The sequence below is a fragment of the Carettochelys insculpta genome, chromosome 6 (assembly GCF_033958435.1).
Source record: "Carettochelys insculpta isolate YL-2023 chromosome 6, ASM3395843v1, whole genome shotgun sequence".
NCBI classification, from domain to species: Eukaryota; Metazoa; Chordata; order Testudines; family Carettochelyidae; genus Carettochelys; species Carettochelys insculpta.
In genome coordinates, this window is record NC_134142.1 from 124,056,901 (window position 1) to 124,117,848 (window position 60,948).

General features: G+C 44.6%; 7 protein-coding genes across 7 annotated transcripts in view; all 7 read right to left on the bottom strand.

The window, feature by feature from the left end:
• LOC142014971 (olfactory receptor 5AR1-like) overlaps nucleotides 1–184 on the bottom strand; it is a 6,082-nt gene extending 5,898 nt beyond the window's left edge. Inside the window, exon 1 of the mRNA XM_074998301.1 lies at nucleotides 167–184. Within this exon, the coding sequence (XP_074854402.1) occupies nucleotides 167–184 (18 nt within the window). The remainder of the gene's footprint in view (nucleotides 1–166) is intronic.
• A 6,459-nt stretch (nucleotides 185–6,643) lies between these two features.
• Nucleotides 6,644–7,582, bottom strand: LOC142014082 (olfactory receptor 5AR1-like). Its single transcript, XM_074996107.1, has one exon. It carries the CDS (start codon nucleotides 7,580–7,582, stop codon nucleotides 6,644–6,646), a length of 939 nt encoding a protein of 312 aa, XP_074852208.1.
• Nucleotides 7,583–22,886: 15,304 nt separating this feature from the next.
• Nucleotides 22,887–23,825, bottom strand: LOC142014083 (olfactory receptor 5AR1-like). Its single transcript, XM_074996108.1, has one exon. It carries the CDS (start codon nucleotides 23,823–23,825, stop codon nucleotides 22,887–22,889), a length of 939 nt encoding a protein of 312 aa, XP_074852209.1.
• Nucleotides 23,826–29,395: 5,570 nt separating this feature from the next.
• Nucleotides 29,396–30,334, bottom strand: LOC142014084 (olfactory receptor 5AR1-like). Its single transcript, XM_074996109.1, has one exon. It carries the CDS (start codon nucleotides 30,332–30,334, stop codon nucleotides 29,396–29,398), a length of 939 nt encoding a protein of 312 aa, XP_074852210.1.
• A 4,528-nt stretch (nucleotides 30,335–34,862) lies between these two features.
• Nucleotides 34,863–35,801, bottom strand: LOC142014085 (olfactory receptor 5AR1-like). The gene has a single exon (XM_074996111.1). The coding sequence runs from the start codon at nucleotides 35,799–35,801 to the stop codon at nucleotides 34,863–34,865; it is 939 nt and encodes a 312-aa protein (XP_074852212.1).
• Nucleotides 35,802–48,325: 12,524 nt separating this feature from the next.
• LOC142015190 (olfactory receptor 5AR1-like) lies at nucleotides 48,326–49,267 on the bottom strand. The gene has a single exon (XM_074998606.1). The coding sequence runs from the start codon at nucleotides 49,262–49,264 to the stop codon at nucleotides 48,326–48,328; it is 939 nt and encodes a 312-aa protein (XP_074854707.1). The 5' UTR covers nucleotides 49,265–49,267.
• Nucleotides 49,268–59,174: 9,907 nt separating this feature from the next.
• On the bottom strand, nucleotides 59,175–60,110 carry LOC142014086 (olfactory receptor 5AR1-like). The gene has a single exon (XM_074996112.1). It carries the CDS (start codon nucleotides 60,108–60,110, stop codon nucleotides 59,175–59,177), a length of 936 nt encoding a protein of 311 aa, XP_074852213.1.
• Between the last annotated feature and the right edge of the window lie 838 nt (nucleotides 60,111–60,948).

The following is a 60,948-nucleotide window of genomic DNA, read 5'->3' on the forward strand; positions in this document are numbered from 1 at the left end:
TCTTTCCTTGTGGAAATGGAACACAGAAGGTCAGAGCAACAGCTGGTGTAGAGAGCTGTATCTCCCGTGAGATATATGGTCTGAGAATGAGGTGAATATATTCTGCTTTGTTGGTTGGTTTCTTCTCCAAAATCTCTTGAAGTAATTTTCCCATATCAGGCTAGACACCCTGGGCCAGATTCATCTCTCAATTACACTGGTATAACTCCAGACAAATGTCAATAATTCCAGCAGTGTTAATGTGGAGTCTGCTGGAGCATAGCTCAGATTTCATACCATCCCACCACTGATCCAAGGTACCATGTCTGAGACCCTTGCGCTTAAGCCTGGGGTCCTTCCCTCAATACTGCTTCTCCCTAACTGGGCAAATTTGGGCCAGTCCCCAGAACACCTTATATCTGAGGAACTCTAGTTGAACAATGAATTATATGAAATTAACACGCTGCTGTAAAGTTCTTTGAAAGCTATAGATTATAAACGCTGTGTGCTATAGTGATTCGCACTTTCAGTTCTACACCAATAGTGTCAATTTTTCTCCATGGTTTCTTTTCCTCTTCACCTGCAAATAGCTCACACTTAATGCTCTGGTCTCTGTCTCTGGCTGCTTCATGAACAAGAGAATCACAAGCCGCTTTGCAGTATGATACCATACAACACTAACCTCTAGGTCACGAGGCCTAGTGATGCTAAACAGAATGTGTGTCTTGCCTGTCCAGCACCCTCCTGGATAATACTAGCTCGTATAAAATCTGCCATTTTATTAATAGAAAATGAAATGTGTAAATCCTCTTTTCAGGCAAAGGTTCCCAAGTATTTCAATATATAAATACATAGGCCTCGGTAAAACAACAAAACACATGTAGTGACTACAGAAATATTTTAAGTAGGGCAGATAACTGTCCTCAAAAATCGTAACTCTCACTGTGTACAAGCTGCCTGGCACCTTGTGCAGCACATCGTTTTATTGGTTCAGGGTCAAGCCATGTGATGCGGATGGGTGCAGGAATATTCCAGACTTTGTGGAGCCTCCAGAGGGAGGGAAGGGAGGTGATGTGGTGGTCAGGACAGCAGGTAAACAGCTGAAAAGAAGTTTCTTGTACTACCAGACAAGCAAGACCCCGCCCACAGCCTCGCTGACTCATGGTACAGGAGGCCAGTGGCTGGCGTCAGGCAGTGCAGAAAAAAATAGGCAGCTAGAAGGGGTATGCACAGAAGTACACATCCCACAGTTGCTCTCTTAGCAAAGCAAAAGAAAGAACACTTTTCAGCCTCTCATGACCCTACAGCCACTGGCTTCCAGGTGCCGAATTATAATGGTCGTGTTGCCTAATTCCTATGTAACTGAGAGCAGTGGAGATGTAAGAGGCCAGAGCAGAGAACTGTGGTGCATTGTGGGGCACATATAGGACATCTGTGGAGACTAATAAATTTGATCTAAAGACATGCCACATCCTCACTACCTTTCATTTGTATTCTTAAATTCTATTAGAACGATACACCTGTTAGGTTATTTCAATTTTAGGATTTCAATGTCACGTCAAATTTAGTGGTCCATAAATCAAGCTAATGGAATTTACAATAAGGACAAACACTGGGAAAAATTGGGCTAACTGATTTAAAATCGATTTTGTCTCATAGTGTAGACACAGCCAAATGTAGATTTCTCATACATAATCTTCTTCCTGCACAAACATGGAATCTTAACCAGTTGAGATATCATTGAACTTGGATAACACCTGGCTAAGGCATCACTTTGCCATTTGTTTCTGAGGAACTGCTTTCTCCCTGCTTTTCTGAACTTGCAAGAGCTCGATATGTTATACAATAGAATCTTACATACTCAGTTGCCACTCACATTTTGTCAGAACAATGGCGATCAGCAGATTATGAACTTTATGTAAAGAAATAGGGGCTGTGTTTCAACTCTGTTAAATGAAGGTTTTACACCATTCATCTGCCACTGCCCTGAAAATGATTGTCTAGTAGATAGAACATTAGACTAGAAGTTTTTAATTTGGTTCTTACTTCCTGACTTTACTGAGGACCACCTGTGTGACCTTGAAGCAAGACATTAATTTCCTCTGTGCCTCAGCTTGTCATTTGTGAACCAGAGATAATATTGTGCACCTAACATGGATGTTATGACCCTCAAAACAATAAAGATTTTGAAGTCCTCACAGGTAGCAAGTTGATGATGTTACAAGGCAAGAAAGTATGATTACTCCCATTTAGAGGTGAGCAAAGAGAGGGAGAGAGAAATAAAGATGCAGATTTTCACACTGGTCCACGGCACACTGAATTAGAAAAAGCTGTTAAAAACACTGCTGCCAAGTAATTAGAATAAGAATATTCAACTACGTATGGTAAATGCCAACAGATCTATTTTATGTATTTCCAACAATTCCTGCATTCTTACAGGATTACTTTAATTTTCACTCCAGAATGTGAAAAATAAAAATAAATAAAAATAAAAATAAAAATAAAGTTGCTAATGCATAGGGTTAATATATTCATTTTGTGATTATAGTGAATGGAATTATGAGGGTGCCTTGATGTGAAGTATCTATCGTCATCTACTGTGAGCATCAGCAAACTCTGGAGCATTTTATCCATTCAGTAATGTTGCCTATAAGAAGCCAAGATCAACTGGTGTGGGAGTTTTGAAGCTTCACCCGCTTGATGCTATGGTACCAATACCTAGATAGAGCCTTGAAATCATTCTTCTAATTTTCAACTTTCAGTAGATTAACCCTTACTTAGATGTGTCTAGGAATGTGTGAATTTCTTAGAGACTAATTTTTTCTTCTTCTTCTTCTTTTTTTTTTTTTGTAAAAAACAATGGCATTTTGGTTCACTTGGAACTATTCACAAATGTGTCAGAAATTCTTCAGAGAACTTTGTCCCAAATTCTTGTGTGTGTTTCAGGAGAAAGATTTAGGCTTCGATCAGACAAAATAAGGGGACTGTGGTGCACCCTTACGTTGCAGTGGTTTGGTCTGTCTAGTGAGCATCTGTGTGGTGTCACATCCAGATTCAATTCCCTTCTCATCCAATGCTGGGCAAAGATGTGCACTTAGGTTTCCTGCATTTTTGGAGCCATGGGGCAAGAAGCTATTGCAGTCTGAGTTCTCATTCTGTCTTTGCAAAGTTGTTTTACTGTGTAAGTCAAATTAAAGAACTGTTGGAACAGAAGCGTGAGGTTGAATATCTCCCCTCTAGGTCAGTTCCCTGATCAACCAAGCAATAGAATCATTCTGTCTCCATGGCCCTGATATTCTTCCCCAGGTTTAGTCAGAGTGCCACGGCATCAACAGTAGAGGCTGAGGATATATTTAGACTACTGGGTAAATCAATAGTACTTCAGTCAATGAAGCAGTGTTTACTTAGCAGATCTAGTGCTTATGAAATTAGTGGGAGAGAAGATTCCCATTGACATTTTTACCCCAGCCCCCCTCAGAGGATTTTTCTCAGAACTCATCTACCTGACCATCAGGTGATCTACGCTACTCCGCTTCAGTTGCATAACTGTTGCCATAGCATGGTGTGCCCAAGGAGCAGATGCCACTGTAAGTCAGAGTTGGTTAGGACAACTTCAAATAGCATGATGTAAATCAGCATACATCAGGAGCATTCACCAGCCCTGAGGAAGATCCAGGACGCAACACAGCCAGTTCCCAGCACACTCCCCAGCAATGTATGAGCCCCACTTTCAAATGGATTCAACCTATTAGACTGTGGTGGGATTGACTTTTGTCTCCCAAAATTTCATGCGAGTCCTTTAACCAAAGCTCTCTTTAATTTTTTATATCCATGGGTGGAATAAATTTTGTTGTGCACGTAGGCATGTGTGGTTATACATCACCAATATATACAAATGCTACCCACTGTGGGTTCCTGTGGGAACTCTGCTAACCAGGTAGGTGACACCTAAATCTCTCCTGCACAATCACCTACACTAAGCCTACAATTAATATTGGCTGTAACCACTGTAGTAAAGCCTACCAGAAAAAGCAAAAAAGCAGTCAAGTAGCACTTTAAAGACTAACAAAATAATTTATTGGGTGATGAGCTTTCATGGGACAAACCCACTTCTTCAGATCATAGCCAGACCAGAACAAACTCACAGACTAATAGGACTATCTCTCTGTCACTACCTGGAAAGCAAGCTTCATCACTGCCTCTTCCACTCCCATCCGTTGTGTCAATCTAGCCCTTCACTGGCTTCACTTTTACATTGAAGCATAACAAGAAAGAAAAGAAATGTTCCATTTCTGGGGATGTAAAATGTTTCCTTCCTTCCTAAATGAAATGTTGGTCAATATTTTTGATTTGCCAAATGTGTAGGGAATTTTCAGATTTGGATACGTTCGAGATGAATAAGCAGCTGTGAACTAAAAAATCAGCTATTGGGGTAGCTCCATCCATTTCTTGCTCACTGATCTCTGAGCCATACCATTCCCAGAATCCCTACACTTTATGGCTAACCTGGAACAATATTTCCTTAGCTCTCATCCCCTAGCACCCCTCCTCTACTTGTGCTACATTGATGACATCTTCATCATCTGGGCCCATGGGAAAGAAACTCTTGAAGAGTTTCACTGTAATTTCAACAGTTTCCACCCTACTATCACCCTCAGCCTGGACCAGTCCACACAAGAGATCCACTTCCTGGACACTAGAGTGGAAATAAGTGATGGTCACATAAACACCACTCTATACCGGAAAATCATGGACTGCTATGCTTACCTATGTGCCTCTTGGTTCAGTCCAGGGCACACCACATGATCCCCTGTCTACAGGCAAGCACTAAGGTGTAACTGTATTTGCTTCAATCCCACAGGGACAAACACCTACAACACATTTACCCAGGTTTCCTAAAACAACAATACCCACCTAAGGAAGTGAAGAAACAGATTGACAAAGCCATACATGTATCCAGAAGCCTGATACAAGGCAGGCCTATTAAGGAAAATAACAGAACACCACTGGTCATCACATACAGCCCCCATCTAAAACTGCTCCAGTGCATCATCAGTGATCTACCACCCATCCTGGACAATGGTCCTTCACTGACACAGGACTTGGGAGGTAGGCGAGTCCTTGCCTGCTGACAGCCTGCCAACCTGAAACACCTGAAATAAATTCTTACCAGCAACTATACATCACACAATACTAACTTTAACTCAGGAACCAATCCCCACAACAAACCACAGTGCCAACTCTACCCACATAACTACACCAGTGATATCATCACTGGACCTAACCACATCAACCACACCATCAGGGGCTCATTCACCTGCACATCTACTAATGTAATATATTCCATCATGTGCCAGCAGTGCCCCTCTGCCATATACATTGGCCAAACTGGACAGTCTCTATGTAAAAGAATAAATGGACACAAATCAAGTATCAGGAATGGTAATGCAGGAAAACCTGGAGGAGAACACTTCAGTCTCCCTGGACACTCAGTAGCAGATTTAAAAGAGTCATCTTGCAACAAAAAAATTCAAAAACAGACTCCAAAGAGAAGCTGCAAAGCTGCAATTCATTTGCAGATTTGACACCATTAATTAAGGACTGAACAGAGACTGGGAGTGGCTGGCCAGTTACAAAAGCAGTTTTTCCTCTTTTGGCGTTCACACCTCCACATTAGCTCCTGATAGTGGGCCACATCCTCCCTGACAGAACTGAATTCGTCAGCACTGGCCTTCCTCTTGACTGGAACTCCCTCCTTTTCATGAGCCTATATAATTAGACCTTCCTGTGGAATCTCCACTACATTGCATCTGACAAAGCGGGACTTTGCCCGTGAAAGTTTACGCTCTAAAATATCTGTTAGTCTATAAGGTGCCACAGGACTTTGTGTTGTTTTTGCAGATACAGACTAACACAGATACCTCTCTGATACACTTTGGACTCTATAATATATTCCCACAGCACTAAAAGCAACAAACCAGAGCAAAACCACTGATGGTGCTTAAATATCAAGTGTCTTATATGATTTTATTTCTCTGTTTAATTTATGTTGCAGAAAAGAATCATACTTCCTGTGCTATTTTGTATGCAGTTCAGGGAAAACTTTCACAGAGGATGAACACACACTGTGCTCTTCCTTAGAAACCACGCTGCTGTTTGTTTTGTTGTTCTCTTAACAGGAATGAAGGCCATTGTCATGTAAATCATATTCTTCCTTATACTGTATGGACATAAAATAAGTGACAAACTCTGCAAGAACTTCCTTGGCTTCAGCCATAGAAATCAAACAGGTCATAATGAAACCAAAGCAGCTACAAAAAAAGACAGCTGAGCTACAAAGAAGAGGGACATTTCATACCCCAGTCTTCTTTCCAAATACAAAAAGGTCTAGGATTTCAAAGCAAATGACATACATGTATACACTCACATATGTGAAACAAGGGCCTCCTTTAATTTTGCTGGGATAATAGCCTAATGGAGCTCTGAATCCCTTTTCTTGGTTGCAGCCTGCCAACCTTGTTGGAATACAAGCAGATCACAAAAACAACAATGTAATAATGAACATTACTACCACAGGCTCAGCGAAATGACATTGGAATCGTCTAGAAAGTGAATTCATCTGTTTCCCCTCCTTCTCAACCTATCAGCAGCAAGGTGATCATATTCAAAAATTGGTTAGGAGTTTATTGATTGCTTTCCTCAGGGCCTCCTTCACCTCCCTGTTCCTCAGGCTGTAGACGACGGGGTTCAACATGGGGATCACCAGAGTATAAAACACTGAAGCTATTTTGTCCATGTCCATGGAATAGCTGGAGGTGGGTCGGAAATACATAAAAAGGAGAGTGCCATGAAACATGACCACCGCAGTCAAGTGACAAGTGCAGGTGGCGAAGGTTTTGCGTCGGCCCTCTGCTGAGTGGATTTGCATGATGGTGGAGATAATACACACATAGGAGAGGAGGATGGTCACAATGCTGCTCACTACAATGTAGCACATGGAGGAAAATAGTGCAAGCTCATTGATGCGGGTGTCAGAGCAGGAAAGCGCCATCAGTGGGGGAATGTCACAGAAGAAATGACTGATGACATTTGAGTGGCAGAACGAGAGCCGAAATGTAAAACATGTGAGTATCAGGGCATCCATCAACCCCACGGTACAGACCCCGACCACCAGCAGGTAACAACGGTCCCTAGACATGGTTACCCTATAGCCCAGTGGGTTACAGATGGCCACATAACGGTCATACGCCATCACAGCCAACAAGAGACTGTCAATGTCCACAAAAGTAATAAAGAAATACATTTGCACAGCACAGGCAGCGTAAGAAATGCTTTTCCTCTCAGCTAAGAAATCCTGCAGCATTTTAGGGCAAATTACTGAGGAATAGCAAAGATCACATAAAGACAAATTCTGGAGGAAAAAGTACATGGGGATGTGGAGCCGGGAGTCAGTTTTGATTATCAAGAACATCCCCCCATTTCCCACCAGCGTGAGAACATAAATCAATAGAAACACCCCAAACAGGGGGACCTGCAGTTCTGGATGATCTGTCAGTCCTGAGAAAATGAACTCATTCACCACTGAGAGATTTCTCTCTTCCATCTCTGAGCCAAGATCAGGCAACTACAGTGAAGTGACCAGGCGGATGGTGCAGGCAATTAATGTCTTCTCTGTAACAAATCAAGTGAAGACAAATGAAGATCAGTTTCTTAATGGGTACCATTACCAATTCTGGGGAGCCAGTTTTCCACAGAGCCAGATGTTCAGAGATTGTCATTCCAGTTAGTCTATATAATGTGCACCCAAGACAAGTGCAATGACATGCCATGTTAATCGCACACCCCCAACCACAAACCCTCCTAGTTTCTAAGACGAGGAGCAAACAATGTCTTGCAAATCTGCTGTGAGAGAATCAAGGTAAAAACATTCTCAGTTTGATGAGATTATCCCTTGGATCAAGAAGTGCTGAGAACCAGTATGTTTCAATCTCTCTTCCCTTTTTGGGGAAGGTGGGCTCTGTGGCTATATCCTTTTGGGTACCACCTGCTGACTGTGTTTTATTAAGCTTTTTTGGGTCTGCAGATGGCCTATATTAGTCTGTAAGACTATCTGGCGAATTCAGGAAAGTGCTGGCCTCACTGACTATGTAATTCCCTCTTTTTTCCACCCAATGTGCTCGTTCCCTTAGCTCATGGGTTAGGAGCTGGGATTCAGGCTTTAAGTGCTAAAGGCCTTGAATTCAAAAGCTGCTCATCACTGTGGTGTCTGTATGTCTGAGTGACTATAATGCTGGACAGTAGGACGTACCTGTTGAGAAGAGGGAGATACAGTGGTGTTTCCCCATCAACAAAATGTTCCAATTTCAAACAGTCAGGAAGTTTTATACTGAGATCTGTTTATGTGGGACATACACTTTAAGGTAACTGGGAATAACTGAGCTCAGAGAGACACAACATCTAATTAAGGTGCTCAGCCAACCAAGTCACCCTCAGCGTAACTCAGTCCTTGGAGATTAATTTGGTACCTTCTTTCCTTCTGTGTCATTAAATGATGAAACTTCTATCAGAGTTACAATGTAAAGCACGGCATAAAGTTCATCTTCCTGTTTTCAGTTCAAACCTTGTACTGTGTAGAGCTAATCAGTAAACTTTTTGTTGTTATTGAGACAAAAAGGTTTTGGCTGAAAACATAATATATCTACTCAGACTTTCACAGAGGTGCCTCAGATACTACATCCCTATCATCCAGCCTGGACTCCATCACCTGTGACACACGATGGTCTCTTCTCTAGCAGAATTACCCTGGAGCATTACCAGAGTGCCATAGCCACATAGTTTGAGAAGGAAGGATGACTGGTATTTGGACAGAAAGATGAAAAATTCCATGGAAAAGATAATTACATGAAAAAGATAGTTGAAATGAAAATCCTATAAAATTCCTCTCAAGAAAACTTTTCTACCAGCTTTAGCAATATGTTTGGAGTGAAAGGAACAGACTATTTGACAGAGCGGAAGCTCGTGCATCTACGCTAGTCTGTAGAAAAGCTTGAGACACAATAGAATCATAGAGTACTAGGACTGGAAGGGACCTTGAGAAGTCATCAAATCCAGCCCCCTGCCCTCATGGCAGGACCAAGTACTATCTAGACCATCCCTGATAGACATTTATTTAACTTGTCTTTAAATATTTCCAGAGATGGAGATTCCACAACCTCCCTAGGCAACTTATTCCAGTGTTTGACCACCCTGACAGTTAGGAACTTTTTCCTAATGTCTAGCCTAAACCTCCCTTGCTGCAGTTTAAGCCCATTGCTTCTTGTTCTATCCTCAGAGGCCAAGAAGAACAAGTTTTCTCTCTCCTCCCTTTTAGATACCTGAAAACTGCTATCATGCCCCCCCCCCAATCTTTTCTTTTCCAAACTACACAAGCCCAATTCCTTCAGCCTTCTTTCATATGTCATGTTCCCTAGACCTTTGATCATTCTTGTTGCTCTTTGCTGGACCCTTTCCAATTTCTCCACACCTTTCTTGAAATGGGGTGGCCAGAACTGGGCACAATACTCCAAATAAGGCCTAACCAGCACAGACTAGAGCAGAAGAATGACTTCTCATGTCTTGCTCACAACACACATGGTAATGCATCCCAGAATCATGTTTGTTTTTTCTGGAAACTGCTGATCTCTTCTCAGTTATTCCTAGTTTCAGAATCACCCCCATTCTACTCAAACAGGTGGAATTTGGAACCTATGGGCTATATAGGAGTTCTCCCAATGAGCAACCCCTCCTTTGTTCCATCCATCCATCCATCCATCCCTGAGTATAATATTGTATGTCCTTTCTTTGCTAGATCACCCCACCAAACTATGAAAACAAAAAAAGGAGACATGTAGCACTTTAAAGACTAACAAAATGTTATCAAAATTGGTGAGCTGATACTTGTGGCGTCATTCTGAGCTTCTCTGATTATTGTGTTTCCTCCATCAACCATAACGACTGATCTTATTTGTCATAGTTTGGTGGGTAATAACAGAGAGATAGCCAAGTTAGTGTGTATTCTACCAAAACAAAAAAGCAGTCATGTAGCACTTTAAAGACTAACAAAATGTTTACGTCACAGAGCCCAGTTTGTGCCATGAGGAAGCTGAAATGTTGTTTCCCACCTGAATGAGCTGGCAGGGAATCAGCCCTCGCTGCTTGCTGAGGCAAGGGGGAAGGCAGGTGAGCGGGAGGCTGTTGGAGCTGGGATTCAGTTTCAATCATAATTTTACATATGCTGCTGCCACACACATTTACCAGAACAATGATGACAGCAGGTTATGAGGGTAGGGAGCAGACTTCAGGGAGAAGGGATAGGTTGGTGGTTTGAGCATTAGCCTGCTAAACCCACTGTTGTGAGCTCCTTCCTTGGGAGGGACACTTACAGTTATTGGCCAAATAAATGAAAAACAAAAAAAGTCAGGGATGGTGATAGGCCCAGCTGTGAGGGCAGGGGACTGGATTCTAAGACCTCTCATGGTCCCTTCCCATTCAACGAGATGTGTGTATTCATGAACTTTATACAGAGAAAAGGGGGCTGTGTTGTAACTCTTACATAAAAGTTTTATATGATTATTTCTCTGTTTAGTGGGTACAGCCTTAGCCTAGAAGTTTGTAATTTGGGACTTAGTTTCTAACTTTACAGCAGAAAGCTTCTGTCAACTTAAAGCAGAATTTAACTTTCTCAGAGCTTCAGGTCATCATTTCTTAAATAGAGATAATATTGAACTACTTGACATTGAAGTTATGTTAATCAAAGCAATAACAATTCTAAGGTGTTCACAGGTATTACTTAGACAAGGGTTATATAAGGATCTACAAACTTTTACGAACCATGTTACAAGGCAGGCAATTATGCTTATTCTTATTCAGAGTGGGCAAAGGGAGATAGAGAGAATTAAAGATCCAAATTTTCATACTGGTCCATAGGCACCCTGAATGACAGAAGGCTTTTAAAAATGCTGCTTCCAAATAATTAGAAAGAGAATGTTCATCTACATATTGTAAGTACCAGCACATTTTTAATATTTCCAACAGTTCCTACATTCTTAAAGGGTCTCTATAATTTTTCATCATGTAATGGAAAAAGTAAAAAAATAAAAATGCTAATGCATAAGGTTAGTATTTTCATTTTGAACTTACAGTAAATGAAATTATGAGAGTGTCACTTTTTAAAGTATCTATCTTTGTTTACTGCGAGCTTTAGCGATAAGTGGAGCATATTATCGATCCATTAATGTTGACTAAAGAAGCCAAGAACACCTGGTCTGGGAGTTTTGCGGCTCCACTCCTTTAGTCCTTTGGTACCATTAGTGCCTTAAAATCAATAATAGTTCCATAACCATTCTTCTAATTTTCAACTTTTAGTACATTAACCCAGACATGAACGTGTTTAGGAATGTGTAAATTTCTTATAGACTAATATTTTATGCCAAAACAACGGCATTTTGTTTAACTTGGAACTATTCAGAAATGTGTTAGAAAATCTCCTGAGAACTTTGTCTCAGACTCATGTGTGTGTGTCAGGTGAAAGACTTAGATATGGATCACCCAGCAGACAAAATGAAGAGACTGTGGCACACCGTTCCTTTGTAGTACTTTGGTCAGTATGGTGTGCATCTGGGCAGTAACATATCCAGGTTCAATTCCCTTTTTGTCCAATGCTGGGCAACAAGGTGAACTTGAGTTTCCTGCCTTTAGAGAAAGAATCCTAGACATGGAGCCATGAGCCATTGAAGTCTGAGCTGCTCTCGGTCTCCCCTTGCAGAGTTGTTCGACAGTGTAAATCAAATTAAAGAACCATTGGAACAGAGGCATGAAGGTGAGTATCTCCCGCTCTAGCTTGGTGACCTTAGTGCCCAGTCTGTAGAATCATTCGTTCTTTCTTGCGCTGTGATTCTTCCCCGGGTTTAGCCAGAATGCCACAGCTTCAACAGCAGAGGCTGAGGACATATCTATACTAATGGGTAAATTGATGCTGCAGTCAACGAAGTGGTGTTTACTTAACAGGTCTAGTGAAGGCACATGAGATCAGTGGAACAGAAGACTCCCATCAACGTTTATACCTCAGCCCCCTCAGAGGACTTTTCTCATGACTGATCTATACGAATATCATCAGGTGAACTAAGTTACTCTGCTTCAGTTACATAACTCTCCCATTGACATAGCACTGTGTGCCCAAGGTGCAGACTCCCTCCCTCCGGGGGAGGGAGCGCCAGCTGTTAGGAAGAAGCAGGTTTTAGTAGTGGGGGATTCGATCATTAGAAATATAGATAGTTGGATTTGTGATGACCGGGAGAACCGTATGGTGACTTGCCTGCCTGGTGCGAAGGTTGCGGATCTCTCGAGGCATCTAGACAGACTTATGGGCAGTGCTGGGGAGAAGCCGGTGGTCGTTGTACATGTTGGTACCAATGACATAGGGAAGGGTAGAAGAGATGTTCTGGAGGCCAAATTTAGGTTACTAGGAAAGAGACTGAAATCCAGAACATCTATGGTGGCATTCTCTGAAATGCTTCCAGTTCCACGCGCAGGGCCAGATAGACAGGCAGAACTTCAGAGTCTCAATGAGTGGATGAGACGATGGTGTAGGGAAGAGGGGTTTAGATTTATTAGGAACTGGGGACACTTTTGGGGTAGGGGGAGCCTATACAGGAATGATGGGCTCCACCTAAATCAAGGTGGATCCAGACTGCTGGCATTAAACATTAAAAAGGTCGTAGAGCAGTTTTTAAACTAAGAGGTGGGGGAAAGCCGATTGGTGCGGGGGAGCACCTGGATCGGATGGAGACTTCTCTTACACGAGGCTCCATAGATAGGGATTCCCTAGAAGTTAGTCAGATAGGGAACGTGGGAAATAATATATGGGCAAGATCAGATTTGAAACAATCGCATATAAAAAAATCCAACGCGTCTGTGAAAGGCGGACATATAAATAGTGTTAGTTTTTTAAAGTGCTTTTACACAAATGCTAGGAGTCTGTCTAATAAGATGCGTGAACTGGAGTACCTCATATCAAAGGAGGAAGTCGACATACTAGGCATCTCAGAAACATGGTGGAATGAGGACAATCAGTGGGACACTATCATACCGGGATATAAATTATATCGGAAAGACAGAACAGGTCGTGCGGGTGGCGGAGTGGTACTATATGTGAAGGATAATATAGAATCAAATGAAGCAAAAATCCTAAAGGAATCAAAATGTTCCATAGAATCATTATGGATAACAATTCATTCCTCTAATATGAATATGGCATTAGGAATATATTACCGACCACCTAACCAGGACAGTGATAGTGATGCTGAAATGTTAAGGGAGATTAGAGAGGCTATCAAAATAAAAAACACAGTAATAATAGGAGATTTCAATTATCCCCATATTGATTGGGTGCATGTTACCTCAGGACGGGATTCAGAGATTAAATTTCTTGATGCCTTAAATGACTGCTTCTTGGAGCAGCTAGTACAGGAACCCACAAGGGGAGAGTCAATTCTCGATCTAGTCTTGACTGGAACGCAGGATCTGGTCCAAGAGGTAACTGTTACTGGACCGCTTGGAAATAGTGACCACAATATAATAACTTTTAATATTCCTGTGTTGGGAAGAACACCGCAGCGGTCAAACACTCTGGCATTTAATTTCAAAAAGGGGAATTACACTAAAATGAGGAAGCTAGTTAAACAGAAACTAAAAGGTAGAGTAACTAAACTAAAATCCCTGGACGCTGCATGGAAACTGTTTAAAGACACCATACTAGAGGCCCAACTTAAATGTATACCCCAAATAAAAAAACACAGTAAGAGACCTAACAAAGAACCACCATGGCTTAACAGCCATGTTAAAAAGGCAGTGAGAGAGAAAAGGGCAACTTTTAAAAAATGGAAGTCAAATCCTAATGAGGAAAATAGAAAGGAACATAAACACTCCCAAATTAAGTGTCATAATGTAATAAGAAAAGCCAAAAAAGATTTTGAGGAACAGCTAGCCAAAAATTCAAAAAACGATAGTAAAATGTTTTTTAAATACATTAGAAGCAGGAAGCCCACTAAAAAAGCAGTGGGGCCCTTGGACGATAAAGATATAAAAGGAGCGATCAAGGAAGACAGTGCCATTGCGGAGCGATTAAATGATTGCTTTGCTTCAGTCTTCACGGCTGAGGATGTTACAGAGGTTCCTAAATCTGAGCCAGCCTTTTTAGGTGACAAATCTGAGGAACTCTCTCAGATTGAAGTGACATTAGAGGAGGTTTTGGAATTAATTGATAAGCTGAATAGTAACAAGTCTCCAGGACCAGACGGCATTCACCCAAGGGTTCTGAAAGAACTCAAATGTGAAATTGCGGAGTTATTAACAGTGGTTTGTAACCTATCCTTTAAATCCACTTCGGTACCAAATGACTGGAAGACGGCCAATATAACGCCAATATTTAAAAAAGGCTCTAGAGGAGACCCTGGCAATTATAGACCGATAAGTTTAACATCAGTACCAGGCAAATTAGTAGAAACACGAATTGTTGGGCAAAAGTCAGCATGGTTTCTGCAGAGGGAAGTCGTGTCTAACTAATCTATTAGAATTCTTTGAAGGGGTTAATAAACATGCGGACAAGGGGCACCCAGTGGACATAGTATACCTAGATTTCCAGAAAGCCTTTGACACGGTCCCACACCAAAGGCTTTTATGTAAATTAGGCGGTCATGGGATAGGAGGAAAGATCCTTTCATGGATCGGGAATTGGTTAAAAGACAGAAAACAAAAGGTGGGAATAAATGGTAAATTTTCACAATGGAGGGGGGTAACTAGTGGTGTTCCCCAGGGGTCAGTCCTGGGACCGATCCTGTTCAACTTGTTCATCAATGATCTAGAAAATGAGGTAAGCAGTGAGGTGGCAAAGTTTGCAGATGACACCAAGTTGTTCAGGACAGTCAAAAGCAAAAGGGATTGTGAAGAACTACAAAAAGATCTCAGCAAACTGAGTGATTGGGCAGCAAAATGGCAAATGAAATTTAATGTGGGTAAGTGTAAGGTAATGCATGTTGGAAAAAATAACCCAAATTACACGTACTACATGATGGGGTCAAATTTAGCTACGACAGATCAGGAAAGGGATCTTGGAGTTATAGTGGATAGTTCTCTGAAGACATCCACGCAGTGTGCAGTGGCAATTAGTAAGGCAAATAGGATGTTAGGAATTATTAAAAAAGGGATCGATAATAAGACAAAAGATATCATACTTCCCCTATATAAAACTATGGTACGCCCACATCTTGAGTACTGCGTGCAGATGTGGTCTCCTCACCTCAAAAAAGATATATTGGCATTAGAAAAGGTTCAGAAAAGGGCAACTAAGATGATTAGGGGCTTGGAAAGGGTCCCATATGGGGAGAGGCTAGAGAGACTGGGACTTTTCAGTTTGGAAAAGAGGCGATTGAGGGGCGATATGAAAGAGGTATATAAAATCATGAATGGTGTGGAGAAAGTGAATATAGAAAAATTATTTACCTTTTCCCATAATACAAGAACTAGGGGACACCAAATGAACTTGATGGGTAGTAGGTTCAAAACTAATAAAAGGAAATTTTTCTTCACACAGCGCACAGTCAACCTGTGGAACTCCTTGCCCGAGGAGGCTGTGAAGGCCAGGACTCTATTAGGGTTTAAAAAAGAGCTTGATAAATTTTTGCAGGTTAGGTCCATAAATGGCTATTAGCCAGGGATAAAGTATGGTGCCCTAGCCTTCAGAACAAGGGCAGGAGATGGATGGCAGGAGATAAATCACTTGATCATTGTCTTCTGTTCTCCTTCTCTGGGGCACCTGGCATTGGCCACCGTCGGCAGATGGGATGCTGGGCTGGATGGACCTTTGGTCTGACCCAGTATGGCCGTTCTTATGTTCTTATGTTCACTGTAAGTCAAAGTTGGTTAGGACAACTTCAAGCGGCATGACATAAATCAATGTACAGGAGGAGCATTCACCAGCCCTGAAGATCCAAGACACAGCACAGCCAGTCACCAGAGCACTCCCCAGCAATGTGGGAGACCCACTTTCAAATTGATTCACCCCATTAGACTGAGGAGGGATTGGCCTTTGTCTCTCGTTTCTCAAGTGAGTCCTTTTGTCTGTTTCCCCGGTAAGTTCTTTCTATCTATGGGCAGAATAAATTTGTTGTGCAGCAAAGCATGGCCGTGTCTACACGTGCACGCTACTTCGAAGTAGCGGCTCCAACTTCAAAATAGCACCCATCACGGCTACACGTGTTGGGCGCTATTTCAAAGTTGAAATCGACGTTAGGTGGCGAGATGTCGAAGTCGCTAACCCCATGAGGGGATGGGAATAGCGCCCTACTTCGAAGTTGAACGTCAAAGTAGGGCACGTGTAGACGATCCGCGTCCCACATCATCGAAATAGCGGGGTCCGCCATGGCGGCCATCAGCTGAGGGGTTGAGAGACGCTCTCTCTCCAGCCCCTGCGGGGCTCTATGGTCACCGTGTGCAGCAGCCCTTAGCCCAGGGCTTCTGGCTGCTGCTGCTGCAGCTGGGGATCCATGCTGCATGCACAGAGTCTGCAACCAGTTGTCGGCTCTGTGGATCTTGTGTTGTTTAGTGCAACTGTGTCTGGGAGGGGCCCTTTAAGGGAGCGGCTTGCTGTTGAGTCCGCCCTGTGACCCTGTCTGCAGCTGTGCCTGGCACCCTGATTTCGATGTGTGCTCCTTTGGCATGTAGAGGTTCCCTCGTGGCGCCTATTTCGTTGTGGTGCTGCCCAACGTCGAAGTTGAACGTCGACGTTGCCAGCCCTGGAGGATGTGTAGACGTTATTCATTGAAATAGACTATTTCGATATCGCTACATTGAAATAAGCTATTTCGATGTAGCATGCACGTGTAGACGTAGCCCGTGTGTGGTTGTGCATCACCAACAGAAACAAACACTACCCACCGTGGGTTGCAGTGGGCACTCTGCTAATCAGGTGGGTGACACATGGATCTCTCCTGCACAGCTAAATACTAAACTTCCAATGAACATTAGCTGTAACCATGCTATTAAAGCTTACAAAGCAGCATCACTGCTTCTTCCACTCCATCCATTGTATCAATCTAGCCCTTCATTGGCTTCACTTTTACACTAAAGCATGACGAGAAAGGAAAAGAAATGTTCCATTTTTGGGCATATAGAAGGTTTCTTCTTCCCTAAATGAAACTTTGGTCAAAGTTTTCAGTTTGCCAAATGTTTAGGGAATTTTCTGATTTGGATCCAGTTGAGATGAGTATTTTGGAAGCAGGTTTGAAGTGAAAAACAAACAAAAAAAATGTTGGTTCAGCTGCATCCATTTCTCACTCATGGATCACTGAGCCATGCCACTCCGAGAATTCCTATGCTTCAGTGTCTCTACTCTGTATTCCAAAAGCACTAAGAGCAACTACCCAGAGCAAACCCACTGATGGTGCATAAATATCGAGTGCCTGGTATCATTTTATATCTCTGTTTAATTTACGTTGCAGAAAAAAATCACACTTAAGCTGCATCTACACGTGCACGCTACTTCGAAGTAGCGGCAGTAACTTCGAAATAGCTCCCGTCGCGGCTATACGCGTCGGGCGCTATTTCGAAGTTAACTTCGACGTTAGGCGGCGAGACGTCGAAGTCACTAACCTCATGAGGAGATAGGAATAGCGCCCTACTTCGACGTTCAACGTCGAAGTAGGGACAGTGTGAGCCGCGTCCCGCAACGTCGAAATTGCCAGGTCCTGCATGGCGGCCATCAGCTGGGGGGTTGAGAGACGCTCTCTCCAGCCCCTCAGCTCACTGGTGGCCACGTGGAGCGGCCCCTTAAAGGTCCCCTCCCCCGCCCTGACTGCAGGAGGCTGAGGCAACGTGCAGGCTCCTGCCTGCACCCGCGGCGAGCCTGCACAGCTCTCAGCCCCTGACACCGGCCATGGCTGCCCAGCAGCCCCCCCAGCGCCCCCAGGGGACCCCCCCCAAGGGCAGCCAGGGCAGCCAGGGCAGCCAGAGGGCCACGCAGGCTGGGAAGCGGCAGCGGGGCCCCTTGGACGGAGGCCGAGATGCGGGACCTGCTGGGGCTCTGGAGCGAGGAGGAGGTGCTCCAGGTAATGGGGAGCAAGAGGCGGAACGCAGATGCGTTCGCTTGGCTGGCCGACGGCCTGGCTGCCCGGGGTCACCCTGCCCGCACTCCTGACCATGTCCGCAGTAAGGTCAAGGAGCTGCGGCAGGGTTACGCCCGGGCCCGGGATGCGGCCAGCCGATCTGGGGCCGCCCCCGTCACTTGCCCCTTTTACAGGGAGCTCAGGGACATCCTGGGCTCCCGGCACACCTCCTCCCCTCCGGCCACCCTTGACACCTCAGCTGACGAACCCGAGCAGGCCCTGCAGCCGGACTCCGCCCAGGAGGCAAGCTCCACACCCCGGGGGCCCCCCCCGGAGGCCATCCCCGGGACATCGCGGCAGGAGGAGGAGGAGGAGGAGGAGGGGGGCTCCTCCTCCGCAGAATCCAGCCTGCAGATCCTTCTCCTGCCATCCCGGAGCAGCAGCAGGGCCTCTGACCCCTGGGGATCTCCGGACCGTGGGAGCGGACCCACAGGTAGGTACCCCTCTCTGGTGGACACCCCGGGGCTTGAGGGGTGGGGGGAACAGAGATGTGTCCAGGGCCCCCCACATGCTCACATGGCCATGGCCCCAAGGACACCAGGGCCATGGCCCTCACAGCACTGCAGACATCAGCCCCTGCCCCCCGCCACCCTGCATGACAGTGCCATGCCCCATCCCTGGGCCAGGGGGGAGCAGAACCTCGAGGGGCCCCCGGGCGGAGGGGGTGGGACACCCCGCAGCAGCAGCATGTGATGGAGTGGGGGGAGTGCCAAAGGGAGACTCAGGCTGCATACGAGCCACCAGAGCCGAGGAGCTCCCAGGGCCAAAGGAGGAGCCTGGCGCTACAGCTGGCAGGTGACACCTCTGCCCTGAGCAAACAGGAGGGAGGAGCCGAGCTGGCTTGGAATTGGGGGGCGAGGGCGGGGGCCACAGGTAGAGGCTAGGGGAAGGGAGAGCTGGTAGGCAGCCAGCCAGAGGAGGGGGAAAGCTGCATCCCAGAGGGGCCCCCCTTGGGGTCTTCTCCCCACGACGGGTTGGAAGGACTGTCTCTTCCGACAGCTGGTGCTGTCACTCCTGGCAGAAAGTGGCCATCTGTGGCCTAAGAAAGTTCTCCTGCTCTCAGACCCTGCGGGGTGAAGTGAGAGTCGCTCCCACCAGGGGACGGGATGCAGGGCAGGGGGACCCCTGAACCCCATCCATCACAGCAGCATCTCCTGGGGACGGGGATGGGGAACCTGCAGCACAGGGCGGGGGGGACAAAGGCCACGGCTCGGGGCCCACACTAACGCCTGTCTCCATTCTTCTTTCCCCCCTCCTCTCCTGTGTCCTGCACCTGCACCTGCACCATCCGAAGGACCGGAAGAGAGCGCCGGTGAGGCCTCGGTTGTCCCGGAGAGCCCTCCGGGACCCTCGCTCCAGGGCAGCCCCTCGGCCGAGGAAAGACCGGCCCAGCGGAGGGCCAGACGGCGGACCCCGCGCCTGCTACCGGCGGCGGCCACGGACCCCCAGCTGCTGGCCATCCTCCGCCGGCAGCTGGAGGTGTCGGAGCAGCACCTCCGGCTGCAGGAGCAGGCACTGGCCTGGCGCAGGGAGGCATGGGGGGCCTATATGGAGACCATCAACCGGCTGGTCGACTACCTGGCCCCCCATGCCGCGCCGGCCGAGCCACCACCCGCCATGCCCGCTCCTGCAGCCCCACCACCAGCTGCTCCAGCCGTCGCCGGGCCGTCCGCCGTCGCCCCACCACCTCCCCGCGAGGGCCACCGTGCCGAGGGACCCCTGGAGCCACCCGAGACTCGCCAGCGCCGCTACCTTCCGTTGGAGCCCGCTCCTACCCAGCCGCGGACCAGACTGCAGGCCCGGCGGAGCTCCCGGCCGGGCACGCCCACTGCTGGGCTGTAGGGGCGAGGGGCCCGGGACGTGGCCCCCCCCTTGTTGGACAGACTTTGGGGCCTGCTTTGTGTTGCTGCCCCTGTTTGCCCCGTCCCCCCCTGTAAATAGTTCTCCCCGTTCTCCTCCCTGCTTTTCTTTTTTGTTGATGGCGCACAGTTCTTTGCTTTGTTGTTGTATATTGTTTTATTTGTGCACATCTTGCTTTTGTTGAACGTTTGTCCCTCCTTTTTGGTTTCTGTTTCACATATTTATTTATTTACAAAAAAAAAAAATTCGTTAAGACAAAAAAAACATTTACGTTCACCCACAAGTTCGTGCTGTCATTTCTCCTGGACAAGTGGGGGGCGCGGTGGGGTGCTCCGTGGTGTGGGCGTTGGGGCAGGAGTGTGGGGGAGGAAGGGGCGGGCAGTAGGGGGCCTGGGCAGAGTTCACCCCGCGGCCTGTTGCTCGAAGTGGGCCCGCAGGGCCTCCCGGACCCGGGTCCCCTCTGGGTCCACCTGCCGACTGGGGGCAGCAGGTGGCTGCACGTGTGCCCTGCCGGCCTCGGCGGCCCAGCCCTGAAGAAAGCTCTCCCCCTTGCTCTCCACGAGGTTGTGCAGGGCGCAGCAGGCACCCACAATCTGGGGGATGTTGTTGGGGCTGGCATCCAGGCGGGTCAGGAGACATCGCCAGCGTCCCTTGAGGCGGCCAAATGAGCGCTCCACCACCTGGCGCGCACGGTTCAAGCGCTCGTTGAAGCGCTCCTGGCTGGCGGAGAGGTGGCCCGTGTAGGGGCGCATGAGCCACGGCCGGAGGGGGTAGGCCGCATCCGCGATGATGCAGAAGGGCATGGTGGTGTCCCCCAGAGGGATCTCCCGCTGGGGGATGTAGGTCCCCGCCTCCAGCCGGCGGCACAGGCCCGAGTTCCGGAAAACCCGGGCGTCGTGGGTGCTGCCAGGCCAGCCCACGTAAATGTCCTGGAACCGTCCCCGGCTGTCCACCAACGCCTGCAGGACGACTGAATGGAAGCCCTTCCGATTGAGGTATCGGCCTCCACTGTGGTGCGGGGCGCGAATGGGGATGTGAGTCCCATCCAGAGCCCCGAAGCAGTTGGGGAAGCCCAGGGTGGCAAAGGCGGCGACAGTGGCATGTGGGTCCCCCAGCCTCACGAGCCTGTGCAGGAGCATGGTGTTGATGGCACGCACGACCTGCAGAGAAAGCACATGGGACAGCCCCAATGAGGGGTGAGCAGGGTGTGCGTGGCCCTGCCCTGCCCTGGCCTGCCCTGGCCCCCCTGCCCTGCCCTGCCCTGCCCTACCCTGGCCTGCCCTGCCCTGGCCTGCCCTGCTCTGCCCTGGCCCCCCTGCCCTGCCCTGCCCTGCCCTGCCCTGCTCTGCCCTGCCCTGCTCTGGCCCCCCTGCCCTGCCCTGCCCTACCCTGGCCTGCTCTGGGCCCCCTGCCCTGGCCTGGCCTCCCCCTGTGGGTTCTCTTACCTCCATGAAGACAGCCCCCACGGTTGCCTTTCCGACACCAAACTGCTGCCCCACGGATCGGTAGCTGTCCGGAGTGGCCAGCTTCCAGACAGCGATGCCGACCCGTTTCTCCACAGGGAGGGCACGCCGCATGGCAGTGTCCCGGTGCCTGAGTGCGGGGGTGAGCCACTGGCACAGCTCCAGGGATGTCTGGCGGGTCATCCTGAAGTTCCTGAGCCAGTGGTCGTCGTCCCACTCCCCAAGCACCAGCTGCTCCCACCAGTCGGTGCTGGTGGGGTAGCTCCACAGCCGCCGGCGTGTGAGACGGGGTGGGGGTGGGGTGCTGCAGGGGTAGGGGCTGAGCCCCGCTGCCCTGGGGGCATCTCCTCCCCTGGGGCAAGAAGGTGCTCAGCTGCCCCCAACACGGCATGAGCCAGGGCAAGCTCTGCTCCTGCCGGGAGGGCTGGGTGGACCTCTAGCTGCTGCTGCTGCTGCTGGGGGTCCATGACTGCGGCGCTCGGGGTCTGTGTGCCTAGATGGCTCCTCAGTCCGCGTGCTGTGCAGGCTGAGTGTATGTGGGAGGGGCCCTTTAAGGGAGCTGCTAGCTGTTGCCCCGGAAGCGCTAGTCCGCCCGTTGACCCTGTCTGCAGCTGTGCCTGGCATCCCTATTTCGATGTGTGCTACTTTGACGTGTAGACGTTCCCTCGCTGCGCCTATTTCGATGTTGGGCTGAGCAACGTCGAAGTTGAACATCGACGTTGCCGGCCCTGGAGGACGTGTAGACGTTATTCATCGAAATAGTCTATTTCGATGTCGCAACATCGAAATAAGCTATTTTGATGTTGGCTGCACGTGTAGACGTAGCCTTAATGTGCTATCTTGTTCAGGGCAGACTCTTACAGAGTAGGAACACACTGTGCTCTCTCCTAGAAACCCTGCTCCTATTTGATTTGTTGTTCTCATAACATGAAGTGAAGGCCACTGTGGTGGAAATCAGATTTTTCCTAATAGTGTATGGACATATACCAAGTGAAAATCTCTGCAATTCCCTTTGCTTCAGCTGTAGAAACCACACACATCATAATGGAACCAACCCAACTACAAAGAAACTAAACTAGTTACAAAGAAGGAAATTTGATGCCCTGCTCTTTTTCCCCCAGTTTCAAAGAAACTACATGCATGTATACACTCATATATGGAAAAAGAGTCCTCTTTTAATTTTGTGGGGTGAAAAGCCGAATGAAGACTAGAAGCCCTGATCTCTGTGTGGCCTGCAGACCCTGTTGGAATACAAACAGATTAGCAATATGAACAACATGATAATGAACAAAACTACCACAGACTCTGAAATGACATTGCAATGGTCAGGGAACAGAATTCAGTTTTATCCCCTCCTCATCATCTGTCAGCACTAAGATGAACAAATTCAAGACATGGTTAGAAGTTTATTGATTGCTTTCCTCAGGGCGTCCTTCACCTCCCTGTTCCTCAGGCTGTAGACGAGGGGGTTCAACATGGGGATCACCAGTGTGTAAAACACTGAAGCTATTTTGTCCGTGTCCATGGAATAGCTGGAGGTGGGTCGGAAATACATAAAAAGGAGAGTGCCATGAAACATGACCACCGCAGTCAAGTGACAAGTGCAGGTGGAAAAGGTTTTGCGCCGGCCCTCAGCAGAGCGGATCTGCACGATGGTGGAGATGATACAGACATAGGAGAGGAGGATGGTCACAATGCTGCTCACCACAGTGTAGCATATGGAAGCAAACAGCACAATCTCATTGACGTGGGTGTCAGAGCAGGAGAGCGCCATCAGTGGGGGGATGTCACAGAAATAATGACTAATGATATTTGAATGGCAGAATGAGAGCCGAAATGTAAAACACGTGAGTATCAGTGCATCCACCAACCCCACCGTGCAGACACCACCCACCAGAAGGTTACAACGCTGCCTAGACATGGTGACCCTATAGCCCAGTGGGTTACAGATGGCCACATAACGGTCATACGCCATCACTGCCAGCAAGAGACTGTCAATGTCCACAAAAGTAATAAAGAAATACATTTGCACAGCACAGGCAGTGTAAGAAATGCTTTTCCTCTCAGCTAAGAAATTCCGCAGCATTTTAGGGCAAATTACTGAGGAATAGCAAAGATCACATAAAGACAAATTCTGGAGGAAAAAGTACATGGGGATGTGGAGCCGGGAGTCAGTTTTGATTATCAAGAACATCCCCCCATTTCCCACCAGCGTGAGAACATAAATCAATAGAAACACCCCAAACAGGGGGACCTGCAGTTCTGGATGATCTGTCAGTCCTGAGAAAATGAACTCATTCACCACTGAGAGATTTCTCTCTTCCATCTCTGAGCTGAAATCAGGCACCTACAGTGAAGTGACCAGGCAGATGGTGCAGGCAATTAATGTCTTCTCTGTAACAAATCAAGTGAAGACAAATGAAGATCACTTTCATTAATGGGTACCATTACCAATTCTGGGGAGCCAGTTTTCCACAGAGGCAGATGTTCAGAGATTGTCATTCCAGTTAGTCTATATAATGTGCACCCAAGACAAGTGCAATGACATGCCATGTTAATCGCACACCCCCAACCACAAACCCTCCTAGTTTCTAAGACGAGAAGCAAACAATGTCTTGCAAATCTGCTGTGAGAGAATCAAGGTAAAAACATTCTCAGTTTGATGAGATTATCCCTTAGATCAAGAAGTGCTGAAAACCAGTATGTTTCAATCTCTCTTCCCTTTTTGGGGAAGGTGAGCTCTGTGGCTATATCCTTTTGGGTACCACCTGCTGACTGTGTTTTATTAAGCTTTTTTGGGTCTGCAGATGGCCTATATTAGTCTGTAAGACTATCTGGCAATATTCAGGAAAGCGCTGGCCTCACTGACTATGTAATTCCCTCTTTTTTCCACCCAATGTGCTCATTCCCTTAGTTCATGGGTTAGGAGCTGGGATTCAGGCTTTAAGTGCTAAAGGCCTTGAATTCAAAAGCTGCTCATCACTGTGGTGTCTGTACGTCTGAGTGACTATAATGCTGGACAGTAGGACGTACCTGTTGAGAAGACGGAGATACAGTGGTGTTTCCCCATCAACAAAATGTTCCAATTTCAAACAGTCAGGAAGTTTTATACTGAGATCTGTTTATGTGGGACATATACTTTAAGGTAACTGGGAATAACTGAGCTCAGAGAGACACAACATCTAATTAAGGTGCTCAGCCAACCAAGTCACCCTCAGCGTAACTCAGTCCTTGGAGATTAATTTGGTACCTTCTTTCCTTCTGTGTCATTAAATGATGAAACTTCTATCAGAGTTACAATGTAAAGCATGGCATAAAGTTCATCTTCCTGTTTTCAGTTCAAACCTTGTACTGTGTAGAGCTAATCAGTAAACTTTTTGTTGTTATTGAGACTAAAAGGTTTTGGCTGAAAACATAATATATCTACTCAGACTTACACAGAGGTGCCTCAGATACTACATCCCTATCATCGAGCCTGGACTCCATCACGTGTCACACACGATGGTCTCTTCTCTAGCAGAATTACCCTGGAGCATTACCAGAGTGCCTTAGCCACATAGTTTGAGAAGGAAGGATGACTGGTATTTGGACAGAAAGATGAAAAATTCCATGGAAAAGATAATTGCATGAAAAAGATAGATGAAATGAAAATCCTATAAAATTCCTCTCAAGAAAACTTTTCTACCAGCTTTAGCAATATGTTTGGAGTGAAAGGAACAGAATATTTGACAGAGCGGAAGCTCGTGCATCTACGTTAGTCTGTAGAAAAGCTTGAGACACAATAGAATCATAGAGTACTAGGACTGGAAGGGACCTTGAGAGGTCATCAAATCCAGCCCCCTGCCCTCATGGCAGGACCAAGTACTATCTAGACCATCCCTGATAGACATTTATTTAACTTGTTTTTAAATATTTCCGGAGATGGAGATTCCACAACCTCCCCAGGCAACTTATTCCAGTGTTTGACCACCCTGACAGTTAGGAACTTTTTCCTAATGTCCAGCCTAAATCTCCCTTGCTGCAGTTTAAGCCCATTGCTTCTTGTTCGATCCTCAGAGGCCAAGAAGAACAAGTTTTCTCTCTCCTCCCTTTTAGATACCTGAAAACCGCTATCATGCCCCCCCCCCAATCTTTTCTTTTCCAAACTACACAAGCCCAATTCTTTCAGCCTTCTTTCATATGTCATGGTCTCTAGACCTTTGATCATTCTTGTTGCTCTTTGCTGGACCCTTTCCAATTTCTTCACACCTTTCTTGAAATGCGGTGGCCAGAACTGGGCACAATACTCCAAATAAGCCCTAACCAGCACAGACTAGAGCAGAAGAATGAATTCTCATGTCTTGTTCACAACACACATGGTAATGCATCCCAGAATCATGTTTGTTTTTTCTGGAAACTGCTGATCTCTTCTCAGTTATTCCTGGTATCAGAATCACCCCCATTCTACTCAAACAGGTGGAATTTGGAACCTATGGGCTATATAGGAGTTCTCCCAATGAGCAACCCCTCCTTTGTTCCATCCATCCATCCCTGAGTATAATATTGTATGTCCTTTCTTTGCTAGATCACCCCACCAAACTATGAAAACAAAAAAAGGAGACATGTAGCACTTTAAAGACTAACAAAATGTTATCAAAATTGGTGAGCTGATACTTGTGGCATCATTCTGAGCTTCTCTGATTATTGTGTTTCCTCTATCAACTATAATGACTGAGCTTATTTGTCATAGTTTGGTGGGTAATAACAGAGAGATAGCCAAGTTAGTGTGTATTCTACCAGAACAAAAAAGCAGTCATGTAGCACTTTAAAGACTAACAAAATGTTTACGTCACAGAACCCAGTTTGTGCCATGAAGAAGCTGAAATGTTGTTTCCCACCTGAATGAGCTGGCAGGGAATCAGCCCTCGCTGCTTGCTGAGGCAAGGGGGAAGGCAGGCGAGCGGGAGGCTGTTGGAGCTGGGATTCAGTTTCAATCATAATTTTACATATGCTGCTGCCACACACATTTACCAGAACAATGATGACAGCAGGTTATGAGGGTAGGGAGCAGACTTCAGGGAGAAGGGATAGGTTGGTGGTTTGAGCATTAGCCTGCTAAACCCACTGTTGTGAGCTCCTTCCTTGGGAGGGACACTTACAGTTATTGGCCAAATAAATGAAAAACAAAAAAAGTCAGGGATGGTGATAGGCCCAGCTGTGAGGGCAGGGGACTGGATTCTAAGACCTCTCATGGTCCCTTCCCATTCAACGAGATGTGTGTATTCATGAACTTTATACAGAGAAAAGGGGGCTGTGTTGTAACTCTTACATAAAAGTTTTATATGATTATTTCTCTGTTTAGTGGGTACAGCCTTAGCCTAGAAGTTTGTAATTTGGGACTTAGTTTCTAACTTTACAGCAGAAAGCTTCTGTCAACTTAAAGCAGAATTTAACTTTCTCAGAGCTTCAGGTCATCATTTCTTAAATAGAGATAATATTGCACTACTTGACATTGAAGTTATGATAATCAAAGCAATAACAATTCTAAGGTGTTCACAGGTATTACTTAGACAAGGGTTATATAAGGATCTACAAACTTTTATGAACCATGTTACAAGGCAGGCAATTATGCTTACTCTTATTTGGAAGTGGGCAAAGAGAGAATTAAAGATCCAAATGTGTAAATTTCTTATAGACTAATATTTTATGCCAAAACAACAGCATTTTGTTTAACTTGGAACTATTCAGAAATGTGTTAGAAAATCTCCTTTGTCTCAGACTCATGTGTGTGTGTCAGGTGAAAGACTTAGATATGGATCACCCAGCAGACAAAATGAAGAGACTGTGGCACACCGTTCCTTTGTAGTACTTTGGTCAGTATGGTGTGCATCTGGGCAGTAACATATCCAAGTTCAATTCCCTTTTTGTCCAATGCTGGGCAACAAGGTGAACTTGAGTTTCCTGCCTTTAGAGAAAGAATCCTAGACATGGAGCCATGAGCTATTGAAGTCTGAGCTGCTCTCGGTCTCCCCTTGCAGAGTTGTTCAACAGTGTAAATCAAATTAAAGAACCATTGGAACAGAGGCATGAAGGTGAGTATCTCCCGCTCTAGCTTGGTGACCTTAGTGAGCAGTCTGTAGAATCATTCGTTCTTTCTTGCGCTGTGATTCTTCCCCGGGTTTAGCCAGAATGCCACAGCTTCAACAGCAGAGGCTGAGGACATATCTATACTAATGGGTAAATTGATGCTGCAGTCAACGAAGTGGTGTTTACTTAACAGGTCTAGTGAAGGCACATGAGATCAGTGGAACAGAAGACTCCCATCAACGTTTATACCTCAGCCCCCTCAGAGGACTTTTCTCATGACTGATCTATATGAGCATCATCAGGTGAACTAAGTTACTCTGCTTCAGTTACATAACTCTCCCATTGACATAGCACCGTGTGCCCAAGGTGCAGACACCACTGTACGTTAAAGTTGGTTAGGACAACTTCAAGCGGCATGACATAAATCAATGTACAGGAGGAGCATTCACCAGCCCTGAAGATCCAAGACACAGCACAGCCAGTCACCAGAGCACTCCCCAGCAATGTGGGAGACCCACTTTCAAACTGATTCACCCCATTAGACTGAGGAGGGATTGGCCTTTGTCTCTCGTTTCTCAAGTGAGTCCTTTTGTCTGTTTTCCCGGTAAGTTCTTGCTATCTATGGGCAGAATAAATTTGTTGTGCAGCAAAGCATGTGTGGTTGTGCATCACCAACAGAAACAAACACTACCCACCGTGGGTTGCAGTGGGCACTCTGCTAATCAGGTGGGTGACACATGAATCTCTCCTGCACAGCTACATACTAAACTTCCAATGAACATTAGCTGTAACCATGCTATTAAAGCTTGCAAAGCAGCATCACTGCTTCTTCCACTCCATCCATTGTATCAATCTAGCCCTTCATTGGCTTCACTTTTACACTAAAGCATGACGAGAAAGGAAAAGAAATGTTCCATTTTTGGGCATATAGAAGGTTTCTTCTTCCCTAAATGAAACTTTGGTCAAAGTTTTCAGTTTGCCAAATGTTTAGGGAATTTTCTGATTTGGATCCAGGTGAGATGAGTATTTTGGAAGCAGGTTTGAAGTGAAAAACAAACAAAAAATTGTTGGTTCAGCTGCATCCATTTCTCACTCATGGATCACTGAGCCATGCCACTCCGAGAATTCCTATGCTTCAGTGTCTCTACTCTATATTCCAAAAGCACTAAGAGCAACTACCCAGAGCAAACCCACTGATGGTGCATAAATATCGAGTGCCTGGTATCATTTTATATCTCTGTTTAATTTATGTTGCAGAAAAAATCACACTTAATGTGCTAGATTGTTCAGGGCAGACTCTTACAGAGTAGGAACACGCTGCGCTCTCTCCTAGAAACCCTGCTGCTATTTGATTTGTTGTTCTCATAACATGAAGTGAAGGCCACTGTGATGGAAATCAGATTTTTCCTAATAGTGTATGGACATATACCAAGTGAAAATCTCTGCAATTCCCTTTGCTTCAGCCGTAGAAACCACACACATCATAATGGAACCAACCCAACTACAAAGAAACTAAACTAGTTACAAAGAAGGAAATTTGATGCCCTGCTCTTTTTCCCCCAGTTTCAAAGAAACTACATGCATGTATACACTCATATATGTAAAAAAGAGTCCTCCTTTAATTTTGTGGGGTGAAAAGCCGAATGAAGACTAGAAGCCCTGATCTCTGTGTGGCCTGCAGACCCTGTTGGAATACAAACAGATTAGCAATATGAACAACATGATAATGAACAAAACTACCACAGACTCTGAAATGACATTGCAATGGTCAGGGAACAGAATTCAGTTTTATCCCCTCCTCATCATCTGTCAGCACTAAGATGAACAAATTCAAGACATGGTTAGAAGATTATTGATTGCTTTCCTCAGGGCGTCCTTCACCTCCCTGTTCCTCAGGCTGTAGACGAGGGGGTTCAACATGGGGATCACCAGTGTGTAAAACACTGAAGCTATTTTGTCCGTGTCCATGGAATAGCTGGAGGTGGGTCGGAAATACATAAAAAGGAGAGTGCCATGAAACATGACCACCGCAGTCAAATGACAAGTGCAGGTGGAAAAGGTTTTGCGCCGGCCCTCAGCAGAGCGGATCTGCACGATGGTGGAGATGATACAGACATAGGAGAGGAGGATTGTCACAATGTTGCTCACCACAGTGTTGCACATGGAAGCAAACAGCACAATCTCATTGACGTGGGTGTCAGAGCAGGAGAGCGCCATCAGTGGGGGGATGTCACAGAAATAATGACTGATGATATTTGAATGGCAGAACGAGAGCCGAAATGTAAAACACGTGAGTATCAGTGCATCCACCAACCCCACCGTGCAGACACCACCCACCAGAAAGTTACAACGCTGCCTAGACATGGTGACCCTATAGCCCAGTGGGCTACAGATGGCCACATAACGGTCATACGCCATCACTGCCAGCAAGAGACTGTCAATGACCACAAAAGTAATAAAGAAATACATTTGCACAGCACAAGCAGTGTAAGAAATGCTTTTCCTCTCAGCCAAGAAATTCACCAGCATCTTAGGGGAAATTACTGAGGAATAGCAGAGATCGCAGAAAGACAAATTCCTGAGGAAAAAGTACATGGGGGTGTGAAGTTGTAGGTCAATCGTGATTAACAATATTGTGCCCCCATTCCCCATAACGGTGAGAACATATTTCAGTAGGAACACCCCAAACAGAGAGACCTGCAGTTCTGGACGATATGTCAGTCCTGAGAGAATGAACTCGGTTACCACCAAGTGATTTCCCTTTTCCATCTCCTCTGAGCAGAGTTCACGCAGCTGCAGTGAAGTGGGAAGGTGGGTGGCTCAGGAAACCCACCCGTTCTCTGTAACAATTTAAGTGAAGAAAAATGGAGATCAGTTTTTTAACGGGTACCGTTACCAACTCCGGGGAGTCAGATGTCCACAGAGCCAGATGTTCAGAGATTGTCAGTCCAGGTGTTCAATATAATGCACACCTAGTACAAACACAAGGACACACCAGGTTAATCACACCCTCCCACCCGCAAAACTTCCTGTTTACTAAACCAAGAAACAAACAGTGACTGGTGAATCTACAGCGAGAGAATCAGGGTGAAAACCTTCTCAGTCTGATGGGATTACTACTTAACTCAAGAAGTGGTGAGAGCAAATGATTGTCAATCTTTCTGCCCTGTTTGTGGAAGGTGAGCTCTATGGCTTGCAATGTCCTTTCGGGTACCACTCACCAACTGTGTTTATTAAGCTTTTTTGGGTCTGCAAATGCCCTATGGCAGACTTTAAGATTATCTGGAGATCAGCAAGAAAGCATTGGCTTCACTAACTACATAATTCCCTCTTTTTTTCCAACCATGTTGCTCATTCCCTTAGTTTACGGGTTAGGAGCTGGATTTGAGGCTTTTAGTGCTAAAGGCCTTGAATTCACAATCTGCTGATTACTGTGGGGTCTGCACGTGCGTTTCACTGTGCTGCTGGACAGTAGCACGTACCTGCTGAGAAGAGGGAGATAGAGTGGTGTTTCCCTATCAACAAAGTGTTCCATTTCCCAGCATTCAGGAAGTTCTATATTAAGATCTGTTTATATGGGACATGCACATTGAGGTAAGTGGGAATAACTGAGCTCAGAGACACTCAACATCTAATTATGGTTCTCAGTGAATCAAAGTCACCTTCAGTGTAACTCAGTCCTGGGGGATTAATTTAGTGTGGTCTGTCCTGCTAGGTCATTAAATGAAGCAATTTTTATCAGAGTTATGGAGTGCAGCCTGGCATATATTTCATCTTCCTGTTTTCAGTTCAACCCTTGTACTGAGTAGAGCTGACCAATAAGCGTATTGGTTTTTTTTTGAGACTAAAAGTTTTTGGCTGAAAACATAATATGTCTACAGATATATATCCCCAGATACTACATCCCTATCTCCCAGCCTGGAGTCCATCCCCTGTGACACACGATGGTTTCCTCTCTTGCAGAATTATCCTGGAACATTACCAGAATCCCATAGCCACACAGTTTGAGAAGGAAGGATGACTGGTATTTTGATGGAAAGATGAAAAATTCCATGGAGAAGATAACTGCCCCAAAAAGATAGTTGAAATGAAAATCCCATAAAAATCCTCTCAAGAAAACTTTTCCACCAGCCTTGGCAATATGCTTGGAATCAAAGGAACAGAACATTTAATGGAACTGAAACTCACTAATGACACGACGTTAGTCTGTAGAAAAGCTTGAGACATGCTAGTAACCACTGATCTCTACTCAGTGACTCCTAGTTTCAGAATCAGGTGGAATGTGAAATCTGTAAGATACATAGGAGTATTCCTGATTATCTATCTATCTATCTATCCCCACACACCTCTTTCATCTATCTATCTATCTATCTCTGACTATGGTATGATATTTTATGGCCTCCCTTTGCCATATCACTCCCCAAACTAGGGCAGAGAAGCTCACTCATTGTACTTGATGGAGGAAACATGATTAGCAGAGAAGCTGACGATGAGACCATGAACATCTCCTCTCCATATTTAATTGGACGTTTCTCCGTAAAGAGGAGCGTATTTTTTTGAAGGGGTCTGTAGTTGCCTCTTCTCATTCCAACAGTCCAGAAACAGCATTTTTCAAAGCATTCTTCAATGAGCCTATGGATTCCTACGAAAATGTGGGTCTTAAATTCTTTCTGTCTCTCTTTGCCCAGCACTGAATCATTCTTCCCTGCCATTCGGTATGGTTCATACATATTTGTAAGTCTTGATATAGACCTGTGTGGGGCACCTGACCCACACATGTGAAAGAGGGGTGAAATCAGCCTTCGAGAGGTTGCATAGAACCCAACCAATTGAAAGAGGGCTTGCTAAGCGGAATGGTATGAGTGAGGCTTAGTGGAGCAGCCAATTAGGAATAGGCTGCCCGTAAGGGAGTGAGAGGAAGCCTGGGCAGGCCAGGGGCTAAATAGAGCCTGTTTGCCCCATTAGCCCCTGCAGCCAGTGTCAGGCCTGGAGGCAGCATAAAAAGAGAGGAGCTAACCCAGTTCAGACAAACCAACCAAGTGGCAGGACCTGGCTCTGACATGTTCAGGGCCTGACCCAGAGCTGCCACCAGGTTGGCTGCCAGAGGACAGAGCCTCTGAACCCTCCCCCAGGCAAAAAAGGGGGCGAATCCCAGAGAACCACCCCCCGCCTTAGGAAGGGAAACTAGGTGCTCAGGGCCATGCCCCAAATTAATACTACTGCCTCTAGGTGGGGGATTGAATGAAGACCTGCATCTCAGGCCACGAGGCACCACAAGGGGCCCTCTCCTGCCATCATTGGGGACCATGTACACTGGCCCATATAAGATGGACTGCTGAGCAGAAGCGGTCTCTCCCTGGCATTTTGCCTGGACTGATTGCCTGGAGAGAAGCACCACAGATAAGCAGTGGTGGGTGACGTGATGGGAGTAAAAGGAAATTCTGACCTAACTCAAGCCCTGGTACAGGGATACAGAATTGGTTGAGAATACAGGGAACTGGATCAAGGAAACAGACAGCAGATGCTGGAAAAGAGGCAGAAGGCAGCTGTCATTTACAGGGTCCCTCGTCTGCACACTAGAGTAGCAGAAAAGTCTGGGTTCCCCCTCTCCATTTGCAAATAAGAAGAGTGACTTATCTGTAATGTATTTTGCCCCTAAGGTCAGGGACCCAATCTTGGACAACCTTTGGCCACTGAGCCAGTTGGTGGGAGTAAGAACAACTGGTTCCCCTGAAAGGGGGAAATAACAGAATGGGGCACCATCTCCAGAAGAGGACTCTCCAGCTGGGGAAATAATGCGGATTCATAATGTGGTGGGTCCAGAGCAGAAGGGATGGTGGTGAGGCACCATTGGAGGCAGGTGCACTGTTGGAGAGCTTAATTTCAGAATGGTGAGGAGAAGACATCAGAGAAGTCAGCCTCAGCTCCACTACAGGCCTTCATTGCTACAGCATCTCCGTGCCCTTTGAAAGTTTTATTGTGTTTATCATCACAGCTTCCAGCACAGAGGAAGCAAATGCCTTGATTCAAGATCGCACAAGTGGCATGCAGTTGTGGTAGTAACAAAGCCCCAAATGTGAGACCCACTTTCAAATTGATTCAACAAATTAGGTGGGGGAGAGAGAATTAATTTGTCCTTCCTACTTCCCATCTAGCTTCTCTAATCACTGGATTACAGTCTACAAGGGAAGCAGCAGCATCAAAACCTGCTTGTGTTAAATATGTTCTTTGAGCTCAAAAGTAAATTCTGTCAATGATTTTCATTTGCCAACCATTTTCATCAAATTTAAATTTGATCCATGTGAGCTGAATTTTCTAGGCAGCTGCAAACTCAAAAAATCTGCTCTTGGCCCAGCTTTATCCATTTCATACTCACAGTACACCAGAATCCATACTCTTCAGAACCTACAAATCGTTCAGAAAAAGCTAAGAGCCAGAACGTACCGAAGAGACGTATCTAGTCTCCGATATGACATTCTTTTTTTGTTTAATTTACACTGTAGATAAAATTCATACTTACTGTGGGAAGTCCTGTGGCACTTTATAGACTAACAGACATTTTGGAGCATAAGCTTTCGTGGGCAAGGTCTTTGCCCACGAATGCTTACACTCCAAAATATCCATTAGTCTATAAGGTGCCACAGGGCTTCTTGTTTTTGAAGAGGCAGACTAATTTGGCGACCTTTCTGATACTTTCTGTGCTATCCTGTACTGAGCCCCTTTCAGACTGTCACAGGGGAAGCACACACACATCATGCGGTCTCTTGAAAATTTCACTCATGCTACTTATTTTTTTGCCCTCTTGATTTAAAATTCGCTGTTACTGAAATTTTTCCCCTCATAGTGCATAACAAAAATGAGGTGACAATCTACAAAAAATTTCCCACAGAGCACATAAAAGGATGCAGAGTAGCAGAAGCAGGAAAAAAACTGCCCTTTGTTCATCTATATACATCACAGACTTCGTACTTGCAACTACATAATGAAACTAATCCTGTACGAAGAAGAAAGAGAGAGATTTGATTCCCCACTCTTCCTTCCCAATACAAACACATTCATGCTTTCAAAGCACATCACACATATATTTTACACTCACACATGTGAAATTGGGGAGTCCTTGAATTTGTAGGGTAATGGTCTTATGAAGCCCTTATCTCTGTTGTAATATGAACAAATAATATCAATGTAATAATTAACAATATTACCACGGGCTCTGCGAGGTGACCATGAAATGGTCTGGGAACTGAATTACCTGGTTTCACTCCCCATCACTAAGGAAGCATTGAGCTAAGCAGATTCAAGAATTGGTTAGGAGTTTATTCATTACTTTACTCACAGCAGACTTGACCTCTGTATTTCTCAGGCTGTAGATCAGGGGGTTCAACATGGGGATCACCAGCGTATAAAACACTGACGCTATTTTGTCCGTGTCCATGGAATAGCTGGAGGAAGGTCGGAAATACATAAAAAGGAGAGTGCCATGAAACATGACCACCGCAATCAAGTGACAAGTACAGGTGGAGAAGGCTTTGCGTCGACCTTCAGCAGAGCGGATCTGCAGGATGGTAAAGATGATATAGACATAGGAGAGGAGGACAGTCACAACGCTGCTCACTACAATGTAGCACATGGAGGCAAATATCACAATCTCACTGACGCGGGTGTCAGAGCAAGAGAGCGCCAGCAGTGGGGGGATGTCACAGCAGAAATGATTAATGATGTTGGAGCTGCAGAATGACAGCTGAAATGTAAAACACGTGAGTATTGATGAATCCACCAACCCCACAACATAGACCCCAGCCACCAGCTGATTACAACGCTGCCTAGACATGGTGACCCTATAGCCCAGTGGGTTACAGATGGCCACATAACGGTCATACGCCATCACAGCCAGCAAGAGACACTCAATATCTTGAAAAAAGATAACAAAATACATTTGCATAGCACAGGCAGTGTAGGAAATGCTTTGCCACTTGGCTAAGAAATTCATTAACATCTTTGGAGAAATTACGGAGGAATAACACAGATCACAGAGAGACAAACTGCTGAGGAAAAAGTACATGGGGTTGTGGAGTCGGGGGTCAATAATTATTAACAAAACCATCCCCCCATTCCCCACCAATGTAATGACATAAATTAGTAGGAACAATGCAAACAGGGGGACCTGAAGCTCTGGACGATCAGTCAGTCCTGAGAGAATGAACTCAGTCACCACTGAGTGATTTCCCTCTTCCATTTCCTCTGAGCAGAGATCAGGCAGCTTCAGTGAGATGAGCAGGTAGATAAAGCAGGCAACTTATGGCTTCACTGTAATGCAGTAAATGGAAATCAGTTTCTTAACAGGCACCAGCACGAAATGAGGGAAGGTCTTTTTCCACAGAGCCAGATGCTCACAGGTGGCCATTCCAGTCGTTCCATACAATGCAAAGTCTCTACAAATAGAAGAACATAGATGTAAAATCACATCCCCACACACAAACGCTTCTGTTCCCTACTCTGAGCAACAAACAGTGAGTTGTGACTATGCTGTGCGAGAGTCAGGATGAAAACCTGTCTCAGTCTGATGAGGTTATTCCTTATATCATTCAGAGGTGGGAATGAATGGGTGTGACTCTCTCTACCAACTATGGATGAGGTTAGCTCCATGGCTCAGCATCTAGGTTTGGGATAATTTTTTTTAACTGTGTTGAATAAGCTTTCTGAAACTGAATTCATTTGTCCATATGAAAATCCAGACATATAATGAAGGGCTGTGGCTTCAGTGACAAAATAATTTCCTATATCTTAAAACCAAAAAGATGGTTCTGTTAGCTTGATAAGTAGGAACTGGGCTAGGGCTTTTAGTGCTGGAAGTCTTGAATTCAGTAGCTGCCAGCCTCCATCATGTCTGCATGCGTATGACTGTTGAAGGACAGCAGCATGTACCTGCTGAGGAGAGAGAGATGTGGTGGCCTTTCCTTATTGACAGAAACTGTCAGTTTAGAGCATTTCAGAAGCTTTATATGGAGATCTACGATCTATGGCACATGATCCCTGAAACAACTGGGATATTTGTCTTCAGAGAGACATTTTATTAATGAGCTCAATGAACCAAAGCCACCTTTGGTGTGAATTATGCCCAGAGGATTAATTGTCTCCTTCTTTCCTCCTGGGCTATTAAATGATGCAATCTCTATCAGAGTTACAAAGTGTGATCTTAGGGGTATATTTCATCCTTCTGTGTTTAGTGTAAGCTGATGATGAGCAGAGCTGATCAACAAAGTGTCGAGTTGTGTTATTGTTTCTGGAAACCAGCATCTCAGAACTACCATGGGGTCGCTCAGATACCCCACCCAACATTCTTTTCCACAGCTCCCTGGCTGAACTACACCCTCCAAGGTAGATGATGGGCTTTCCCCCTGGTGAGTTGCCCTGGAACATCACTAGAGTCCCACAGCCACTCTTCGGGAGAAGGGATTTGGTGTTTTGATGGAAAGCTGCTAACTTGATAGTAAAATAATTGCATGAAAATGTTAGTTGTAATGATAATCCAATTCCTCACAAAAAACAGCAAGAAAAAAACATTTTACCAGGAAAATGGCCAGCCAACCTCAACAAAAGTTTGTGAATTAAAGAAACAGAAGGAGAAAGAGACTTGGAACACAATAGCTGAGTCTACACGTGCACGCTACTTCGAAGTAGTGACACTAACTTCGAAATAGCGCCCGTCGCGGCTACACGCGTCGGGCGCTATTTCGAAGTTAACTTTGACGTTAGGCGGCGAGATGTCGAAGTCGCTAACCTCATGAGGGGATCGGAATAGCGCCCTACTTCGACGTTCAACGTCGAAGTAGGGACCGTGTAGATGATCCACGTCCCGCAACGTCGAAATTGCCGAGTCCTCCATGGTGGCCTTCAGCTGAGGGGTTGAGAGATGCTCTCTCTCCAGCCCGTGCGGGGCTCTATGGTCACCGTGGGCAGCAGCCCTTAGCCCAGGGCTTCTGGCTGCTGCTGCTGCAGCTGGGGATCCATGCTGCAGGCACAGGGTCTGCAACCAGTTGTCGGCTCTGTGTATCTTGTGTTGTTTAGTGCAACTGTGTCTGGGAGGGGCCCTTTAAGGGAGCAGCTTGCTGTTGAGTCCGCCCTGTGACCCTGTCTGCAGCTGTGCCTGGCACCCTTATTTCGATGTGTGCTACTTGGGCGTGTAGACGTACCCTCGCAGTGCCTATTTTGATGTGGTGCCGTGCAACGTTGAAGTTGAACATCGACGTTGCCAGCCCTGGAGGACGTGTAGACGTTATTCATCGAAATAGCCTATTTCGATGTTGCTACATCGAAATAAGCTATTTCGATGTTGGCTTCACGTGTAGACGTAGCCAATAATTGTTAACAGCTCAGAATCACCTTTTTCTAATTCCAACAGGTGGAATACAAAGACTGTAGAATATGTAGGAATACTGTGGATTATTTAGCTAGCTAGTTATCACAGACCAATCACTATCGTATTCTGTGTTCTTCTCTTATTATGTCACTTTCCAGTGTAGAATAAAGAGGCTTCCCTGTTTTTCTTGATGGAGACCACATCATGACCAGAAAAGCTGTGACCACAAATATCTGCTCTCCATTGTTAATTGGGTGCTTCACTGTAAAGGTGGAAATGACCCTTCTGAAATAGTCTGTAGTTGCCTCTTCTCATTCCAACTCTCCAGAGGCAGCCTTTTCCAAAGCTTTCCTTAATTCTGGGCAACTATTGAAATATGGGTCTTAAATTATTTCCATTTCCTTTTGTCCATCTCTGAATAACAGTAATCATAGTTACCTGTCTTTTAATAAGGTTCATAAATGTTGTAGTTCCTTGGATGGACCTATAGTGGGGTGGTTGACTCACACAGGTGGAAAAGGAGTTAAGACACCTTCGGAGAGGCTTCACAGAAACCACCCAAACAGAAGACAGCTTATTGAGCCAGCCTGTAGGGAAAAGTCTTGGTGGAGCACCCAGTCAGGGTCAGTCTGGCCATGTAAGAAGGGCTGCTGAGCGGAGCAGAGGTAATCTCTCCATGGAATGCTGCCCAGATTGATTGTCTGGAGAGGAGCACCGTAGATAAAGCAGTGGTCATCAAGGTTGAGGGAATGAATAGGAGCCACAGCCTAAGTGACAGCCAGCCTGAAGCCCTGATACTGAAGAGTCTGGGGCTAAAGAAAAATGATCCAGGGAAACAGACAGCAGAAGTTGGAGGAGGGTCATTTGGTGGTTGCCATCTATAGGGTCATTCAGGGAAAACCCAGAATAGCGGGTGGGCCTGGGTCCCTCCTTTTTAGCATCCCACTTGCCAGTGAGGAGGTGGCTGGTATCCAGACTGTAGTATGTGCCTGAGGACAAGGGCTGAACCTTGGGCTGCATTTGTCTGCTAAGGCAAATGGCACTACTCAAAGCATTGCTGGATCACAGAACAGAGGAGATGACAGAGTGGGGGCCCAGAATGTCATGTCCAGATCAGAGGTGATGGTGCTGAGGCGTCACCTGAGGAGGGTGCATTATAGCAGAGCTAAGCCCCAGAGCTGCCAGCAGAAGGCACTGCTGCAGTGAGCCCTGGCCCTGGAGCTATAGAATCATAGAGTCATAGAACACTAGAACTGGAAGGGACCTCAAGAGGTCATCGAGTCCAGTTCCCTGCCCTCTTGGCGGGACCAAACACCATCCAGACCATCCCTGATAGGTGTCTAGCAAACCGGCTCTTAAATGTCTCCAGTGATGGAGATTCCACAACCTTCCCAGGTGACTTATTCCAGCGTTTAACCGCTCTGACAGTTAGGAATTTTTTACCTAATGTCTAATCTAAATCTCCTCTGTTTCAGTTTAAGCCCATTGCTTCTTGTCCTATCCTCAGAGGCCAAGGAGAACAATTTTTCTCTCACCTCCCTGTAACCCTCTTTGAAATACTTGAAAACTGCTGTCATGTCCCCTCTAAATCTTCTCTTTTCTAAACTAAACAAGCCCAGTTCTTTCAGTCGTCCCTCACAGCTCATGTTCTCCAGACCTTTCATCACTCTTGTTGCTCTTCTCTGGACTTTTTCCAATACTTGAAATACTCCAATTGAGGCCTAACGAGTGCTCATTGGAGCGGAAGACTGATTTCTTGTGTCTTGCTCACTATGCTCCTGTTAATACATCCCAGGTTCATGTTTGCTTTTTTGGCAACAGCATCACACAGCTGACTCATATTTAGCTTGTTGTCCACTATCACCCCTAAGTCCCTTTCCCCAGTAATCTTTCCTAGAGAGTCGCTTCCCATTCTATAAGTATGAAGCTGACTCTTTCTTCCGAACTGGAGCACTTTGCATTTTTCCTTATTAAACTTCCTCCTGTTTACCTCAGACCATTTCTCCAGTTTGTCCAGATCATTGTGAGTTATGAACCTATCCTTCAAAGCAGTTGCAACCCCTCCCAGATTGGTATCAGGCCTGCTACAGGCCCTCATGAAAGTAGTAGCTCTGAGCACGTCATAATCTATTGCAAACAACAAGAAGTCCTGTGGTGCCTTATAGGCTAACAGATATTTTGGAGCATAAGCTTTCATGGGCAAAGACCCGCTTCGTCAGATGCATGAGACTCAAATATCTATCTCAAACATCGCTCCAAAATATCTGTTAGTCTATAAGGTGCCACAGGACTTATTGTTCTCGAAGATACAGACTAACACGGCTACCTCTCTGATACATAATCTATTGCATTTATCATTCAAACTTCCATCTTTGGTGGCACAGTATTATCTCTATTACATCTATGTCATATCTCTATTACCTCTAATATCTCTATTACCTCTATGACAATCAGAGGCATGGAAAATAAATGCCCTTCTTCCAGGTTTTGCAGCAGGTCTGCAGTTGAGCCAGGAGCTAAGTCCCAAATTACTGCATAATAGCAGTTATCTACTGACCAGAAATTTTGCCTTCTCATGGTTACACAAGAATAGTTGTGTAGAATGTATATGTAAAAGAGTGGTGACCCAACCCCTCATTCTCTATGGTAGTGCAATCTTCTTCAGATTCCTCTGTAGGTCTCCCAAAGCTGAAAATCAATCATAGATGTGCAGTTCCTGCTATGACAATTGAGTAGCTGGACTCGACATATCTATGACTGACTTATCTGGCCATCCTTACAGAGGGAGGTGAACAAGAGAAACTCTCCTGTTGACTCCCTTACTCTTTGCGATAATGACCATACCAGGGTTGACTGTTGAGCTGTGATAGTTCTATTTCACGCTTCCCCACTAGGTGTGTGAAATCAAACCGGGTTGATCTTCCAGTAAGTATAGATGTAGATTGGCTACAATCAATATGAAAGGCACCTACATTATGGTATTGTTGCAGCATCAGAGCTGAGTCATTGCAGTGGCTTTAGTGTATCATCTCCCCTCGCTATTAAAGTTATTTTTCTCTCCTTCCTGTCACTCTTCTCTCTCACCTGATGAAGCTCTTCCTTATGATTGGTAAATATGTTGAGAAAAAATAAAAATTCTCCTTGCAGGATAATTCCTTCCTTCCTTTCACATGACAAGGCTTGTGAGTAAGGGGAGAGACATAGTAGATGTTGTATTCCTAGATTTTAGTAAAGTATTTGATAAAGTCTCGCATGACCTTTTCATTAATAAGCTGGGGAAAAAAACCTAATTGGTGCTACTATAATGTGGGTGCATAACCAGTTGGACAGATGTTTCCAGAGGTTCATGAGAAGTAATTCTTCCTCTCTAGTCTGCATTGGTTAGGCCTCAGTTTGTGTATTGTGTCCAGTTCCGGGCACCACATTTCAGGAAATATGTGGACAAAATTGAGAATGACCAGAGAAAGGCAAAAGATGAAAACATGACCTATGGAGGATATTGAAAGATATGGGTTTGGTTAGCCTGGAAAAGAGAAGACCAAAAAGGGACATGATAATAGCTTTCAAGCATCTAAAATGTTGTTAAAAGGAAGAGGGAGAAAAAAATTCTCTTTAACCTCTGAGGGTTGGACAAGAAGCAATGGGCCTAAATTTCAGGAAGGGAGACTTCTTAACTCAGGGCTGTTAAGCACTGGAATACATTGCCTAAAGAGGTCATAAAGATTTTTCAGAGCAGGTTAGACAGACACTTATCAGAGATGGTCTAGATGGTTCTTGGTTCTTCTATGAGTGCAGGTGACTGGATGTGATGACCTCTTGAGGTTCCAGCTAGTTCTGTGATTGTATGAATGACTCACTTGAATTTCACTTATAGGCCAAAAGGCTCTTAAAAGAATCAGTTAGCCCATGACTTGGTGGCACCTCTTTGTTTTTCCTTCTTTAGCCTACAATAAGCTGAGAAGGATGGAAACAATATGAGGCCAGAACCGTAAATCAGACCCAAAACCAAACCTCTTTCCCCTTGGTAACCACATTGACATTACTCTTTATGCCTCTGGAGCTACTGCATCAGATAGCAGTTGTTAAATTTGGCTTTGGTTGCTTTGATACTTGCTCCCTGGTGCATACTTGCTCCCAGTAGAATAGGTGTGCAGAGTATGTGCAATTAATGTTGTTTTGTCTTTCCTTGTGCGAATGGAACACAGAGATGAGAGCATCAGCTCGTGTTGAGCACTGTATCTCCCATGATGGCTTTTTAATATAATATTAGAATGAAATGGAAGTATTCCATTTTATTTGTTGGTCACTGGTCTAAAAATCTTTCTAAGTAATTTCCCAGCATTGTTCTATATAGCTTGGACCAGACTCTTCTCTCAGTTACACGAGGATAACTCCAGAGGAATGCCAATAATGTTCCCAGTGTTAAAATGGATTCTGCTGTAGCTTAGCTCATAATCAGGCTGACAACATATCCAATATAATGTGTACCAGACCCTTGAACATGGGAAGTGATCTCAAAACCACTACTCCCAAACTGGGAAACTTTTGGCAAATCTCTTAAATACCTTGGCTATATCTGCATTAGAGAGTTTTGTCGACAAAACTGACCTTTTGATGACAAAACTAAGGGAGTGTCTACACACAAAAGTCATTTTGTTGACAGAGTCTGGACAAAACAGAACGCTTTCCCTGACTGTGTTATCCCTCTCCACTCTGAGGAATAACTCTTCTGTTCACAGAGTTCTGTCGACTAAAGTGCTGTGGGACCCTTTTTTGACAGATAGGACTTCTGGCTGACCAGGCAGCCCCGTTTGCAGAGCTTCTAGTCAGCCATTCTTTCGCGAGAAGGTTGGGAAGTCTGGCTGCTCTCTATCAACAGAGTGGATTACTCTTTCGATTTGATTTTATGCGTAGACACACTCTGTCGACAGAAGCTTTGCCCGGAGATCTCTTCTGACAGTGACTTCTGTCGACAGACTGCTGTCGTGTAGAACTAGCCCTTATGTCATAGGGACTCTGGACAATGGATTACATGAAATTAACACCAATTTGCGAAGTGTTGTGAGCGCTAAAAGTTCTTAAAGCTGTATGTCACTGTTACTATATCACACTTTAAGCTCTGTAGCAATTGTATAAAATTTGTCTTCAATTTCTTTTCCTCTTTAAAGCCCAGCATATGTATTAATCATGTAATCTAAACATTTGGGGTATATGAAGAGATCACGCCCAAGGCTCTGGGCTTTCTCTCTTTCAGCTCCATGAGGAAGAGAATCACATGTTGCTTTTCAATATGAGAGCATACAGCATGAACCTCTAGGACACAAGGCCTAATGATGCTGAATGCAATGTATGTCTTATACACTCCAGAACCCTCCTGGACAACACCAGATCATATAAAATCTGTCCTTTTTTAGTAAGAGAGAATGAAAGGCACACATCCTATTCTCAAGGAGATGATCTCAAATATTTCAATACAAAAGCAAGCTGTCTGCATTAAAACAATAATAAACATGTATTGTCTAGAGCAACGAAGCAAAAACCTGAAATTGGTCGCAGAAAATGAAAGGTAAAAAGATACTAATACCTAACATAACAAGCTAAATATAATGAAAGCAAAGATTTCCCTCAGCACCTGTTTTGTGGTCTTACTGGTTAGATGCCTTTCAGTTAGAATCTTCTCCCTCTTTTTCTTTCAGAAGGTGTTGATGCCATGAGCAGAGCAAAATGGAGAAAGAGAACTTTGGGACTTTTCCCTTCTCCACTCAAAGTCATATTTCTCTTTGGCACAAATCATCTCCTGTTGAAGGTCAGGAGACTAAAGCCGCATCTACACATGCCACTTCTTCGAAATAGCGCCCGTCACGGCTACACGTGTTGGGTGCTATTTCGATGTTAACATCGATGTTAGGCGGCGAGACGTCAAAGCCGCTAACCCCATGAGGGGATGGGAATAGCGCCCTACTTCGAAGTTGAACGTCAAAGTAGGGCACGTGTAGACGATCCGCGTCCCGCACCATCGAAATAGCGGGGTCCGCCATGGCGGCCATCAGCTGAGGGGTTGAGAGACGCTCTCTCTCCAGCCCCTGCGGGGCTCTATGGTCACCGTGTGCAGCAGCCCTTAGCCCAGGGCTTCTGGCTGCTGCTGCTGCAGCTGGGGATCCATGCTGCATGCACAGGGTCTGCAACCAGTTGTTGGCTCTGTGGATCTTGTGTTGTTTAGTGCAACTGTGTCTGGGAGGGGCCCTTTAAGGGAGCGGCTTGCTGTTGAGTCCGCCCTGTGACCCTGTCTGCAGCTGTGCCTGGCACCCTTATTTTGATGTGTGCTACTTTGGCATGTAGACGTTCCCTCGCAGCACCTATTTCGATGTGGTACTGCACAACGTCGATGTTGAACGTCGACGTTGCCAGCCCTGGAGGACGTGTAGACGTTATTCATCGAAATAGCCTATTTCGATGTCGCCACATCGAAATAGGCTACTTCGATGTAGGCTTCACGTGTAGACATAGCCTAAGTCTGAGTGGACCAAAAAACCCAGCTGTTTGTCAAAACATAGACTTCTCATTCATACCCTTCTTCCTGCCTGAGAATAGTCCCTATCCAGGTGAGATATGATTCGATTTGGCTGAAACCTGGCTGAGGCATCAGTTTGATTTTTTTTTTGCCTGAAGAACTGCTTTGTCTCTGCTTTTCTCAGATTGGCTCAATAATATTATACAGTAGAATCTTATAATTTTAGACATCATGGTGCCACATGCATTTTTATTAGGGCAATGGTGAGCAGTAAATTATGAGCTTTATGTATAGAATGAGGGACTGTGTTGCCATTCTTGCATCTGTGTTTTACACCACTGCTGTACCGCTGTCATGAGAATGAAATCTTGTTAGCAGGTACATGATAGTCTAGCACTCTGTAACTCGTGGCTTAGTTCCCAGGTCTCTTGTGCAACTCAAAGGTAGACATTTACTTTCTCTGTGCCTCTGCTCTTGTTTTATACAATGGAGACAATACCACACAAGCTACTGTGGAAGTTCTGATGATCAATACTATAGCCAATTTGAGGTGCTCAGCACCATTGCGTTGATGAGGGCCATATAAGGAACCATGACATTTTATGAAACCTGTTATAAAGCAAGCAACTATGCTTACTACTATTCAGAGATGAGTAAAGGGAGCAAGAAAGAATTAAAACCCACATTTTCATACTTGTCCGTAGGTACCCTGAATTAGTGAGAGCTTTTCAAAACAGTGCTTCTGGAGAGTTGGAATGAGATGAAGCAGCTACATATTGTGTGCATGACCAGTTCTTTTTATTTCAAATAATTCCTACATTCCTACATTAAAGGAATAAATTTAATTTTTCATCTCATGAGGAAAATAAAAACAATGATGCTAAAACAAATGGTCGTTTTATTTCATTTTGTACTTATATAAAGTCAAATTATATGGCAGTGTAGGAATGAAATACCAAACTGCCTTTACTGTAGTCATCATCAAATGCTGGAGCATCTTGTCAGGTCATTGATGTTGCATATAGAAGCTGAGATCACCATGTTTGGGAGTTTTGAGGGTCTACTCCCTTATCCCATTTGCACCAAGATATACAAACGGTCTTGAAATTCAAAGGCTCCACAACCTATTCCTGTTGATAGCATTCAGTGTAGTGACCAAGCCATTAAGATTTACTGAAATTTCTTTTGGATTAATAATTTGTTCTCAAACACAATGCAGTTGTGGTTCACTTGAAACTTTTCACAGCTGTGTTACAAATGGCTTTGTCCCAAAACAATGTGCATGTGTCTGTGGTAGGATTTGCATGCTGATCATGAAACAGCTGAAAGCGGGAGGTAGTGAGACATGCTCCCTTTGTAATGTTTGCCCGCTTGTTAGGTTTTTCACCTGTGAGTGGAGAAACCAAGTTTAATTTCCACTTTTGTCCAAAGCTGGGAAAACAGGGGCACTTGGGTTTCCCACTTTTGCAGAAATCCCCCCAGCTACTGAGAGGTGTGCCACTCCAATCTGGTTTCATCTCAGTCTCGACTATGAAAATTGTTCTGTTATGGATAACTTAAGAAATGACCATTGGACTAGCAGTAAGAAGTTGAGCATCTCAACTTCAATGTGGGTGCTCCTAGCAACCAGTTAACAGAACCCCTCTTTCTTTCTGTGCCTGTGATTCTTCCCAAGCTTTATCCAAAATGCAGCAGTTTCAAGAGGAGAAACAGGCTACCTCCATGCTACTGGCTAAATTGACGCTGTTGCAATAAATAAAGCAGTGTTTATTGAGCATGTTCACTGAAGACATGCTAGCTCAATGGTAGTGCACTTGTCCATCATCTGTACCTCCCCAGCCTTAGAGACTATGTTCCACCATGGATATTTCCCAGGGCATGTCTACACCAACACTGTCAGCTGCTCCAGTTCCGTTACATCACTTACATAACTACATAATCTGATGGGAAATCTGTTGTAAATCAGGTCAAGTTAAATCAACTTCAAGTAGCATAACTTAAATCAACTTACAGTATTGGCATCAACCTGCCTGTGAAAGATCCAAGAAAGAACAAAGCCCAGTCACTTTAATGGATTAGATGCAGGGAAGGGGTTGACCTGTACCTCCCACATCCCAAGTGAATGGTTACTGAATTAAAGTTTACTAAAAAAGCATAAGCATCACCTCCTCTTCCAGTGCCATCCATATCATCAGTATTGCCCTTCATTCTCTTTGTTTTTAAATGGAAAAGTACCCAGGAGGGATGTTCCATTTCTGATTTTGTAAAATGTTTCCTTCGACCCTCAATGGAAACTTTGCTCAGTGTTTTCGATTTGTCAAACATTTAGAGAATTTCCAGATTTGCATCAGGTTGAAATGAATATTTTCAAAGTGACTGTGAACTCAACAATCAGCGACCGGCCCAGCTTTATCCGTTTCTTTCTCACAATCTCATGAGCCACACAATTCCCACAGTCCCTAGTCTTTGGAATCTATGAATCTTTCCAACAGAACTATGGGCAAGAGCCGTAGAGAACCTGCTGCTGAGTTACAATTTGCCAGATATAATTTATCTTTTTAAAAAGTTATGCTGTTTAGAAAACTCAGAGTTTCTGTAGTATTTTGCATTTAGTTCAGTGTGGACTCTCAAAGAGAAAGTATGGACACCTCACTCTCTTGTGGAAACATTACCCTTGCCCTCACTTCTTTTGGTGTCCACTTCACAAAATAAATGCCATTGTGATAGAATCTACTTCCTCCTCCCAGTGCATGGACATAAACCAGCCGACAATCTCTGCAACAGCCCCACAGAGCAGACAAAGGGCTGCAGAGTAGCAGGAGCATGTGCCAAACTCCCTTTTCTTGCAGCCAGAGCAATCACACCCTTCATACTTTCAATAGCATAATGAAAGCAAACCAAAAAAGATGGAGCTAAATTAGATGCTTCTCTCTTCTTTCCCAATACAAACATCTCCATGCTTTCAAACACATCACATTTATTTATTGTGGTAGACTATAGCCTGCAGCAGGCAACAGCAGCCTCATGGAGGGTTAATATGTGGGCAGCTGGATGTGTGCGTGTATGTTTCCTAGAGACAGAGGCTTACCCAGGATCAGCCAGCAGCAGCAAGCTAACCCAGCACCTGCTGCCAATTCAGCACCTGTGGCTAATTAAGGCCTGTGGAACCCTTCAAAAGTGCTTTCCTTCAGGTGAGCAGGGGAAAGGAGATGCAGGATGGATGAAGAGGAAGCAAGGCATGTGGAAGGAGAACTTCCAAGAAGCAAGAGCTGCTGCAACCACCTGACAAAGGTACTGGGGAAGCATCTGATGGAAGTGACCCAGGGAGGCAGTTGCTGAACCAGGAGGGACCAGGGAGGTAAGACCCTCTAACTGCAGCTGCATGGTGTCCCTGGGCCAGAGTCTGGTCCCCCCAGACCACCCCACAATCCAGGGCAGCTCTAGAGGGTGGGAGGAGATGAGGCGCACCTAAGGGGGTCTCCTCTGCTAATGACTGTATTTTGGACTGTGCCAATGACGAGAATGACTCAGTGATGCCATGACCCAGGCCTCTGTGAGAACAAGAGGCAGAGCAGGGACACGGCGAGTCTCTGAGGCCACACCTAAACCATCATGAAGTGCAGGACCCAAGGAGGAGGACAGTCTTGGGGTGCTGTAACATTATATATGCACACATGAGAAACAGGTGCCTACTTAAATTTTGCTGGGGCAAGAGACTAATGAAGCATTGCCTTCAGCCTTGCAAGGTTTCTTGGAATACAAACAAATAGATAGTTATAGCAACAACCGATACTACCACTTGCTCTGTGAAAATACATTGCAATGGACTGGGAATTGAATTCACCTCTTTCTGCTCTGCATCACTAAACTAGTACTCAGAGAAAAAGATTCACAGGTTGCCTCGGAATTTACTGATTGATTTCCTCAGGGCTTCTTTCACCTCTGTATTTCTCAGGCTGTAGACAATGGGGTTTAGCATAGGGATCACAGCTGTGTAAAACACTGACGCTACTTTGTCTGTCATCTGGGAATAGTTGGAGGTGGGACGTAAATAAATGAAGAGTAGAGTGCCATGAAGCATACCCACTGTGATCAAGTGGAACGTGCAGGTGGAAAAGGCCTTGCGCCGGCCTTCTGCAGAGCGGATCTGCAAGATGGTGGAGATGATAAAGATGTAGGAGAGGACGATGATCACAAAGCTGCTCATTACAATATAGCACATGGAAGAAAACATTAGAATCTCATTGATATGGGTGTCGGAGCAGGAGAGCGCCAGCAGTGGGGGGATGTCACAGCAGAAATAATTAATGACATTGGAGCTGCAGAATGTCAGCTGAAAAGTAGAACAAGTGAGTATCATTGAATCCACCAACCCCAGAGCGTAGCATCCAGCCACCAGCTGATGACAACGCCACCTGCACATGGTGATCCTATAGAGCAGTGGGTTACAAATAGCCACATACCGGTCATATGCCATCGCAGCCAACAAGAGGCACTCAATATCTGAAAAAGACACAAAGAAGTAGATTTGCACAGCGCAGGCAGTATAAGAAATGGTTTTCCTCTTGGTTAAGAAATTGAACAACATCCTGGGGGCGATTACTGAGGCATAACAGAGATCACAGAAAGACAAATTCCTGAGGAAAAAATACATGGGGGTATGTAGTCTTGGCTCAGTTGTGATTAATAAGATCATCCCACCATTCCCCAGCAGGGTGATAACATAAATCAATAGGAAAACACTGAACAGGGGGACCTGCAGCTCCAGATGATCAGTCAGTCCTGAGAGAATGAACTCAGTCACCACAGAGTGATTTCCCTTTTCCATCTCCTCTGAGCAGAGATCAGACAGCTACAGTGATGTGGGAATGTTGATTGCCTGGGCAACCTATCCCTTTGCGGTAATGAAGGAAGTGAAGGGAGATTGGTTTCCTAATGGACACCAGCACTGGATAGGAGAAGCCTGTAGTCCCAAGAGCCAGATGTTCACCTCTCGTCATTCCAGTTGTTTCATAAAATGCACACACTGCACAAATACAAGGACATGCAGGTTAGTCATGCCTCCACAAAGAACAGTCCTGTACATTAATCCTGTCACTGTTGTGAGAGAATCAGGATGAAAGCTATCTCAGACTGAAGAGCTTTTTCCTTAGCTCAAGAGGCGGTGACAATAAATGGGTATCAGCCTTCCTACCCTTCTTGGGAAAGAAGAGATCTGTGGTTCAGCCTCTCAGTTTAAGGTAAAGCTTGCTCACTGTGCTAATTAAAATCTTTGGAACCTGAAAATGATGTTTACATAGGTTTTGGGGTTTCCATACAAACCAAACAAATGCATTGCCTTAAGTGACTATATAATTGCCTATTTTTCCCAGCCAGTGAGTTCATTCCTTTAGCTCAAGAAGTAGGCGTTTTAGCTGAGGCTTTTAGTGGTCAAGGTCTTAAATTGGAAACCTGCTGATCAATAATGTGTCTGTATGCATGTGTGTCAGGGTGCCAGGCAATAGCACCTACCTGCTCAGAAGATATGTGTGGCGGCGTTTCAGCATTGACAGAAGCTGCAATTGAGAACATTCAAGAGGTTTTATACTGAGATTTGTGATCGACGGGACATGGTTCCGGAAGCAGATGGGAATTCTGAACTCAGAGAGAAACAGCATCTAATTAATGAGCTCAGTGACTTTAAGTGCAGCTCTTGCCCTAGGGACTCATTTGACCTTCTCTTTCCTCCTGTGTCATTAAATGATGCAGTTTTCAGAGACATGGAGTGTGAGGTTAGGGCTAACTGAAGACTTGGTGGCCTCTGGAGGTCCCTTCCAGTTCTAGTACTCTGTGATTTAGTTTGGGGTTTTCAGTTCAGGTTGGGTACTGAGTTGAGCTGATCTGGAAAGTGTTCTTTTGTTTTGTTATTTGTGGATACTGAAAATTTAATATTATGATGCAGCAAAACCAAGGGGTCTCTCAGGATCCTAATACCATGACTCTATTTCATGGGTCACACTCCTAAAGTGTACTGTATCTCTGTGATACTTAATGGTCTCTGTTTAGCAACAAGCTTAGAAGCAAAGGAACAGAAAGATAGAAATAAAATGCAGTAATTGTCTGTAACTGTAGCTGAAATATCCTCAGATATTTCTGCTTTCAAAATCATCTTATCTCAATACATGGAGTGTAAAATGTATGTCACATCTAGGAGTATCAATCTATCCATCCATCTATCTATCTTTCCATCTGTCTCTGTTACCATGGTATTCTATATCCTTCCCTTGCTCGTTTCCTCCCCAAAGCATGAAAGATAGGTTCATGATGGAGACCATTTGACAACCAAAGTTGCTCAAGAGGAGATCACAGCATTCTGCTCTCCATTGTGAATTTGGTACTTCTCTGTTAATAATGTTCCATCTAACTTTTCATGTATGTTCAGACTGAATTTTGACATGTGAAATGCCAAAACCAAGGTGATGTGCATATACCACTTGTATAAACAAGAAACCTATATACAAGTTATATTTTAAAAGTTCGTTGCTATCGAAGAAGAAATAAGAATAATAAAATAAGAAATATTTAACAAAATGCACAGCTTAAAATTTTGTAGGAAGAAAGAAAGAAAGAAAGAGCCCTTGGAATATATGTTTATCAACATTTCCAGTATCTCAAACTAGTACACACAGTAAAATGTGGATACAGTAAACAGCAATTAAATAAAGTCACATGGGCATTAAGAGAGACCACCAAAAATATGGAACTGAAGCCCAAATAAATAACCCATTCCCACCATGGAACACTAAATGTCCAGAGAAAGCTATCCTCGGAAAATGAAGCATCTGCCAAAACATTACCATCCTTTGATATTTGCCATTCAAAAAAACTTTCCTTCTTGATTGCATATTATCTGCACACAGCGCTCATCTGTAAGATGAGCCTAAACCAATGTATGAGTCAACTGGAAAGAGTCATGCTCTCATTGCAAATATTCATACAATATTTTCTGCGTCTGCAAAGGAGAGTGAAAGGCCTTCACTCAGGCTAGTACAATTTCTCTGGGATATCAACTCTGACTTTAATTACTACATCGCACATATGGTACAGAAACAATAAGGAATACACTGGCCCAAGAATACAAAGCCACAAATGAGTGTCAGCACTCAAAAAGCAAAAGAAATTAATATGGTAAATGGTTATGGGTGTTTTAAACAATGTTTAGGGCTTATAAGCTGCAAATGCAATGGAGCCCTGTACAAACAGGCAGGTTCTCCTGGTGTCATTTTGTGCCACCAGCTGAAAAATGTACAAGCCCTGGAGCACATTACCACATAGCCTTGAAGTTTACAGGCAGATCCTTGCTTTAAAGAGCTTGCAAATAAGGTCTTTATCCTAACACCTTGAACTCCCACCTGACCTGGTGCTGCTTGCTACTAGTGAGTAAATGGGAGTTCTCTGGTGAGCCAAAACTCAGTCAGGCACCAAAGATCTGGCCTTAATAGTTTCCAATATCTCTCCCTAAACAAATTCTGAAACATAATGGAAATCACTTGTTTGGACAAGAGAATTTCCTTTACATACTAGTATTTTTTGGGGAGAACTGCCTCTCCCCTGCAGCGGCAGCCACTGAGCTGAGGTTGGGAGGAAGGACCATCCCTCCCAACCGTCACATCACTGGAACTGGTGAGAACCTTATATCTTCCGGCTGCCAGTGCCCAGCAAATTCTAAATTCCCCTTAACTCTTCTCTCACCCCACCTGCTTCCCATTTCCTTCATTTCACCACACTGCCCCTCATGTACTTCCTATACTCACAAAGACCACAACCTCACCTTACATGTGTATTCTGTCAAAGGTCCAGGCACCTATTAATGGAGCCACAACACTGTAGATGCACCAGGTAGGTGTGCAGCCCTTTATTCCCTCATATACACCCACACAGACACACATGTTGGAGGAAATTATTTTTTTCTTTGCAAATTCCTTTTATTTCATGGGGAACTGGAATTCAAGAATGAAAAATAGCACAGTCCCCATGACAGAGGGGACCATTCAGTTCTTGTACTCTTCAGAGCTGGGATGTTTCCAGTAGAGGGCACTATATGGCTAGGGATTTCCTCTTGTGAAATAACCCTCATAATAACCATGTCAGCTCTTATACATTGTAAATATCTCTAATCTTCTTGCAGTTCCCAGGAAGTTGGTGGCTTAATTGAAAAACAGATAAGCTCTGCCTGCACAATCTCCTGCATGGAGATTTTGGGTATCTATCTAACAGAGATGTTCTTGCTTTTATTAGTGGGTGAGGTTCCATGCCCTGTGTTATGCAAATGACAGGTTAGAAATCATGAGTCTATTGAATATCTGCATGAATTGAATGATGTCAGTGAGCCAGTTCCGTGGCATAGCTTCATAGAAGTAAATCAAACTGGAACTTCAGCACCACGGACACCTCAGTATCAGGGACTGGTGGAATAAGAAGGCATTCCTGGCTGGCTAATGTGCCTCAATGTACATTTACCCTGAGTTAATGGTGAAGCGTCAGTGAATCTTGGGGTCATTCGGAAGTGGTCCAAGTCACTCAAAGCAGTTAAGTTAGAAGGAGATTGTGATATATGGCTACTAGTATTACAGGTCTCCAGACTGGGACCTGGATCAGAAGATAGTCCGCTGAGGAAGTGGCATGCCCACCCTTCAAATCTTTAAAGAGGCCCTTTGGAAATTGTCCTACAAGCAATGCTTTGTCCCTGTCCAGCCATCTGGTCAAGGTGATGAAGAAAGCATGTGCTTGATCCCCCTACCCTGTCACATAAAAGCATCGAGTGTCACTGAAACCTTCTTCATTCCTTAAGAGATGCCACTTAGGATTCTGAGAAGGAAATCTACTACTTGTACCAAAAATCTCCCCAAAAGATAGGACTGTAGTCTTCCCTTAATGAATGAAAGTGGGGGATGTCAAATCTAACAAGAATCACTGATGGACGACCATGAAGTCTGATGAATTTGGCTCCTGCCCCAGAAACCCTTCAAAGACCTATTTCAAGAACTCTCTGGGGTTTGGAGCTAGATCCCGACCTCACTGAGACCAGACCATAAGATAATAAGGTTCCAATCCATGCTGATGCATGTTGGGTCCCCTTCATAGCTGGGTATCTAAGTTATGTACACACTATGAACCCATTGCTATGTCTCTCTTTGGAGATGGGAGGGATGGGAGTGAATAGTTTAATGGCAATGTAATATTTTTACTTTTCCATAGAATTTAAAAGGCATTACTGTGCAATCTAGAGTTTGGTTACTGTGCAATCTAGAATTTGGTTGGACTGTACTGATGATTACACAGAATGAGCAGTGGCTATGACTTTTTGGTATGCTTCACCAATAATAGTATTTTGTATTTTATATTTTACATGCTCGGATAGCTGCTTTGGTTTGTATAATCTTGTATGTGGAAGAGTGTACCTTGTGGTGGGGAAGGAATTGCTTCTGTGTTCATTTTCTTTTGTTAACATTTAAAAATATACCTTGTAATGTAACAGAGTCATCAAGCTGGAAGAGAAACAAAGCATGTTCAAAAAGGTAATGGAAAAGTAGCAGGGAACATCCTGCCATATAAACATTTTGTCTCATGGTAATTAGGTGGAAAAGGATTATCTAAAGAAGAGGAAGACATCCCAAGGTGCCCCCCCCTTTCTCGCACACAAACACACACACACACACACACACACTTTCTCATTGATTAACTGCATTTGAAGGCATAAAGGATAGAGGAAGTATCCATTAGATTGGCAGATGGGTCCTGACCTAAAAAGTTTGGTCAGTAAGACTGTTGAAAACATGTGGTGAGAATTTTTATTTGAATTTCAACATAATTTGTTAAGTGAGACAAAAGTTGCATTTTAGCTTCATATTTCTTGTAATCATGCCAGACTTCTATGCTTCAGTCTCTATACTCACTCAAAATCTATCACTCTGTAGTCAAAAAACTTGTTTTATTGGTTTGTTCAATGCCATATATTTGAATTGAAAAGTCTGGGACATTCAGTTGCATGCATATGATTGCCATGAATGAAATAAAGGACAATGTAGCATACACTATCAAGAAGGAAGCTGGGAAGAACAGGGCATAGATTTCTGGTGGGAAATCAGAGACTGAGGTGTGTGTTAAGGTCACCCTGCAATGTAACTAAGGCTGGTGGGAGCTTGAGTATAATCTAGGTGTGGCTGAGAGGCTGCAGTTACTCAAAAATGATCTGGGAATGACTTGCATATTGGAAGATTGTTTGGAAGTGGCCCAGGTGGAAGCTGCTTCACTGAGGCATTGCAAGGCATAGAATCATAGCATGCTAGAACTGGAAGACCTCAAAAGGTCATCAAGTCCAGTTCTTTGCACTCACAGCAGGACCACGCACCATCTAAACCATCCCTGGCAGCTGTTTGTCTAATCTGTTCTTAAATATCTCCAATGATGGAGACTCTACAACTAAATCCAGGCAATCTATTCCAGTGTTTCACCACCCCATTGGTTAGGAAGATTTCCTAATGTCCAACCTAATCCTCCCTTGATACAATTTAAGCCCATTGCTTCTTGTCCTAGCTTCAGAAGTTAAGGAAAATAGTGTTTCTCCCTTTTCCTACTCACACACTTTTAGGTACTTGAAAGATGTTGCCGTGTTTGCCCTCAGTCTTCTCGACCTCAAATTGAACAACCTCATTGTTTTAGTTATTCCCCAGAGGTCATGATTTCCAAACCTTTAGTACTTGTGCTGCTTTTTATGACCTTTTTCCAATTTGTCCACACCTTTCCTGAAATGTGCTGCCCAGACCTGGACATAATACACCTCTAGTTGAGGCCTAATCAGTGTAGAGCAAAGTGGATGTATTACTTCTCATGTCTGGATTATGACAGTCCTGGTAATGCATCCTGGAGTGATGTTTGCTTTTTTTTCTGCAACAGTGGCACAAAGAAAAGTTTGCAGCCAGTGATGACACAGCTGCTGATTAATCTGGGTTACTCTCTGGTAAACCACAGCCACCTATCTAGAATATATTCCAGTAAACCAGAAGGCTACGGTTGTACTACAGCATGTTGTCAACAGAAGTCACTGTCGGAATAGACATTCCAATGAAACTTCGTTGACAGATCACATCTACACATAAAAGTGGATCAATCTTTTGATCCACTCTGTTGACAAAAGAGCCCCCCAGAGCATCTCCAAAGCTTTTTTGTTGATAGTTTCTATTGACAAACCACATTTCATGTGTAGATGCTCAATGAGTTGTCAGCATAACCCAAGTTTTGTTGACAAAGCTCGCTAGTATAACCAAAGTTGAAGTGTGTTCTGAGTGCAGTGTAGATAGACATGGAAGAGGGAGGACACCACAGGGAAGGATCCATGCACTGATCTATGGCGCCTTTCCTTATGGACATGGTTGCCATCACCTTTCTCCAAGGAAATCCATGACAAGCCCAGTAATGATTCTTCCCTTGTTCCTTGGGGTAGCAGAAAATATCCCTCACTCATGTGTAAGCATGGTTGGTACTAATTGCCCCCTTGTCCCATGTGGCACAAACTTGTGATGCTTGAAGATTTGTTTTCATTATGAGGAAAAATTGATGATACAAGTCATCTCTATTCTTTTGTGTAATCTTTGGGGGCAGGGTTATAAAGAATGCACACAAGGTCTTGCTTCCCTGAACATCAATGGAATGTAAGCCAGTCATTTCTTCATTAAAGGGCCATTGTGTGAAGAAAGAAGATGACAACCATCGAACAACTGTGGTGAATTTATTTCAGTCAGATTCCTCAGAATTAAGAAATAAAGTATGGTGATAGCTTTCCACAGGGAAGCCGGTCTGCTCTGTAATCTTTCTCCTGGGGCTCCAGCACCAGTCAATGGCTCATGCTACTGATGTCAGCTGTGGCCAAATCCACAGCATAGCCTTAAGGTTTCCATGCTTTGTCAATATTTAACTAGGGGGACATGAAGAAATGTATTGAAAGAAGGGAAAGATATAAATGGGTCATTGACAAGTGTTTCAACACCTCACTTTTGTCAAGGACTTCGCTTCAAGAAGTCTAACTGAACTCATTCAAAATGAGCCATTGTTGCTTTCATACTACCACGGGTGTTCACTCATGAAACATTGAAAACATTTGCCTATACATTTCCAGGCTATGTGGTAAAATACCCTTACTGCTATGGCTATCAGAACTCTATTACTTACATTAATTTCTCTTGTCTCTTACTTCATAGAATCATAGAGCTGGAAGAGACCTAAAAAAGTCATCGAGTCCAGCCCCCTGTTCTAAGCAGGACCAAACCCATCAGATCAGCCCAGCCAGGACTTTGTCAAGCTGAGACTTAAACAACTCCAGGGATGGAGACTCCACTACTTCCCTGCGTAGACGATTCCAATGCTTCACCACCCTCCTAGTGAAAAAGTTTTTCTTAATGTTCAACCTGAACCTTCCCAACCGCAACTTGAGACCATTGTTCTGTGTTCTGCCATCTGTGACCACTGTAAACAGCCTTTCCCCAGCCTCTTTGCAACCTCCCTTCAGTAAGTTGAAGGCTGTTATCAAGTTCCCCCTCAGTTTTCTCTTCTGCAGACTAAACAGTCCCAATTTACTGGTGCGTGGTATTTAAAGTTGGAAAGTCTCTAGGGTTATAGCTTGTGGAAGAGCAAAACAAAAAGTGTTAAAGAAGACCAGACAATTAATAAATGAATCTTTACAGTGGGATGCTAAAGTGAAAAGTGTAGCAGATGCTGCTACAAAAAGACCCCAAGGATGCCAGCCCCTTCCTGATTTTTTTTTAAAAATGTGTGCTTTGGTTGAATTATGTGGGAGCCTGGGGGTGAAGTCTCCCTCTACTTCTACAGTTAGCATCAATGAATACTGGCTCATCTTATCAATTATTTGATGTTGGCTATAGAAGCTAAAATCACCAACATGGGGAGTTTTCAGGGTCCACTCCTTTAGTGGAAAGATATAGAAAGGGCCTTGAAATTCAAAGGCTCCTTAATTCAGTTCCATAACACTCCCATCAACACACAATAGTACAAATACTGCTGTAAATCAAGCTGAGTTGCATAAACACCGTAATTTAGCTTTACATATAGGATTAGCATCAACCAATTCTGACAAAGATCCAGGAGAGAATACATCCCAATCGCCAGGGCCCATGCTCAAATTGCTTCTGTCCACCAGACAGAGGGAGAATTAACCTGTGTTCCTCACATGCCACATGAGCGCTCTAATTACTGGGTTTAAATTTGCAAAGGAAGGAGCACCACCACTGCCTCTTTCGCTCCCAGCCATTTACTTAGTCTTGATCTTTATTGTCTTTGCCTTTCCATTGAAAAGAGCCTATGAAGAGAAGGGAATGTTCCCTAGCTGATCAACTTCCTTTGACCTCGAAGGAGATGCTGTTCAATGTTTTAAACTGGCCAAACATTTAAGGAATTTTTTATATATGGATCAGGTTGAGTTGAACTTATTTTTCAATTTGTTATAACCCCCATTTTTCTAACACAAAAATCAGTTATTGGCCACGCTCTAACAATATCTCATTCACAGTTCCCCAAGACAAACCTGGTCCCTGATGTTCGGAGTCTATAATAATTTCCAGTAGAACTAACAGGAAGAACTCAAAGCCAACATGCTGATGTAGTATAAATATGTAGAGTCTGAAAGGAATTTTATACTTCTGTTTAATGTTTGTGATAAAAGAACTCACACTTTCAGTGTTATTTTGTATTCAGTTCAGCACAGACTGTCACAGAGGAGGAACACACATTGTACTTTCTCTCGGAAATGTTAAATTTCCACTTCCTCGTTTTATTTTTCCCCTAAAATAAAGTCCATTGTAAAGGAAATCACCTTTTCCCTTCCAGATGCATGGGCACAAATCAGGTGACAATCCCTACAACAGTCCCATAAAGCCCAAAATAGGTTGCATAGTAGCAAAACTGGATGAAAAACTCCTTTTTGGTCACCCTTAGAAGTCACACACTTCATGCTTTCAACTGCATAACAAAACCAACCTCACTGCAGAGAAGAGACAGAGAGAGGTTTGATTCCCCGCTCTTCGTTCCCAATACGAAGAACTCCATTCTTTCAAAGCACATACATTTTTATGCTCACACATGTGAAAGAGGTGCCTCCTTGAATTTCACTGGGACAACACACAAATGAGGATCTGATTTCAGTGGTTGCTTGTAGGATCGTAAAACAAATTATTATAAAAATAATTAATGGGCAGGAGGTTGAAAACAAATAAAAGGAAGTTCCTCTTTACACAGAACATGGTCAACCTGTGGAACTCCTTGCGAGAGGAGGATGTGAAATCTGGGTCTGTAACAGGGTTTAAAAAAGAGCTGGATAAGTTCATGGAGATTAAGTCCATTACTGGCTATTAGCCAGGATGGGTAAGAAATGGTGGCCCTAGCCACTGTATGTCAGAAGCAGGAGAGAGATCAATGTCAGTTTGGTTCACTACCTCTGGGGCACATGGTATTGGCCACTGTAAGTACACAGGATACTGAGCTAGAGGTACCTTTGGTCTGACCTAGTATGGCCACTCTTGTGTTTCTCATGTTCTGATTAATAATCGTAATCATAATAATAGTCATAACAATAATATTATAATGAACAACACAGAAATTGGTTACAGAAAATAACACAATACTTGGCTGAGAATTGAAGTCACCTGTTTCCACCCCTCATCACTAAACTGCTACTGACTTAAATGAATTCAAGAATTGATCAGGAGTTTATTCATCACATTCCTCAGGGCTTCCTTCACCTCTGTGTTCCTCAGGCTGTAGATGAGGGGGTTCAACATGGGGATCACCACCGTGTAAAACACGCAGGCTATTTTGTCCATGTCCATATTGCTGGAGGTGGGATGCAAACATACAAAGAGCTGTGTGCCATAAAATATGACCACAGCCGTTAAGTGGAAAGTGCAGGTGGAGAAGGCTTTGCGCTGCCCTTCGGCAGAGCGGATCTGCAGGATAGTGCAGATGATATAGATGTAGGACAGGAGGACAATCACAACACCACCCAATATAATAAAGCCCATGAAGACAAACATCACAATGTCATTGAAGTGTGTATCAATGCAGGAGAGCACCAGCAGTGGGCGAATATCACAATAGAAGTGATTGATGACATTGGAGCTACAGAATGAGAGCTGAAATGTACAACATGTGTGTATCAGTGCATCCACCAACCCCACAGCATAGCATCCAGCCGCCAGCTGGTTACAGCGCTGCCTGGACATGACTACCGTATAGAGCAGTGGATTGCAGATAGCCACATAACGGTCATAGGCCATCACAGCCAGCAAGAGACACTCAATATCTGCACAAGAGATAAAGAAATACAATTGCACAGCGCAAGAAGTATAGGAAATGCTGTTGCTCTTGGCTAAAAAATTGAGCAACATCTTAGGGACAATTGTAGATGAATAGCAGAGATCACAGAAAGACAAATTCCTGAGGAAAAAGTACATGGGGGTGTGGAGTCTTGAATTAATTGTGATTAATAAGATCATCCCCCCATTCCCCACCAGGGTGATAATATAGGTAAGTAGGAACAATACAAAAAGAGGGGCCTGCAGCTCTGGATGATCTGTCAGTCCTGAGAGAATGAAGTCAGTCACCATCGAGTGATTTCCCTCTTCCATCTCCTCTGAGCAGAGATCAGGCAGCTACAGTGATATGGGCAGGTATACAGCTCGGGTATCCCATATTTCCTCTATAACAAATCCAGTGAGGAAAAATGGAGATCCATCTCTTAATAGGTACCAGTCCTGGATCAGGGAAGGACTTCATCCACTGAGCCAGAAGTTCATAGCTGGTCATTCCAGTTCCATTCAATGCACGCAGTGTACAGATCCATAGACACACAAGAGATCAATCATGCCCTACCCATGAACACCCTGTTCACTAATCCAAGCAGCAAATAGTGACTCGTGACTCTGCTGTGAGGGAGTCATGGAGAAAACCAAGTCAGTCATGAGGTTATTTCTTCACCTGAGAAGTGGTGAGAGTGAAGGAGTGTCAACGCCATCTCCCTCTTTCAGCAAAGGCAGCTGTGTAGCTTGGCATGATGTGTGGCTGGGAAGCTCACTCGCTCTGCTAATTAAGTTTCCTGGCATCCGAAAATGTAATTTTCATTATTCTTTATGAAAACCTAGTCATGAAGGGCTGAGGCTTCCGTGACTGTGGAATTACCCCTTATTTCCAAACAAAGAAGTCGTTCTTTTAGTGTGATGAGTGAGGATGAGTAGAATGAGGCTTTTAGTACTGGAGATCTTGAACTCAATATCTGTCGATCACAATGTGTGTTTGTGTGTGTGTGTGTGTGTGTGTGAGAGAGATTGTGCTGCAGGGCTATAACAGGTACCTGGTGAGGAGATGGCCATGTGATGGTGTTTTCCAATCGACCAAGACTTTGAGTTTCAAGTGTTCAGGAAGTTTTATACTGAGGTTTGTGATCTATAGGATGTGTTCCCAGAAGCA

Bases quoted from the DNA above. Each gene is read 5' to 3' on its own strand.
- LOC142014082 (XM_074996107.1), bottom strand. From the start codon at position 7,582: ATGGAAGAGAGAAATCTCTCAGTGGTGAATGAGTTCATTTTCTCAGGA.
- LOC142014086 (XM_074996112.1), bottom strand. From the start codon at position 60,110: ATGGAAGAGGGAAATCACTCGATGGTGACTGACTTCATTCTCTCAGGA.
- LOC142014083 (XM_074996108.1), bottom strand. From the start codon at position 23,825: ATGGAAGAGAGAAATCTCTCAGTGGTGAATGAGTTCATTTTCTCAGGA.
- LOC142015190 (XM_074998606.1), bottom strand. From the start codon at position 49,264: ATGGAAAAGGGAAATCACTCTGTGGTGACTGAGTTCATTCTCTCAGGA.
- LOC142014084 (XM_074996109.1), bottom strand. From the start codon at position 30,334: ATGGAAAAGGGAAATCACTTGGTGGTAACCGAGTTCATTCTCTCAGGA.
- LOC142014085 (XM_074996111.1), bottom strand. From the start codon at position 35,801: ATGGAAGAGGGAAATCACTCAGTGGTGACTGAGTTCATTCTCTCAGGA.